At 38.1% G+C, this 72,089-nt stretch overlaps 1 protein-coding gene across 1 annotated transcript; it reads left to right on the top strand.

The window, feature by feature from the left end:
• Positions 1-16,609: 16,609 nt before the first annotated feature.
• LOC129402470 (hyaluronidase PH-20-like) lies at positions 16,610-45,682 on the top strand. The gene is made up of 4 exons (XM_055129172.1): positions 16,610-16,676; positions 34,307-35,163; positions 36,005-36,094; positions 45,155-45,682. Exons 1-4 carry the CDS (start codon positions 16,610-16,612, stop codon positions 45,680-45,682), a joined length of 1,542 nt encoding a protein of 513 aa, XP_054985147.1.
• The last annotated feature ends 26,407 nt before the right edge of the window (positions 45,683-72,089 follow it).

The following is a 72,089-nucleotide window of genomic DNA, read 5'->3' as shown; positions in this document are numbered from 1 at the left end:
ATTTTTGATAGGGTTAGAGATTTTTTCTTGAACAATTCTACTAATGATCTGTATATCTGGATATTAAGCCCTTATCTGATTTTAACCCCATCAGATAAGGGCTTAATATGCAGTTTTTGTTTGTTATATCCACAAAATAGTATACTATGCAGTTGTTAGGATAAATAAAGTCATGAAATTTTCTTATAAATTGATGGACATGGAAAATATAGTGAGAAGTAATTTTTTCTAATTCAGTGAACTCTCTCTGTATTTTGGTCACAGTTTCTTTTGAGGTATAGAAGCTTCTTAGTTTAATGTTGTCCCATTTTTTTTTGTTTGTTTCTACTTGCTTGGTCAGTGGTATTTCATCCTTAATGATGCTTACTTAGTTTTAATGTCATGGAGGGTTCTGCCTACATTTTCCTCCATGTACCTTGTGCATTCAGGTCTGATATTCAGGTGGTTAATTCGTTTGATCTAACTTTTGTGCGTTAGACTGAGGTTAAATTTAATTTTTTCGAGGTAGCTGTCCAGTTTTCCTAGCACCACTTGTTGAAGAGGCTTTCCTTGTTCCACTTCACATTTCTTGCTCCTTATCAAAGATTAAGTGATCATATATTTGAGAGTCTGTGACTGAATATTCAACTCTGTTCCATTGGTCTGTGAGTCTGTTTCTAATCCAATCCCATGCTGTTTCAATTACTACGGCTTGTTATACAGTTTGAGGTTGTGGAAGATGATGGTCCCATCTTTTATTTCCCCTGTAATCTAAGGATTGCTTTAGCTATTCATGGGGATTTATTGTTCCATATGCATTTCAGGAGTGTTTTGTCTATATCTTTGAAGAATGTCAAGGGTATCCTTATAGGGACCACATTAAATCTGTATAGTGCTTTGGGAAGTACTTTGATAATGTTAATCATCCCTATCCATGAGCAGGGTATGTTTATCTATTTTGTAGTGTTCTCTCTTATTTTTTGAAGTAGTGTTTTGTAATTTTTTTGTATAAGTCCTTCACCATTTTAGTAGTGCTGATTACAAGGCATTTTATTATTTGAGGCACTATTGTGAACCAGGTAGTTTTTTGAATGTATCTTTCTTCTCTTTCATTGTTTGTAATAGGAAAGCCATGGACTTCTGGGTGTTGATTTTGTGGCCTGCCAATTTAATATGCAGATCTATTGTTTCAAGGAGCTTTTTTGTAGTCTTTAGGATTTTCTCACTATAATATCACATTGTCTATAAATAGTGATAGCTTGACCTCTTCCTTTCCTATCTGTATGCACTTGATATATTTTTCTTACCTAATTGCTATGGCAGGAACTTCCAGTACTTTATTGAATAGGGGTGGTAAGACTGGGAAACCATGTCTTGTCGCTGATCTTAGAGGGAATGCTTTCAGTTTCTCCCCAATGAGAATGCCGTGGGTTTGTTGTAGATAGCTTTGACCATGTTGAGGAGAATTCATTCAATATGCATCCTTCTAAAGCTCTTCTGCAAAGCAAAGGAATTCTTGGAAGTTTCTATGAAACCCAGATCATCTTATACCAACATCCAATAGAGACATTCCTAGCAAAGAAAACATCAGAGCAGCACGCCCTCGAACCCGGAGCCATCCCCACCTCTGCTTCCCAGGCCCTCATGCTGCACGCCCGTGTGTGCTGTTCTCCAGAGCCACAACTTTGCTTCCACTTCCAAGTGTGTGACCCCCAGCTGGCACCCCTCCCACTTCACGGCATGGGCATGGCCTCCGCATAAGTTGCTATGGCCTATTTTCAGCTGCAGTTACTTTCCCCTATCCTGGCACTCTGGACTCACATCTTCATCTCCATCACCTAATTTTCGGGACAATATCCTGGCCATCACAGACACATTATGTCAATAGTCCATAGCCTATTTCAATTAATATTGCCATCACAACAACCTCTACAAGTTCTAATATTACAGAACAAATCTTCCTGATATCTTCATTAGAGACCTCAAATTAACTGCTGAGGAGCACCTCAGAGGCAGTTAAACTCGAGAAGGGGGAAAAGGTGACCACCATAGACTAGGATCATCCAGAACCCTTTCTTCAAATAGAGGAGATTCCTGAGAGAGAACTGGAAGGGCCCACCTCCAAACTACCTGAAAAAACCTGAAGAAACAACGGAAATCCCCACCAAGAAGAGAAGATGATGAGAAAGGTACAGAAGCCCCCAGAAGCATTTCCCAAAAATACGATCTCTCTGATAAATAATTCAGAGATGAAATATTGAAGATATTCAATGAACTCAAAGAAACGTATCAACAGACATCCAGCAAATTAAAGGAGGACGTGGACGAAAGAGTAGAACGGACAACCGAGAAAATATGTGAAGAAATAAGAGCAGAAATAAAAAAGCTACAAAAAGAAGTGTCACAAATAAAGGATTCTGTAGACTAAGTTAAAAATGCAGTGGGTGCCCTCAATAGTAGAATTGATAAGCCAAAGACCGAATCAGTGAGTTGGAAAATGAGCTACAGAAAGCTTACATGCAAAAACAGGCAATGGATAAAGACCTCAATATACTTTTTAGGTGAATCAGAGACCTAGGAGATGATTACAAGAGGAACAACATTAGAATTATCAAAGTACCAGAAGGACAGGGAGACAAACCCAATAAAAAGACACAGTTAAAAGTATCATTGCTAAGTGGATCAACATGGAAAGTATCATGCTGAGTGAAATGAGTCAGAAAGAAAGAGACAGACATAGAAAGATCGCACTCATATGTGGAATATAAAGTAGCTGAAAGGTACAAGCTTACAATGTTGTGATTCCTGGCAGACATTTCACTAGACTTAGTTACTTAAATACAGAAATCCAAAACTATGCTGCTGCTAGTGCGGACTCCTGACCTCATATCTCTTCATTCTTAGCAATGGAAAGCAAATTAACAAATGCTTTCTTTTCAGCAGATCGACTCTAGGGGGGAGAAACTCCAAATCAATAATAGTGAATTTTTTAATTGAAATATTGAATGTAATCAAAGTAAAGTGAAAGTAAAGTGAAATTTACCAGTTACACATGCCGGGTGGGGGGCTGGGGAGGTGGGGGGAAGGGGGGAGGTATATTATGATTCTTGGTGGTGGAATATGTGCACTGGTGAAGGGACGGGTGCTTGAGCATTGTATAACTGAGACTTAAACCTGAAAGCTTTGTAACTTTCCACATGGTGAACTAATAAAAGAAAAAATAAATAAATAATAAATAAATAAATAAATAAAAGTATCATTGCTAAGAAATTCCCAGACCTATAGAATGCAAGCATCCAGTTCGATGTAGCCCAAAGAGTGCCAGCTAAAAGATACCCTAGTAAAAAAAGTCCAAGACATATCATAGACAGAATGATGGATTTATAGCTCTGAAAGGATTCCTCAAGAAGGAATTTTGGGCATTCATAGACAAATTTACTTCACAGCTCAATATCTTAGAAATTGACCAACAAAAAGATCACAAACAAGGCAGAAGGAAAGAAATAATAAAAAACTTAGAGCAGATATTAATGACATGGAAACCTAAAAAACAATCTGAAAGATCAATGAAACCATGAAGTGGCTCTTTGATAAAATAAACAAAATTGATCAACCACTAGTAAGGCTCACCAGGAGAGAGAACTCTAATAAACCGAATCAGAAATAAAAAGGGGAACATCAGAACAGAAACCAAAGATATTCAAAAGATCAACAGAGACTACTTCGAAAGTCTGTATGCCAGGAAACAAGAGAACCTAGAAAAAAATGGATAAATTGGGGCTGGAGAGATAGCACAGCGGGTAGGGCATTTGCCTTGCACGCGGCCGACCCGGGTTCAAATCCCAGCATCCCATATGGTCCCCTGAACATGGCCAGGGGTAATTCCTGAGTGCAAAGCCAGGAGTAACCCCTGTGCATCCAGGTGTGACCCAAAAAGCCACAAAAATGGATAAATTCCTGGATTCCTATCATCTTCTAAAGTTGAAATAAGAAGGTCTGCAATACCTGCATAGAACTATTAATATCAAATAAATTGAAATTGTAATCAAAAATCTTCCAAAAAACAAAAGTCCATGTCCAGATGGATAACCTAGCGAAGACTTCCAAACATTTAAAGAGGAACTATTGCCAGTTCTTCTTAAGCTTTTCCAGGAAATTGAAGAAACAGGCTCTCCCAAACATATCTCCCTAATACCAAGAGTAAACAAAGACACCACAAAAAAAGAAAACTATAGGCCGATATCCCTGATGAACATAGATGCAAAAATCCTCAACAAAAGATTAGCAAATAGAATCCAACAACTGATCAAAAAGTTCATACACCACGACCAAGTGGAATACATTCTAGGGATGCAAGGATGGTTTAACATTCAGAAATCAATCAACATAGTCCATCATATCAATAAAAGAAAAGACAAAAACCATATAATCATATAATAAGATATAAAGAAAGCATTTGAGAAGATTCAGCACCCGCTTATGATGAAAACTCTCGCCAATATGGGTATAAAAAGGACTTTCCTCAATCTAGTTAAAGCCGTCTACAACAAGCCTATGACAACTATCATTCTTAATGGGGAAAAACTAAGAGCCTTACCTCTCAAATCAGGGATGAGACAAGGATGCACACTCTGACCACTTCTGTTCAATATAGTTCAATTGGAAGTACTGCAATAGCAAGTATGCAAGAAAAGATAGTTAAAGGCATTCTGGTAGCAAAGGAAGAAATAAAGTTCTCACTATTCACAGATGATACGATACTATACATAGAGAATCCTAAAACCTCTACCAAGAAACTCCTAGAAACAATAGACTTGTATAGCAAAATTGCAAGCTATAGTACCCCAAAGTCCACAGTCTTATTATATGCAAATAATCAGAGGGAAAAAGCGATATAAAAAAAGCAACCCTCTTAAGAATCATGCATCAGAAAATCAAGTACCTCAGAATTGGCTTAACTAAGAAGTTAAAGGACCCTCTATAAATAAAACTACAAAACCCTATTTCAAGAAATAAAAGAGGACACGAGGAAATGGAAATATATCCCCTGCTCACGGATTTGAAAACCTAACATGATCAAAATGGCAATGCTCCCCAAAGAATTATACAAATGAAATTCAATTTCTATAAGGATACCCATGACATTCTTCAGAGAAATGGAGCAAACACTCCTGATATTCGTTTGGTACAATAAACCCCCATGACTAGCCAAAGCAATTCTGGGGATAAAGAAGATGAAAGGTATCACCTTCCCCAACCTCAAACTCTACTACAAAGCAGCAATAATAAAAACAGCATGGTACTGGAATGAACGAAAGCAGAGATGCAGAACAATGGAATAGAATTGAATATCCTGACACACACCCTCACATATATGATGACCTAATCTTTGGTAAGGGACCAAGAAATGTGAAGTGGAGCAAGGAAAGTCTCTTTAACAAATGGTTCTGGCAAATTGGACAGCTACATGCAAGAAAAAATAGCGCAGACCTCTACTTAACCTCTTCACTTAATTTTCTCACTCCAGATATGAGTGTGGTATGGCAAGAGAAATTTAAGTCTACATGTCTAGTTATTTCTATCTAGAAACATAAGAAGATTGCATAGACTCAAATTTTAAAGGTTGGAAGAAGATTTCTTATTTGTTCACTGAAGAGAATTAATAGGTCAGTTTCCTAGAATCTGAGTGGAGGATATGATAGTGAAACTGAAGATAAACCTCAGACACTGTCTTTTGAAGAAAATAAATAAGTGGGAGGTGTTGCAAGCAAAACAGAGTATGTGAATTCACATCCTAAGTATTTGGGATATTATTGTTATGTGTAAGAATTATATGTAATAATTATATTAATTAAATAATTATAATTAGCATGTAGGGAATTTACCTTGCACACGGCCGACCCAGGTTCAATTACTTTGCCACTATCTGACAGTACAACAAGCTGCGGAGAGTATCTCGCTTGCATGGCAGAGCTTGGCTGCTACCCATTGCGTATTCCATATGGCAGAAACAGTAGGAATTCTCACAATGGAGACTTTACTGGTGCCCTCCGAGCAAAACGATGAGCAATGGGATGACAGTGACAGTAGTACAGTGATTTTAAATCACAAAATACCAGTGGAAACTATCTGAATTCTAATTTATTATTACTACCTGATAATTTTATTGTATACCTTATCATCGAAGGCCTTCTTTAAGTCGATGAACGTTAGACAGAGCAGCATCTTGAACTCTCGCTAAACTTCAATGTTTTTGGTCACTGTGTGGATATGGTTTATCGTGCTGAAAACCCTTTGGAACCCGGCTTGCTCGCATGGTTGTACTTAGTTTAGTGTTCTGCCTATTCTATTCAGGATGACATGAGTGAATAACTTTTAGACGACAGACAACAGGCAGATTGGGCGATGATTCCCAATGCTGTGGAAGTCTCCCTTCTTGTACAACAGAATGGTACTACTGGTTTCCCACGAAGACTGAACCTTGCATTCAGATAGGTAGCATGTGAAGAGTCAAGGCAGTGTATTGATGAGTACTGGTGGCAGATTCTTCAGGTGTTCGGGTCTAACCTTGTCCAGACTAGGTGCTGTACACGTCTTTACCAACGAAATGGCATGTCAGATTTCAGAATGGAGAACATTGGGAATGACATATCCATTCTGCAGAATTTGGTATACGGGCAGGTGGACATGGCTGTCAGAGAGATCCAGGACATGTTGTGAATTATCCTCTCCGTTGCCTTTCTGGAAGTTGTGACGTCGGAGGGCAGTCATCTTGGTCTTGTAGTTGTCGAAGGACAGGCAGGTGTTGTGAATACATTTCCTGGCTTCTGCTGCACTGGCCAACACTGCTGCTCTTCTCTCTTTGAGGTCTTCCTTTATCGCTTCTCTGCACAGCTTTGTGAGCTCGGATGTTAGCTTATGGTTGCCTGAGGCTCGCGCCAAACCACGTTGACAAATGAGCTCAAGAATTTCCAAAGACAGGCATCTGTTTGTGACTTTTTCAATCTTGGCATTCTTCCCAGAGTCATGGAGGTGCTGAACTAGTCAATCGTATTCCTTGTAGATGTTTTCAAGGATGGCATCTTCCCTCATTGTTGCAATAGTGCGTAAGATCTCCCAGTTCTTGGTCATTCTGGGAGTTATCTTCTTAGAATTAAAAATTTTGCAGACCTTTCTCCCCACTCTGAAAAGAAGAATTTTGCATGAAGCAGATGGTGGTTCGATCCCGTTTGAAATTTTGGGACAACAGCGACATCAGTCAATTGAGTATGATGTGGTCAATTGCATTGTAGAACTATCCACCGGGAGACTCCCATGTCCAGCGTTTAGATTCGGCCTTCTGGAACTTCGATTCTGTTGAAACTGAGGTGGTCATCGAAGCCCTGGCCAAACAGGGTATTCAAACTCAGTATATCCAAATTTTTCGAAACCTGTTTTGTGGATTCACCACCAGGATCTCACCATTCTACAAGGAAGTGATCATTGATGTAAAGAGAGGGATACGGCAGGGTGATACCATTTCACTGAAACTCTTTAGGGCCCCCCTCAAGAACATCATTCAATGACTGGAATGGGAAGGAGTGGGAGTGAAGATAGATGGTTGTCAATTACACCACCTCTGCTTTGTTGATGATTTCATACTCATAACACAAAACATTAGGCAAGCGGAACAAATTTGGTTGACTTCGACCACGCGTGTGGAAATGTCGGATTGCAGCTGAATCTCAACAAGATGATATTCATGAAAAACGAACTGGTCCCCGAAGCTCCATTTGCTCTCAACGGAACAAACATCTCTGAACGCAGCAGCTATGTGTACCAGTTCTAGAAAACAACATGAAGAATGACTTGGTGCCAGAACTGCGCAGGAGGAAGAGAGTAGTGTGGAATGCATTCAAGAGCATCGAAGAAGTGGTTAAGAGAATGAAGAACCTCTGACTCTGGGTACATCTTTTCAATTCCACCATTCTTCCTTCACTAACGTATGCCTCAGAAACCAGGGCCCTATGCAAACAGGATGAGAATGCTCTTAGGGTATCCCAAAGAGGAATCAAAAGAGCTATGCTGGGAATATCATGTCTCACTCAAGTGAGAGAAGGAACCCGGAGTTCTGACCTCCGTCGAAGGTCAAAAATCAGGTATGCTGTCTCGTTTGCCAAGGCTTCAAAAATCAGATGGGCCGGTCATATAATGCGATTCAGAGATGACCACTGGACTAGAGCTGTTACCTACTGGATTCCACGGAAGTCAGAAGAACTTATGGTTGCCCACAAACTAGATGGTAAAATTTCTTTGTCAAATCCCTGAATGAACAGTTTGAGGCTCTTCCTGTTCCTGGAGCAAGCAGATATCTTTGGGCTACACTAGTATGCGACAGGGAGAAATGGAAACATTACTGGTGCCCACTCAAGCAAATCGAAGATAAATGGGACTACAAGTGATACCTTATCATCAGTTGTTAACAAAGAGAACAAATTTGTTGGATATCTTTAAAGTGATGAGCACACAAAGTAATTTATACTTACTGGGGTATTAAAGGTGGCACCCTTGAGTTACTTTGAGGAATAATTTGTTCTGAGTTTCTCAAGGCTGAAATGTGAGACAAGTTCTCTGTGTAGCTCTGGTATCACGGTTCTGTTATGAGTGCACCAGAAGCTTTGTGATCCACAAATTATACTTCACCAGCACAGAGCAGATATTCAGTTACATACCTTACATTGCAGAAATAAATTTCCAATGAATGTACAATCTGTGTTCAGTCAGTCACAAACTAGTTAAGTGAATAAAAATATACTAAGATGGGGTGAAGAGATAGTATATTGGGTAAGGTACTTTTGTGTATGGGGGTGACCCATCTATCATCCCCTGCACTCCACGTGGTTACCAGAGACTGCCAGGAGTGAAGCATGAACACAAATCTGAGTAGAAGCCTTGAACATTGCTGTGTGTGGTTCCATACGTCTCCTAAATTATCTGAATTCAAATGTCTAGTTATTTCTAAGGATATAAAAGGTTAAAGGCTCAAAATTTAAGACTTGGAAGATGATTTCTGGTTTATTCACTTAGGGAGAGATGAGAAGGCCAGAAGCCTAGAAACAGAGCAGAAGATAGGGGAACACAGGAACTGAAGACACTGTCTTTCAGACACAGAATATGAATGGAAGATGTTGCCAAAAAATTAAGAATTTTTTATTTATCCAGAGTACATGAACTCTTAAGCTTCGATATTTTGTATACTATTATGAACGTTAAAGAGCTTGATAAATGGAGCTTGACTCTTCATTTAAGCTTCAAAGTTAATTTTACGGAAAATCCTCAAATCCTTGTGGCCACTTGTATAATTGCCAAAACAATAAAGGTCGCGCCAAAAGTCAAAATTGGAATATTTGATTCATAAATACCTCTCATCACCCATACCATAAAACCTCATCATATTAAGTGGAACTGCATATTGAAGTAATCATACGCTTCCAAGTAGTTATGCTGAAAAGGAACATTTACTACAAGAGTTGTTGAAAGGCTTATACACCAGCAAGATTTACTGAAAAATTTCCAGTGTCCTACCTGATTTTTTTTGTGTTCTCATCAAAGATTGATAACATATAAGGGACTCTCTTATCCTCACAGTGAGGTTGCTGACTCATTTTAAATTCCTGAGTCACAAAAGAAATTTGACTTGGTATTCCTTAAAGATTCTATGTGTAGAACGAATGTTTCTACAATAGTGGTTACTCCCTGCTGGAAAAATAGTGGTTGTGGATTTTTTTCAAGTGGTTGGACAGAGAAGTCTGAAAATAATAAGTCGTTCTCTGAGTGCAAAATTTGAATTTGTATAAAAATTAGATGTCTGGATTTGTTTTATGGCACATTAAGGAAGATGTTCGTGAAACACCCGGGTGCAAAGAGGAACATTGTCATTCGTATGCCAACTCTAATGCATGACATAAAAGCAACACACAAACATTATTAAGCATTTCTGGTTGGGCTACCATCCATGTCAGTGTCTTTGAACATTCAGTGACACAATGGAGTGTAGCTAAATGGAACAAGGAACTAAGTGATCTACCCTTCTGACTGAGAAATAGGCCCTCCAACCTCAAGGTATGCGGGGGTGGAACCGGCCCCTCTCCCAACCCCAACCAGGTCCCGAGTTGCCGCCCACGAACAGCTCCTGGCTCTTGAAGAGCCATGATCCCAGAGGCATACAAAAGCAATCTTTGAACCTAGCAGCATTTGGCAGAAATCCCGCCAGACTTATGACTAAAATATCAGAAATCCAAAATGGTCTTCATATCAGCAATAGAAAACAAATGATCTAAAGATGCCTTTTCAGCAGGTTTGAATCTTGGGGAAAATTCCAAATAATAATGGTGGATATTCTGTCAAAATATTGAATGTGATCAAAGCGGAGAGTGACCAAGGTTGAAATCATCTGCCACATAGGTGGGGAAGGAGTGAGATAAGGGTATACTAGGGTTTGTGGTGGTGGAGTCTGTGCTCTAGTGAGGAGATGGGTGTTTGATTTTTATATGACCGAGACTGAAACTAGAAAACTTTGTAACTGTTCTCACAGAGATTCAATTAAAAAATATATAGGCCCTCCACAATTTTCTTAGAAACATTTAAGACCAGGATATTTCATAAGTTCCAATGAAAAAAGTTCATACTAGAATTGTACCTATGTTGACCTTGTTAATGTTTGTCTTAGAGAAGTCTCTACTTTAAAAGTAGAGAATCAAGACACTCTTTGGGCACACACTTTCTATTCACATAACATAAATGCTGCTTTCATTATCCTCATATATGAATACAGACATTTGGCCACAGAAGAGGTGAATTACTTTGTCATGGTCCCATAACAAATTAACCATTCTATTTTTTGGCAGATATGGGACCCTAAGCAGTGTCCAAGGGAAAAAGTGGTCTGGAAGATCATTGCAAAGGCCAGAGATGTGCCTGTTTTAGTGATGTGGGTTAACAGGGCTTCAGACCCTTATGTACAGGAGGCCATTTGGTGCCAGGACAGAAAGAATGATATCCTATACAATGTTCCTAGTGCTGTCATGAAATTACATAGAAATTAATAGATATTATTCAGGAGTTTCCAATTTAACAATCTTAAAAAAATCACCCCAATACAATCTCATCAACTATCTTGAAAATGAATTCAAGTATTGCAAACATAATATTGCACATAATAATTTAGAGCAGATGAAAGATTTTTCTCTTTACTATAGACACATATAATATAATATATTATATCACAACAGTAGAGAGAACATCAATCAAGAAATATGCATTTAATTTAGTTCAAAATGTTTGAGATAAAAGTGCCTCAAGGGAGCAAGAGAGCTAGAATGGTGAGAAGGCCTTTGTCTTGCATGCAGTATACCTGGGCTCAATAGTGTACATTCCTGATGATCTCCTGCATTCAAGGAATGATTCCAGATCCAGAAATAACCCCTGAACACCTTCAGTGTGGCCCAAAGCAACCTCCATAAGGTCCTATAGGGATTTAGATTGGAATACTAGTAGATACCTAGATCATTAGAAAAACAGACAGTCTTAAATAGTGCTGTATTGACCATATATGCCATTTTAAGTACTTAAAATTGCAAGACACTGCATTTCTTTTCTATGCTATCTCACATTATCTCCTCAGATATAATAATTGAAACTTTGGCATTTATCTTTTTTCCTCAGGGGGGCTTTGAACATTATACGTGCAGAAATGTTTGCAAAACAGCATTTGTATCACTTGTACCACTTGTCATCCCGTTGATTTCTTATTTGAATTCCTCTTGGGATACTCTAATAGTGTTTTCATAGGACTCAGGTCCCTGAGGCATATGTTAGTGCAGGAAGAAATGTGGAATTGAAAAGATGTGCCTGGAGCTGGAGGTTTTTTATTCTCTTAACCACTTCTACGATGCTCTTGAAGGCGTTCCACGCTGCTCTCTTCCTCCTGCGCAGCTGTGGTGCCAAGTCATTTCTCATGTTGATTTCTTGAACTGGTACACACAGCTACTGCATTCGGAGACATTCCTTCCATTGAGAGCAAATGGAACGTCAGGGACTAGTTTGTTTTTCATGAAAACTGTTTTGTGAGATTCAGCGGCAGTCCATCCTTTCCACTCATGCATTCCAAGTCGCACAGCGTTTGTGCCACTTGGCTAATGTTTGTTGTTATGAGAACAATGGCATAAATGAGGTAGAGGTGGTAAAGATTCCCACCATCTGACTTCACACCCATTCCTTACCATTCCAGTTGTCCCATGACGTTCTTGAGGGTGGCACTGAAGAGTTTTGTTGAAATGATATCTTTCTGCCGAACCCCTCTTTATGACAATTATGACTTTCTTGTAGAAAGGTGAGATCCTGGTGTTGAATCTGTAATACAGTAATAAAAAAAATAAAGTATTCGCAACACTCACCTGTCCTTCGCCAAATACAAGACCAAGATATTGCCCTCCCAGGTCCTGATGTATCTATCACATCTACTAGAAAGGCAATGGAGAGGATAGTTTACAACTTCTACTCTGATTTCTTTGATAGCCAAGTCCTCCTGCCCACATACCAAATTCTCCAGGATGGATATGTCATTCCTAGAATCCTCCCTTCCAAATCTGACACACCATTTTGTCAGTAAAATATGTACAGCACCTGGTCCAGACAAGGTCAGACCCGAACACCTGAAGAATCTGTTGCCAGTACTAGACAATACACTGGGTCAGCACTTCACAGGCTACCTGTCTGAATGCAAGGTTCTCTCCCATTGGAAAACCAGCAGGACTGTTCTGTTGTACAAGAAGGGAGACATCCTTGACATAGGCTACTATCGCCCAATCTGCCTGTTGTCCATTGTCTAAAAGTTTATTACTCAAGTTATTCTGTATAGAATAGGCAGAACACCAGACAAAGGTCAACCATGCGAGCAAGCTGGGTTCTGAAGAGGATTCAGCACAATCGACCATATCCACACAGTGACCAAACTCATTGAAGTTTTACAGGAGCTCAAGATGCTGCAGAGTCTAACATTTATCGATTTAAAGAAGGCCTTTGATTCTGTTGAGACTGAACAGTCCTCGGAGCCCTAGCCAAACAGGGCATTGAAACACAGTACATCAAGATCCTCTTTGAGCTGCATTGCAAAACAGAAGTCAAAACTATAAATGAATGGTAAGATCTTGTTGTCCCTCTAATCATTAGTGCTTTGTTTCCAAGGTAGATGATGAGTTTGGTTTTGTCAACTTCTATATAAACTGCTGTGTGTTTTTGAGCACCCAGGGTATATACCCACATGAAGTATTCCTGGATGAAATTGAATCTCAATATCTAGTTTTATAAGGAACATCCATATTGTTTAACAAAATGGTTCAACGAGTTTGTATTCCCACCAAAAATAAAGGAGAGTTGCTTTCATGATGAAAGTGCTTTATCATGTATTTCAGTGTGCTTATTAGAAAAATCAAATATAGATTATGCAACAGAGAATTTCTCTTAATTTTCTCTTCTGATCCAACTTGCCCATGACATGAGTGTGTTGTGGAAAGAGAAATATAAGGCAAAGTGTCTAGTTATTTCTGTCTTTGACGTAACTGTGAAAAGATGTAAATTTTAAGACCTGGAGATATTTTTTTAATTTTTCCACTAGGAATAAAATGAATAGCTCTCTAGAAATTCTGAAAGAATAAAATAGTGGAAAGGGTTGCTAGCTAAAGATAGAATTTTTTTTTCTTCTAGAAAAGTCATTCTATGGACTTATCACTGTATCACTGTCACCACATTGCTCATAAATTTTCTCAAGTGGGCACCGGTAACATCTCCGACGTCATTACTGTTATTATTGTTGTTACTGTTTTTGGCATATCAAATATGCCATGGGTAGCTTGCCAGTCTCTGCCATGGGGGTGAGATACTCTCGGAGTTAGCCAGGCTGTCTGACAGGAGGAATTAAAACTGGGTCAGCCGTGTGTAAGGCAAACACCCTACCAGTTGTGCTATCACTCCAGCCCAAGTGCATTTAAAATCCAGGTATCTGGGACATTATATTTATGTGCTATAATTGTATGCCCTGAAAATAAGACTCTAGTCTTATTTAAGCTTACAAGTTTTATTGAAGAAACCTTGAATCTGAATGGCAATTTGCCTGATTGTATAATGATAAAAGTTAAAGCCGAATGTGCCAATCAGAATATTTGATAGAAAAAAAAAAGACTTGCATTTCCCATAGCATAAAGCTTCAGTATATAAAAGACTAAGTGAAACATTCATTAAAAAATAATTATATGGTTCCAAATACTAAAGACAAATAACATAGATAAATTAAGATGTTGTCCAGGACTGTGATTTATTGGCATATATTACCTCCCATCAACACTGTAATTATGTATGGGGCATTGGGGTCTCAGCAGCAGCTAGCCTGAGAATTTGACCAAGTCCTCTGGCCCTGAAACAAGAGCCAACCGTATGTACAAAGACCCAGGGGCTTTCTCCAGCACTCTCCATGCATGGGCACTCTGGGTGAGGGTGCGGGGCATAACTGTGACCACCTACCATATGATAAAGCAGCATAATGATGTGCAAATCATTAGCTGATATCTGTACAAGCCCAAACGGATGTGCCCTATGTGCCTTGCATGAGAATCCCACTGCGAAAAGCTGTATAAATACCTCTGTCTAAGGGCCAATAAATGGAGACTATTTGACCACCAGATCCCCGCCTAGGTGGTGCTCTGCAGCTTCAGGAATCCCAGGGTGAGCAGAAGGCCAGGGCAGAGGCTTCTGCCGTTCCCTCTCCCTCTCACAGAAGGGAGTAAATCCAGCAACTTTGGGGGATCATACTCGTTTGCCAGGGTCGACTGACCAGGACCCTGACATGGGGAAACACCAAGAGTTAGAGAGGAATCTTGCCCACCATTGCCTAGCAAACTTTTCTGTACACAGGCTTTATCCACTATGACAAATTAATTGCTTGAGACCATGTGTACCTTTAGTGTTTGATTTTCTAAGGTTGGACAATTTACAGAGATTGACATTTAATTTGGCATTCCCAGACAACCACCTCACATGCTGAATTCACTTAATAAACTTCTGTTTATATCTTTAAATGTAATTAATTTAAATGGGGACATTATTATGTTTCCCAGAAAGTTCTAGGGCAGAAATAATTTTAAAAATACCACAAGAGCTAGAGGTGACATATGCCCTCTGAAAACAGGTAAGTTAACTTAGTCTTTTCTCCGTCCTTATGTGCAAGAAGTGCCTAACAGACTTTTGCAGCTAGCTGGAACCTTGAGAAACATTTTCTGTAGAATAAATATTGTAGACAGAAACTTCTAATTCTTTAACCACATGGTTAGCAATTTGGGTAACATTGAGTGTGAGCCAAAAGTTGCCGCCTAGACAAAGAAAAAAAAGCATTCAGATAACGCTTATCACAGTAAATGATGTAATTTTAAGTAATTAGAAGTCATTTTAAGTAACACTAGATTACAGAGAAAGGCTAAAGAAAGACTAAAATGACTGTCTGTACTTTCAACACATGTACATTGGCATGGAAGCATCCATCGAGGACCTGATGGTGCAAGCGTGGAAGATCAAGTATGACATCATTGGTCTGACCAAAATAAGAAGGTATTGATCACATCACGCCATTTTCGATACTGGAGAAGAATTGTTCCTCAGAGCATTCTACAACAGACGTGCTGTCAGCGTTGGTGTCCTTGTCAACGTGAACTTTGCCATGAGCATTGATTCATTTGAATGCTTAACAACCTGAATCGGACGATTAAGCTTGAATAGATGTGGCTCACTGCTGGCAGTTTCTATCTTCGTCGTCTACACACCAACATCCAACTCGATGAAGAACAAATTGAGAACTTCCATATGGAACTAGAAGGTTCTAAAAAGAAGACCACACCTTCTACAAGATCATAGTTGGTGATTTAAGGCTAATATAGCACCAAGAAGGTCGCCCAAAGAACTCCATGTTGGGACCCATTGCCTAGAATGGAACAGTCAGGATGAGTGACTGTCTGAGTTCATAATGTTGACCAAGACCATGTATAGTAACTCACAGCTCCAGAAGACTGATTCTAAAGGCTGGACATGGGAGTCTCCCGGTGGACAGTTCCACAATGAAATTGACTGCATCATATTCAATAGAAGGTTTTGTCTGACCGATGCCGCTGTTGTCCCCAAATTCCAAACAGGATGAGACAGCCGTCACCTTTGTGCACAATTCTCCTTCAATAGAGGGGAGAAAGGTCTGCAAAGTTTAAGTTTAAGAAAAGAACTCCCAGAATGACCACCAACTGGGAGCTCTTTGGCACTTTTGGCGGCAATGTGGGAAGATGCCGCCCTTGACAACATTGATAAGGAATACGATCGGCTGGTTCAACTCCTTCATGACTGCACGAAGAATGACGAGAGTGAGAAAGCCAAAAACAGATGCCTCTCTTTGGAAACTCTCAAGCTCATTCATCAACGTGGTTTGGTGCGAGCCTCATGCAACCACAAGCTAACATCTGAGCATGCAAGGCTGTGCAGAGAAGCATTAAGGAAGACCTCAAAGAGAGAAGAGCATCAGTGTTGGCCAATGCGGCAGAAGCCAGGAAAAGTATTCGCAATGCCGCCTGTTCTTAGCCAACTACACGACCAAGATGACTGCCCTCCGACTGCCCTCAGAGAAGACAGTTGGACTAGAGCTGTTACCGACTGGAGTCCACGGGACGTCAAAAGACCGTGTGGCCGCCCACCAACTAGATGGTCAGACTTCTTCATTAAAACCCAGAATGAATGGTTTGAGGCTCTTCCTGTTTCTGGAGTGAACAGATATTGGGCTACACTAGCTCACGACAGGGACAAATGTAGACGCTACTGGAGCTCAAAATTTGAGGATAAATGTGAAGACAAGTGATAAGTGAAGTGATATTTCAGAGGGGTGAAACCTAATAAATATTTGATATCTTAAATCACAATAATACTATTTGGGACAACATGAATTGTTATTCCTTCTGGGTCACCAATACTGATATTTTATACCTTATTGGCAGCTATTAACAAAAATATTAAATTTCTTTTGATATCTTTAATATGATGAACATGGAAAATAATTATGCTGACTGAAGAATTACAGGTGGCACACATGAGTTGTTTCGTGGAATAATTTGTCCAAAGTTGCTCAAAGTTAAAATGTGAGACCATTTCTCTGTATTCCTTTGATATCACCTTCCTATCACTGAGTGTTCCATAAGTTGTGTAACCATAAAATTACGCTTCACCAACACAGAACAGTCGTTTGCATAAACATCTTTTGATCTGGAAAAAAACTCAAAGGGATGTAGTCTTCTGATCAGTCACTCAAAAATTATTCAAGGAAATGAAATTCCACTTAAATGAGACAAAGTATAGCAGGTTAGGTACTTTTCTGATTGTGACTGTCTGAGGTCTGATCACCTGCACTCCATAGGGTCAGAGGAGATTGCCTGAAGTAATTGCTGATCACAGAGAGGAGAAGCCCAGAGTATTGCTGTGTGGCCAAAATTGAACAAAAACACCCCTAAATTATCTGAGTCTAAGTGACTTGTTATTTCTTTCTGTGATATCACAGTCCAAAGGCTCAAATTTTAATGGAAGATGATTTCTTAAACTGACTGGATAGAGACAGAAAAGATCAGCAGCCTAGAATTAGGCCAGAATATAGGAGAAACAAAGAAACTGAAGACACTGTCTTTTAGATATGATAAATTAATAAAAGGAATTGACAGAAAAGAAGAATTTTCTATTTTTCCTGCAATATACATATATATGTGTATAAGATTTGTAGTGTAGCACTAAAGAACAACTATAAATATATACATTTAACTTAGTTTAAAAATATTACAGTTAAAAGTTGTTATGGAGGAGCAAGAGTGATTGAACTAAAAGTAGGCACTTGTCTTGCAAACAGTGAACCTAGGCTCCACAAACCCTAGGATTCCAAGGTTAGGAATAAGCCTTTAGCATTTTCACGTGTGGGACAATCATGTTTTAAGATTATTTGTCATTCGGGGCCGGAGCGATAGAACAGTGGGTAGGGCGTTTGCCTTAAACGCGGGCGACCCGGGTCTGATCCCCGGCATCCCATATGGTTCCCCAAGCACCGCCAGGAGTAATTCCTGAGTGCAAAGTCAGGAGTAACCCCTGAGCATCGCTGGGTGTGACCCAAAAAGCAAAAAAAAAAAAAAAAAATCTAAAAAAAAAGATTATTTGCCATTCATTATATCGGGAATAATTCATCAAGTTGAAATAGTTAACAAACATAGTTTTGTGCTAGAAATTGAAAAGTATACTGATGCTAATGCCTTTAAAACTGAGGGTTTTCAAATTTTAAATTAAAAAGCCATTTATTGAGAGTAAATTGCAATGATTAAGTTATTTTTCTCACAAGTAGAACTTCACAAACTAAAAGACCGAAACCAGACTTTGAAAATGGAAGAGGTCTCTTTTTTTTATATACATACATATATGTATATATATCCTCTAAACATACATGCAGTATACAGGTATATAGTAATCACTCAATCAGGAATAATTTTGAAAAAAAAATTCTATGGTAATAATGAAATTCAATAAAGTGTACAATTTATATAAATGTATTGTTGCATTTACATACTGACACTATCCTAAGTTAACTTTTGAAATACAAGTTCATCGGCCCTTATCAATTATTAACAATTAAAATTCTAATGTTATAATGAAAAACAATCTGTTCTTGTATTTTTTATTTATTCACCGTGTGTTACAAACTGATACATGATTGGGTTTCAGATGTGAATGTTTTGACGCCAGTCATTTGACATTGTCCCCTCCATTCCATCAATGTAACAAAGAACAATTTTTAAAAGAAAAACAAAACAATCCAAAACTTTAGTGTTGGAAGTGTATGGCTTGATTCACATTAAAATGTAAAGTTCAAATATAAATTTGACCATAAGGTACATGAAGGATAATGTAGCAAGAACCCTCCATGACAGAAAAACTAAAGGCATCTATAGGGATGGAACACCAATGACAAAGCAGGTGGAAACAAACATAAACAACTGAGTCTACAATAAATTAAGAAGCTTCTGTACTTCAAAAGAAACAGTGATGAAAATGCAGAGAGCTCCCACGGAATGGACAAAGTTGTTCACCCAAAGCCCATCAGATAACAGGTTAATATACAGGATATACAAAACATTAGAAGAATTGTACAGAAAACAAAAAAAACATTCACATCAAAAAGTGGGAGGAGAAATGAAGAAAAACTTTCTCAAAACAGAAATAAAAATGGCCAAAAGGCACATGAAAAAATAATCGACATCACTAACTGTCATGGAGTTACAAATCAAAACAAAAATGAGATATCATCTCACACCACAGAGACTAGCATACATCAAAAAGGAACAAGAACAAACAGTGTTGGAATAGATGTGGGGAGAAAGGGACTCTCTTTCATTGTTGATGGGAATGCTGACTGACCCAGCCTTTTTGGTAAGCAATATGTGGATTCCTTCAAAAACTAGAGATTGAGCTTTCATATAACCCTGCAATAACACTTCTGGAAATATATCCCAAGGGTGCAAAAAAGAACAGTAGAAATGACATCTGTCCCTGTATGTTTATTGCAGCACTGTTTACAATAGCCAGAATGTGGAAACAACCCAAGTGGCCGAGACACTGATTAAAGGAACTTAATCAGTTAACAGACACTGATTAAAGGAACTTTGGTACATCTACACAGTGGAATGCTATGCAGTTGTTAGGAAAGATGAAGTCATGAAATTTGCTTATAAATGGATGGTCATGGAAAGTACCATGCTAAGTGAAATGAGTCAGAGAGAGAGACAGACATAGAAGACTGACACTGAAGGACATGGGCCAGGAAGATTGCTTCACTGTTGAAGCCTATCTCCTGAGCCTGGAGATGGCAGCTGGAATATAGAAGGGATCACTAAGTCATTGATGGAAGGATCATTTGAGATGGGAGAGGTGTGCTGAAAGTAGATACAGGATCTACTCAGTATCTGTATGGCAAAGCATAATGCCCAAAAGTAGAGAGAGAGTATGGGGGAAATTGTTTGCTATAGATGCAGGGGGAGTGGTACGATGGGTGGGCATACTGGGGACATTGGTGGTGAAAAATGTGCATTGATGGAGGGATGCATGTTCAATAATTGCATAACTGAAACTTAAACATGAAAGCTTTGTAACTGTATTGCACAGTGAATCAATAAAGACAGAAATATGTATTTCAGAGTTATAATTTATCCCTTTCACTTACAAACTTTTCTTCCATCTTCAGTCTTCCTTCACTTCTTCATCTTTTCCCTGAAATATCTAATGCATCCTTTTATGTTCTACTAATGGTCTACATGATGGATATATATCATTAAATATTCAAGATTGGTGTCTTTACAAAGTTACAGTAACAAGAAGAACACTGACTAATAAAAGCAAACAGAATTATTTTTAGTAATAGCACATCAGGTAGGCTGTTTACCTTCCACGTGTCTGACCGGGTTTTAGTACTCTGTCTCTCTAGGTGAAACCAACAAGCTGCCAAGAGTATCCCAACCACATAGCAGAGCCTGGCATGCTACCCATGGTGTATTCGGTATGCCAAAACCAGTAACAACAATCTCACAATGAAGACGTTTCCGGTGCCTGCTCGAGCAAATCAGTGAACAGCAGGACAACAGTGCTACAGCAGTGCAGTGCAGTGCTATTTTATGCTATTTTTCTTTTTTAATTTGCTAATGAAACACCATGAAATAGAATTACAGGCTTACAAACTTTCATGATTGATTACATTTCAGTCATACAATGGTCGAATTCCTATCCCTCCACCAGTGCCCATTCTCCACCACCAATGATCCCAGTATCCCTCCCACCACCCTCACCCTATCCCCCACCTGCCTCTGTGGTAGGCATATTCCCTTTTCCTCTCGCTATCTCTCTCTCTCTCTTGGTGTTATGGCAGTATATGGCCCTCATGTTCAGTCTATAGTCTACTTTTGGCACACATTTCCCATCCCGAGTGAGGTCTCCAAGCATACATTACTTGGTCGTCATTAGATAGAGACTATCTCAGCTGCTCTTTCCTCCAGTATGTGAAGTCGGCTTCTAAGCCCAAGAAAAGGTGACTAGTTAAAGGAACTTTGGTACATCTACGCAATATTATTCAGCTGTTAGAAAAGATAAACTTATGAAATTTTCATATAAGTGGATGGACATGGAGAGTATCATGTTAAGGGAAATGAGTCAGAAAGAGAGAGGGAAACATCGAATGACTGCACTCATTTGTGGAATATAAAGTAACAGGGAAACTGACACCAAAGATGGTAAGAATAAGGATCAGGAGGATTCCTCCACAAACATAATTTTAAGATCACAACTGTGTCAGACGTAACACGTGTAGTACTCTGCTAATGGAGATAAGCATTAGATAAAGAAAACTGTGACAGGAATGTCTTTCAAAAGTGATGTGTAGGATGGGATCTATAAACTATGAAGAAATTGGTCTTTCATGCATTGAGAATAAAAGAATTCCATACACATAAATTGTGTAACGGTCCTATCATGGTTGAGAAATTCCATGAGTTCTGTATAGCTTAAGCTGGAGAAGGAATTAATCATTTGGGAAGAGAAGTAGGTTAGCAAGGAAACCAGAAATCAAATCTTGGGATTCTTATTGGCAGTTTTTAGGGGGTAGATATTATTCCAAGAGTAACAAAAAGACACCATTTCATCTCTTACATGTGTTTGCAGTTTCTATGTACATACTGTTACTCCCATAGTCATGCTGAAGTTACCACCAGATTGTACTCTCTAATTCTAAACAGAAGTTAATTCATGTGTAATATCAGGGAAGAGAGGGATACTTGAAAAAAAAACTTGCATGAGTTTTGATCCCTCAGCCTGAACATTAGATACATTTCACTGATCAGAGCTAGTTCTTTTGGTCCATGAAATTATAAATGTTCCCAGAAAGCAAACCTAATCTTTGATGTGTTTCAGTGAATACAATTTACACAATCAAAACAGGACATGCTGATTTTAGCTCTTTCATTTTAGCAAGTATTTTTTGTTCCTAGATGAATATTGTTTCTTTTTTAGAGATTAATTTTCATCAGAATATTAAAAAGTTCTCAAATCAATTAAAAATTAGGCTGCACTACTGAGATTGTTAAAGTTTTTCTCTTTCTCATTATCATCATCATCATCATCATCATAATCCCGTTTATCACTGATTTTCACAAGCAGTCTCAGAAACGTCTCCATTTGTCCTTGCCCTGAGATTTTAGAAGGCTATCTTTACTTGTCCTTCCAAATTGTGCCACACTGGAGGCTATTTCAGGGTCAGGGGAATGAGACCCATCATTATTACTGGTTTTGGCATAGGAATACGCCACTGGGAGCTTGTCAGGCTCTCCCACTAGGTTTCTCTCTATCTCACTTTGTTTTACTCTCTAATTTTTGTCAAGCAATGGTTATAACTTCTTTTTTGCTTTTGGGGTCACACCCAGCGATGCTCAGGGGTTACTCCTAGCTTTGCACTCAGGAATTACTCCTGGCAGTGCTTGGGGGAATATATGGGATGCCGGGGATTGAACCCGGGTCAGCCGCATGCAAGACAAACGCTCTACCTGCTGTGCTATCGCTCCAGCACCCAGCAATGGTTATATCTTAACCCACCAAATTTTATACTTTTCCGGAATAACGCATCAAACAAACAAAACAATAACAAAATGTTATTGGAGCATGCATGAGTTATTATTGTGTTCATCCATGATATAACAATTTTCTATTGCAGAATATTCTTTGAGCTTTGTGAAAATCACAGAATTCTACAAAAAAACTAGAAAGTTGATATAATTCTTTGCATGGACTCAGGACATATGTAGAGGGAAACTCCAGTGAGGTCTTAATATTGTGTTTATTCAACAATGGAGCTGTTTGGTGGAGAAATAACCTATGAAGTAGAACTTTTGGAAAGAGGAAACTCTGAGATTATATCAATGTGCATATATGAGTAGACAGTTTGCATGAAGAAATGAAGGAATAGTAGATGTGGTAGTAGGAAACAGAACTTGAGCTTATTTGAATTTCTGTGTTTGACTGAATTATCAGTTTGCTATGGAAGGAGAAGGGTGGAATGCTAGTGGCAAATTTGTTTTACAGGCATCTAACTCTTAGATGACTCAATTTATGATATTTCAAAAAAAGATTCTCTTTCTCTAAAGAGGGAGTGGAGCATGAAGACGAGCCTAGGGATAAGAATGAAGTAAATGAAATCAAATAGATCATAAATCAATCTCACATGTTGTCCACTATACATAGTAAATCACTGGGAGAGTTTTGGTATGTCGAAAAGGAGACAATGCTCTACTCATGAAAAAGTTGTGTGTCCATATTATTAAGATGTACTATTATATCATATATCACATACTCTCACATCATATCATATCCAGTCTCATTATAGGGTAATGAAAACACACAGGATATATCATAAACTATACATAATCCTTAAATTGATCCCCAATAGTATTATAAATGAGAGATAATATATGTCCCATTGGTTAAATCATGAATCCGTAGAAGTGTATCCACTTAACCTTCAAAATTAACTTTTGCACACTTAAAATCAGAGATAAAAGTCAGAGACAAGAAACAAAAATTAAAAATGTTAAAAGGAAAGAATTTATGTGCAGTCTTTACATCTTCCATATCTATAGAAAATTCAGTAGGGTACAGTATGTGTTATAATATTGTGATAATTAAAAAAGCAAGATATTTTTAGAAATGATAGACATGAAATAATGATACTCAATAGTGTGACTTATTAAGAAATTGATTAGTTTTAAAATTTTTACTGTGCTTTACAGTAGTTGAAGTATTATACCAATAATCTATTTTTATAGTCTAGATTTTCCTTATCTTCAAAGTGAGAGTTAATAGGAGTCATGTCAAAGCCCTGAGCAAATCAGCTTAACTCATCTAAATAACCTGAGGTTTTGGGACAATGACCATGCTCTGGAATTTGTTATATCAGTGAATATCTAATACTGACATCAGGTGTATGGACTCAGCACTTGGGAGCTGTCTTCATATGAGAACAGATTTTAAATATATGTGACACTGAAATTTAATACTCTTTGAGTATCTTTAGTTACCGTTTGCCTTTTAGAAGAGAGAAGTTGTCTTATACAATTCTACAAGTGGCTTGTATATCCTGGATATTTATCCCTTACGAGATGGGTATTGGGTTAATATTCTTTCCCATTCTTTGGGCTCTATCGGTATTTTGGTCACTGTTTCTTTTAAAGTGCAGAAGCTTCTTAGTTTGATGTAGTCCCATGTGTTTACGTTTGCTTCTGCTTGCATGGTCAGTGCTGTTTCGTCTTTTAAAGGTGCTTTTAGCTTCAATGTCATGGAGACTTCTGCCTACATTTTCTTCTATGAACCTTATAGAATCATGTCTGATATTGAGGTCTATAATCCACTTTGATCTGACTTTGTGCCTGGCAGTAAACAGAGGTCAGAGTTCTTTTTTTTGCAGGTAGCTATCCAGTTTAGCCAGCACCACTTGTTGAAGAGGCTTTCCTTGTTTTCCTTTGCATTTCTTGCTCCTTTGTCAAAGATTAAGTGGCTATACATTTGGGGGTCTGTGACAGGATATTCAACTCTGTTCCATTGGACTGCCAGTCTATTTTTATCCCAATACCATGCTGTTTTAATTACTACTGCTTTGTAGTAACCCCATCAAATAATGGGGAGAAGAAATAAACAGAAGTTTCCTTAAAAAAGAAATACAAATGGCCCAAAGGCACATGAAAAAATGCTCCACATTGCTAGCCATCAGGGAGATGCAAATCAAAACAACAATGAGATATCATCTCACAGCACAGAGACTGGCACACTTCAAAAGAACAGAAGCAACTAGTGCTGGCGTGTACGTGGGGAAAATGGGACGCTCCTTCAGTGTTGGTGGGAATGCCGACAGGTCCAGCCTTTCTGGAAAACAATATGGACAGTCCTTCAAAATCTAGAAATTGAGCTTCAATATGAACCCGCAATATCACTTCTGGGAATATATCCCAAGGATGTAAAAGAGCACAGTAGAAATGACATCTGTACCTATATATACATTGTAGCACTGTTCCCAATAGCCAAAATCTGGAAACAGCCCCTATGCGCTAAGACAGATGACTGATTAAAGAAACTTGGGTACATCTACACAATGAAATACTATGCAACTGTTAGGAGAGATGAAGTCATGAAATTTGCATATAAATGGATAAACATGGAGATTATCATGCTAAGTGAAATGAGTCAGAAAAGGAGTGACAGACATAGAGGAACTGCATTCATTTTCTGAGTAGAAAATAACAGCATATGAGGCTGACACGCAAGGACAGTGGATACAAGGGCTTGGGGGATTACCCCATAGCTGGAACCCTTCTTCAAGAGCAGAGGGGAAAAGGAGATGGAATAGAGAAGGGGTCATTAAGAAAATGATGGGTGGGGGAACCAGTTGGGACGTGAGATGCATGCCGATGGTAGATTATGGACCAAACATGATGACCTCATAATGTCTATGTTGCAAGTTTTAATGCCTAAAAATAGAGATTATGGGGAATATTGTCTACAAATGCGGCAGGAGGAGGGTGGGAAAGGGGGTTTATGCCTGGGATATTGGTGGTGGTAATGTGCACTGGTGGAGGAATGGGTGTTTGATCATTGTGAGATTGTAACCCTAACATGAAAGCTTGTAAGTATCTCACGGTGTGTCTTGGCCAGTCACCTAAGGACTCCAAATTCAATGTAATGCTAGAAGGCAGTGCTCAACCTTTGTTGAACATATGGAAAACTTGATTTCAATATCAGTAATGCCTTGTCATTGGTGTCCCTATATATGACACCTTAGTAGACGTAAGTGAAAAAGACACCAATCTTGTGGGAAAATGTGGTTTCACAATTCAATAACTTTAGAAACACCAAGTTAAACTAAGTGAGGCTGTTTGTTATGAGTTCTCAAATGCTAGCATGTTTGATTATATTTATTTTATATGAAGTATACTTATTTCTGATACCTTTTAACCATGAATTTTCTTATTAAAGATGACCAGGTGATCATTACTTAAATGGTGATACTCTTGAAAACAAAAGAAAGAGATGTTAATACTAGTGCCTGAGAAGCACGTGGCAACAGAATTATGACATGAAAATCTGGCTTTATGGTGGTCTGTATTTCTTAGGATTAATTTGATAGTTGGAATGTTAGTTAGGAATGTACCTGAACTTATATGTAAACTGATTAGAGTTTTATAATATTGTATATATGTATTCAAAAGTAATATTTGTGTCGAGCTAATAGCTGCAAGAAGCTCCTGAGAATATTAAACATAATACTATATTTTAGTTTCTCTAACACAGATATTTGCTATCTTTTGCATCTTTTCCTAAAACTATAAAGATTAATTGACATAATTAGAGATAGTTTTCAAATTCTGGGGGAAAAGAGCAAATGGAATTCCTCACTTATCAGTTGGGTGATGATTGAAATACTACTTTCTGACAACAAGACCATAACATAACAAATATTAGTATAGTAAAATGTATCAAACTCCCCTTTCCTTCCCTCTCTGATTATTTACCCAATTACAACTGTGGAATGGTATAAGTATCTCAGACTTAGTTGAAAGGAAGTAGAGGATCAAAAGGGATCACACGGTTTGTGAAGTTATCCTATTGTAGACTACTTCCATGTTTCATTAGTATAATTGTATACACTACGCAGTAACACCCTTCCCTATTTAATTTAATAACTAATTGAAAGTGAACATTTCCTTTCCAAATTTATTCATAGAAATACAGTGAGAGTCATTATGTTTTTTGACATACTCCAATATGTACTATACAAAGTTATCTTAAATAATATGTAAAATTAAACTTTATATTTTTTGAATTTAGGACTGGTGAGATACTACCACGTGTAGAGCACTTGCCTTGCATATTTAGAATCTGGGTTCTTTACTCAGTATCCCATATGGTCCTCCAACATCATTAAGACTATTCCTCAGAGCACAGCACGTTTCTGATTGTGGCACGAAAACCAAATATAAAGTCTCTCTCTTTCAGGTTAGTGGAATGAAGCAAGCACCATCTACTCTGCTTCTCCACCACGCCTCCCCCAACCTGCCATCTCTTCTCAAACCTTGACTCCCACCCTGCCTCCAATAATTCTTATAGTATTCCTCTTGGCTTCATCCTGATCTTCTCTTGACATCTGTTCCTGGGTTGTTATTCTCTTTTCCATTTTCTGTTCTTTTCTAGAAAGTCTCTGGACTTCATCTTTGAGCTCTCTAATTCTGTCCTCAGCAGCTGTTACTCTGCTGCTGAGGCCGTGCAGAGAGTTTTTTAATTCGCCTACCAGGTTTTTCAGGTCTGATATTGCCGTTTGTAATTTTGTTTGCATTTTCCACATTTCTACCTTCAAATCCTCTTGCATTTTATTGGCATTGCTTTCCATTGTTTCTTTTAGCTTTCTAAGCATCCTCAGTAGCTCCCTTCTAAATTCCTTGCCAGAGAGGTTTTATAGCACTTCATTGCTTTTGGGGTCTTCTGGGCTAGCCTCTTCAACAAGTAAGCTTGGTGGGGATCTGCATTGCTTTACCATGGTGACCTATGTGGCTCAACTCTTCACCCTCACTGTTACTATTCTGTTAATGATGCAATATGAATTGAGGTGGGCTTAATGGAATATTGGCTAATGTGTTTCTGGTGGTCAAACTAACCTGGTAAAACTTCCAGCGAAGAGGGTAACTTATGGTCCTTTTGGTATATGTATGGGAGAGAATAAATCGTGGCCGTGTTAGCGGCTGTGATTCCAGGAAGAGCTCTGACCCGGGCTGGTACCTGGATGGGGTGGCAGAGGATGCTCGGAACGTTTCAGTTTGGGATGTGCTCAGGGTGAGCCTTAATTCCGGTCCCCTGCAGACCAAGGGGTAAATTCGGGTCCCCTGCAGACCTGGAAATTGGCTTAAAAATGCAGCCTTCATTGAACAGTTGAGTAGTGCATGGATCATTGTATACACATTGCACAATTATGATGACAACTAGGCATGTGAACTTGAAATAATTTTACTAAACCTTATAATTTGATTTTAATAACAAAAGTAATTGTATCAAGATAATCATCCCATTACCCAATCCAATATTTTCTCACTCCAAACTTCATGTTTTTGTGGCCTGAATTCTTGAACATATAAGTGAGTTGAAACAAAACTTCCATCTTAACATCTAAACATATTCCTAAATGTTTTCACAGTTGATTTTCCAGTCCTGCAAGATCTCCTTGATTTGCTCTGTGTTTTCTCAGTTGTGAGTCTTGGGGACACTCCCATTTTGTCATCACCTGACAAAGTTCTTAGCTGGCTATCACCCAAACACTGACTTGCTTCCGGTTGTTCTTCTCTCAGGCATTTATTGGAGGGCACTCTTGATTTGTTCTGTTCTTGGTGAATGAACAAAAAAACTGCCTGCTCTTCTCATCTACAAGGGTAAATGGGATCCAGTTCTTATTTATTGTATAGCAGTTAAGAATATTATAGTTACTAAGGATTCTTTCTAGTGATCTTAGAAGTTCATGTTATGAATTAATGTACTTTTATGGTTAACATCAATATTATACTTAATCATATGTGGCATACTTACTGCACAGCTTATTTTTATAACAAACCTATAATAACTGCTAGTGATTACTCCTATTTTGTGGGTGTAAAGAACATGCAAGTAGTCAAAGTCAGTTTCCTTGAATTTGATACTGAGTAATCCCTTTTTTTTTTAACAAATGATTCTTGAGTTTTAGAAAACATTCTTCTGTGAAATAAAATTAAAAGCAGACTGCTTGGCCAAAATTTTCACAATGTAAAAACTATCAGACTTATATATTAATAATCCATTTGCCATTTTTTATTTTGAAAGCTATATGTTTGCATCCCATGTATTTATCACAATTATCTGAATTAAATTAAATTAAGTACTCCAAGAAAGAATATTTACGGAGCATTAAATTTCGATTAGGCTAGGCAAAAAGAAGATAACTTGAAACTTGGGTTTGAATGGATTTTTCTCTTAGTGGAACACTTCACAAAGATAAGTGGGCAACTCAGTGAATGAAATGCCCACTGAGACCTCAATCTCTCTGCTCTGATAATAACAGTCATCATTTATGAAAACTTTCTGAGGTAGATTTATCTCAGGTCTCCCATGTGGAGATAAATGCATTACTACAGAAGAGTTTCAGCTTCATATCTGACTCATAAATTTTGAATTTGCTAGCATTGAATTTCCTCCACCAAAGTGACTCCTTCAGGATTCATATAGATTAAATACATTTTTCCGAGAATAGTTAATGTTAGCAGTTCTGTGAATCATTACATGAGTTTGATTTCAAATTAGTTACATCATGAGGCCCTTCTTTTATTAACCTTCATATTTACTTTAAAGAAATAAGAAGAATTTTGCCTCGCTCTTAGATACTTGAGTACCATGAATTCACAGAACAGATTAACAGGACAAAAGCATATATATGTATATACATATTATATATATATACATTATATATATATGTCAAGTCATAAAAAAGACTCTCAAAGTATCAGTTTCAAGTATAAATTTATGTATGTGTATTAAAGAAACACATAGCAGAGCCTGGCAAGCTACCTGTGGCCTATTTGATATGCTAAAACAGCAACAACAAGACTCACAATGGAGATGTTACTGTTGCCCCCTTAGGAGGACAGCGCTACAGTATTTAAGAAACAACACTAATTTGTGGTATTGCAAAGCAAAGACAATGATTTTAAGGATAATAATACACTTAGAAAAACAGACAAGAAACTTCATTAAGAAAATGAATAGAAAGCCTATGGTAAAGTACAGCAAGTAGAGTGTTTGCCTTGCACAGGGTACTGCTTGTTTCAACCCCCTTCACCCAACACTGACACCTGAACCTACAGAGTTATCACTGAGCAGAGAGCCAGAAGTAAGCCCTCATATGGGATATATGGCAGTGGGATAGCCCACAAAGAAAACAAACAAACAAAAATGAATGAAAAGAGGAAGGTTATCTGAGTAGGTGAATTTATTCTGGCCCACATTTGTCCCTGCCTTGTTCAAAATCCCTCCACAGACTTTGTCCAAAGGGGTTTGTAGATAACATCTTACTTAACATAATATCATAACATGGTAATTGTTGCTCTATTATTTACGTTTGTTGTTTACGTTTGTTGTCCATTTTGTTTGTTTGTTTTTGGTCATGCCCAGCAGTACTTCTGTCTCTGGGCTCAGGGATGAGCTTTGGTGAGATCGAATAGCTTCACTGCTACAAATATTTATTACAAAGCTTTAGGACTGTACCACACTCCTCAAGACACAGGCCCAAGAAATATTAGAAAGGTATCTGAGTTCTCAGTTAAACACAAAATTTATACAAAGTGAAATGAAACAGCTGTCCCCAATGAAGTCTACTTGATGCAGATGAGATTTTTCAGTCAGTTTAGTTCAGAATATTTAGAACAGCGTAAAGTTGAGGAGTCAAAAAGGTTTCAGTCCTGGGTAGACTTGGGTTTTCTGGTATCTATTTTTGGTGTTGGATTGGTTTTGGTGTCCCAGTACTCAAAAATATACTTGAAATCTTACCTTCAACACTCAATGGGTTCTCTTTTTTTTTTTTGAACCAAGATTTAGTATGATTCAATACTTATCCTTTTTTATATTATTTTAAAGATCCTTAAAAACTAATTTGGGCCTGATTATGAAACTAGTTTGAAAAAATTTAAAATAAAACTTGAAAGAAAGGGCAAATGCCCTACCTGCTGTGCTATTGCTCCAGTCCATTATATCCATAAGTTAATAATAATTAAAATGGTTAAAGTTTATAGTACTATCAAGAAGTCATTGAGATTACCAAATGTGAGTGAGGAAAAATCGGGTGCTATCAACTTTGAGGTCGAAAGCAACATTCTAGCCATGAAGAGGTCCTGGAACTGTGGCCTTCTCACAGGAGTGCACACCTATCTGTGGATGGGGAGCTCCTCTGAACAAAGTCTATATTTTAGCAGTGTCCCAGTCCCATATGTTCTAGTAACTCATGTTTTCATTCTCATTTGTGTTCAGGAATCTAATGGTTTTCATCCTAAATTTATTCTTTGAACACTCATTGACCAATTGTAAGTTGTTTGGTTTCTAAGTGTCTGAGTTTTCACCAGCTCATGCTGCATTTAATTTTCACTTTCAAAACAACATGGACCTGCAATATATTTAATATGGTTTCTGTAATTTTGGACCGTATGGAAGCTTATTTTGTGCACACAAGAATGGTTTATCCTGTAGGATGTTTCACTTTATTTTAAAAAAGAATATACACTTAAAGTTTTTGAGGAATCTATCATACTTCTTCTGATATCCACATCTTCCATATCCATCTAGTAAGGTCATTGTTTCACTTTTGTTTTTTTTCTCTCGAAGTTGATCTATGCAGTGGTGATAGGGTAGGTGTCAAAGTCACCCTAATGCAATTGGTAACCAATCATTGTCTATTTTATCCTGTTCCCATCTATCACTCATTTAATATCCAAGTTATTGACACTACTTGTTTCTTGATCTTGATGAAATATTCAGATTTCATACTTAAATCTTCCACAGTGTGATAGTAATGATCATTGTGGAAAGTATCTGAAGTTGTCATTACGCTAACCAAAGGCTTCTTGAGATCAGTGATCCCTGACTGGCAATCCCAACTTTTCATGACAAATATTTCTTATATTTTTCCCCTTCCCACAATGATTATTTATCGCCAATATTTAAATGTAAAGAAATAATTCCATATTTGTATTTTGAAATTTCTTTATTGGCATGTGTGAGGTCTGGTATTTGAAGCTTGGCACTACAAACCCAAAGGAATGGTAAGAGAGGATGCAGATTTGAGTGCTCTTTATTTGCAAGCTCATTTGGTGCAGAGTGCACAGTAAACTTAGATTATGACTGAAACCAGCAAGTGTTAGAAACGAGCAACAAATGCTCTGAAATTTTCAAAAAGTCCTTGTTTCATGAAATGAATCCGGAAGGCGAAGATTCTAAACTTTATTTTAAAGATAAATTTTTTGTGATCAAGAAATTCTGAAATGTCTTTTTCAATTTTATTAAATTCTAATCAAAATTAATTAAATTTTATTTTGTTTTGATGCAAACAGACTAAATTCAGGGCTTACTCTGGGCCTCTGACTCACGGGGATATGTAGTGCTGAATATCAAAGTGGTTACCCATCTGCCTTTTCCCCTGCAGTATCTCTGTAATTGCTCATGGTCTTATGATTTAAAGGAGAAGTTCAAAAGGGGTGCTCATGCTCCCATAATTCTGGGATCCCCTTTTAGTGAACCAAGGCTGGGCCTTGAGGATTCAAGGCTCTTCTGGACCTGAAGTGTCAGGAATTACCTGGGCTGCCCCTGTGGTGCTTGGGGTCCTACATGGCCTAGTCTCACAGTGCTCCAGATTCTCTTGGGTCCCACCCAACAATGATCAGGAATCCATACAGTGTCTGAAATTGAACCAGGTTCTCTCAGTCATGTGAAAGATATATTTTAATACCTTTACTGTCTCGCCTCATCCTCTATTTTTTGTTCTAACACTAATTTTATGTTTTCAGGTCATTTAGTGACATTATGATACAGATAATGTGCCAATGCTTCTTTTGAAATTAAAACTAACTCAGGGGAAAGAAAAATACTTTCTTAGAATAGAATAGATTAGTGGATTATTAACTGTAGGCAGGTATACATTGTCTTGAGGGCAAATTCCTATATCCATAGGCACTGAGAGTATACCATGCAATTCTGCTTTTGAATATGGAAACTGTGTCCATATCACAAACAATTTTTATAAAACATTTTCACAAGATTTAAGTATTGAAGAAAAATTAGTTTATAATCTAAAGTGAGAGTCTATAATATAACTGAAAATCTCATTCTATTCTCTCAATGGTTCTCATATTAAATGGTATCTTCTATTACTGGGAATGAATAGATGTTACTATGGTAATTACCAATGATATTCCTGAAAACTAAAATTGTCATACTTTCAAATTGCTATATGCTACTAGCTTAGTAAGAGAGATTTTGATTTTCTCACAGAGACATGGAACATTTAAATATATTTTATTACAGGTAGTTTATGAAAATACTAAATATTATATGTAGTATTTGTTTAATTTTTTATCTTTATTTAGACCAATTTATATCTCGTATATTTACTTTATGTGTTGATAATCAGATTGACAGTAAATCTTGCTTATCAAAGAATATGAGACCAAAATCATACATTAAGTAATGAAACAAGGACAGAACCCTTCCTTTCAGTGAAAGATAGATCCATAAAATGTTTTGTTAACTTTAAACCTGAGAGTAAATTTTTTAAAGATATAACAGACCAGTATTTTCAAGAACACTTGTTCTTCATAAAAAAGGAAGAACTTTTAGTTGATTTAAAAATAGAACAAACTTTTGACTTTTTATGTGTGTAAGGCTTTGAATCCTCATTTTTTGACTTTGCTTCATCAAAAATAATACTTTCTCACAATTCTGAGAAGTCATATCAAGGATGTGTTAGAAAATTGCAAAGTGGTCTTTCATAAATAACAATCAGAGTAAGTGTTCCGATAATTAATTTTAAATCAAAGGATATTTCCCTGATATGGCTTGTGAAATAATTTTTCAGTGTCTGGGAGATTAAAATGTAAATACCTATATTAATTTTTCTAAAAACTCAGTAATGGTTTGAGATAAAAAAAAATACAAAGTACTATAGAATTTAAATTTGGAAAGAATTGTTTTGATTCAAACACATATATGTTTGAACACAGCATAGGTATTCTATATTCAAAAATTATATATAAATTAAACTTTAGGCATCCAAGGTTTGAGAAGATGGACATTTTTTTCACCCCTGTTACAGAAATGCAGTCAATCTACACATTTCCTTTTATTTTCTCTTACAGAGGAACAACTTCAAGACATATCTGAAACATGATGTGTGAAGAATAATTTTTAAATGGAACATGCTCATCATCTCTTTCTATGCTTATTGCTTACATTAATTTTTGATTAAAACAAACAGTGTAGGAAGAAGTGATTTTAATAGTCATTATTTTGATCATGGAAGTGCTGTTGGCCAGGAGGTTTGTTGAGTTCAGTGGAGTATCCAAGGCAATGTTCATTTTCTTTTTTCTTCCAATTTTAGTGACTGAGGATTACAGAGCCCCTCCGATTGTCTCTAAGACAACTTATGTCTTAGCCTGGAATGGCCCAGATGATGTATGTTTCGAAGATTATAATGTTTCTGTGGATGTGAGATTATTTTCATTAATAGGAAACCCCAGATTCGGTGTCACAGGTCAAAATGTTACCTTACTTTACGTTGATAACATTGGTGAGTTTCCCTACCTAGACTTAGTAACAAAAGAGGAAAAATACGGAGTAATTCCTCAGTCGGGAGATCTAAATGCACACCTGCAGAAGGCCAAGAGTGATATTATCCGTCACTTCCCAGAAGATAGATTGGGCTTGGCTGTGATAGACTTAGAAGAGTGGAAACCTATCTGGATAAGGAACAGGGGTAATAGAATGGTTTACCGGAATAAATCAATTGAGTTGGTCAAGAAGGTTCACCCAACCTTTGCTGAGGCGGATGCCGAGATTTTAGCCAAAAAAAAATTTGAATACGCAGCAAAGAATTATATGCTGAAGACTTTGCAGTTGGCTCAGACCATTAGACCAAAATATTATTGGGGTTTTCACAATTATCCTGATTGCTTCAACAATAATTATCGTAACGACCCCTACAATGGAAGTTGCCCTGAAATTGAGAAGAAAAGAAATAATGAGCTGGACTGGTTATGGAATGGAACCACTGCCCTTTACCCATCCATTTATTTGAATACAGCTTTAAGGGATACTCAAAAGGCTGCACTCTATTCCCGAAATCGTGTTAACGAAGCCCTTCGGGTTTCTAAAGTACGCAACAGAGATAATCCACTTCCGGTTTTTGTATACATGCGTTCAGTTTATACGGATGATAGGACACAATTTCTTTCTGAGGTAAGTAAATCACGGTAAGGTAACTACAAGAAATTTTTCACAATGCTATTTAGTGTAATTGAATTGCATTTTTGAAGGGAATAAAATATATCTTTATTATTTATTTAGTTAGTTATTTACTTATTATTTATTTATTTATTTATTTATTTGAGCGTCATCCTACTGTACCGAGTACTTGCTCTTCTCTCTGTACTCGGGATCACTCCGGAGACGATTGAGGAACTAGATGGGGTGCCAGGGATCAAATCCAGTTCTGCCATTTGCAAGGCAGGAGCTCTGTGCTTTTTAGTGTCTGTCCGGCCTTAGAATTTATCTGCTTTTGTTTCTATTTTTAAGACAATGTTCAGGGAACATTTCTGGCTCTGCAGTCAGGGATCACTTCTGATAGGTCTTGGGGATGGCATGAGATGGAGTGCAGTAAACCTGGGTAGCCTGGCAGCAAGGTTAGTGCCCTACCCAACCTATGATCCCTCGGCTCCTAAAATTCATTTCAATAGCCTTTAAGAACAAGCCTACACAGTTATTAATCAGCATAAGTATAAAATAAGGCTCTGACTAGTTTATAATTTAATCATGTCTGCTATCCACGGAAACACATAGTTTAGAGAATGTAGTAATTCGGTTTATTTAACTTTGAAGTGCTTACTTTCTTGACAATAGAAGATATTAACATAATGACATGTATTTTGGATATAGGAGGACCTTGAATGTGTCAAATAGTAATAAGTGATGGGAAGAAAGTTAAATTATATTTGACTCGGCATACTTAGTTATGGGTTTCCTTTTCTATGAATGAGAATTTCATATGACGTCTGTTAACTCTTTCTATCTCATTTGCCAGACTGACCTTGTGCATACAATTGGTGAAACTCTGGCTCTTGGGGCCTCAGGAATTGTCATCTGGGGAAGCTACACGATAGCCCAAAGTGAGGTAAGTTGAATTCATCGTAAATAGAGGGAATGTTTTTGTTTTTTAAGGTACAGACCCAATGTTGAATAATGAAGTAGTGATATATGTTCAGTGAAAATAATTGAATCAATCATCCTAGCTTTTGTACACTTATTTAATAAGTGTAAAAGGGAGAAATCTATTACTTGTTTAGTCAGCAAAAAGATCAGTCATAAATTACTTAATAAGATTAAACAAAAATAAAACAAAAAGTGAAATTGGTTGAAATTTTCTAGATTGCTTTGAAGAATCAAACGTGAAATTATAATCTTAATTTTCTGACATAGTACAGAATTATTTTCCAGCTGCCTTGCATAGTAATAGGCATACTCTTATAAAATTTTACTATTTACTATGTTTTGGCAAAACTTACTACTGAATAGCAATAGTGTACTGTAGAGATAAGCAAACAATGACCATGGGTCAAATCTATCTGACTTTATTTGTTGTTCTACTACTAGACTAATAATGACTTAGATTTTTAAAAACATATTAAAAGATCAAAATACTAGTATCTTATAAAATGTTTTATAATGTAAATTAAAATTTAATATCTGCTATTGCACTGTAGTACTCTCATCCATTGATTTGCTAGAGTGGGCACCATTAATGTCTCCATTGTGAGACTTGTTGTTACTGGTTTTGGCATTTTCAAATGTCACAGGTAGCTTGCCAGACTCTATTGTAAGGGTGGGATACTCTCGGTAGATTGCTAGGCTTTCCGAGAGGAATCTAGGAATCAAACCCAGGTCAGTTGCATGCAAGTCAAATGCCCTTCCCGCTGTGCCATTGCTGTACCCCATAACCTGTTATTAGTTTTTAAAAATACATTTTGGGGACAACATAAACATGCTCATTGGTTTTGATATCTAGGACTGTCTATGTTAATAATTCGTGCCTAAGTAGTATAAGTCAGAATCTATATAATTATACAACCTGAAATATTTAACCTCCAGTCCTTAATAGGGAAATAACATGAGCATTTGTCGTGTTAAAGAATGAATATGATTAAATGACAGACAAATTAATTAGGGGCCAGAAATGTAACCTGAGCAGAGCAAAATCCCTTCACAGGTAAACTCATTTTCATGTGGTACACATATACTCGGTTTAGTGGTGATATATGCCACTAAGAGTAATGAAATAGTATAGGTAAGAAAGAGAGGTGTGAGTTGGATATTTCTATGTGAGGTAGTCAGCGTGGATCTATCTATTGAGGTGAAATTGGAACTTAAAATTAATGCAAGTTAGGGACCATGTTTCTGGACATGAGTAATGGCCTTGAAATTAAAATGTTCTTTTCAAGAAAGAGGGAAAAGTGTGAATGTGATTGAAGCACAGAGTGGAAGGAATAGGGTGGTAAAAAATGTGGTCAGTTCCATATGCCATGGAGAATGCCTAATGATGTCATTGCAAAGGTTCGTTTTCTAGTAACTGCAGAGAAAGGGCTACTCTGTAAGATCTGAAGATACACTGTCTTCTATTGTCCATCAGAAAGGTCATGATTTTACCTTATTACCTTATATATAAAAAATACTTAAATAACAGTAGTCTCTGAAATTCTTTCAATATGATCTCTGTCATTCTTTCTAATCGAAATACTATTATTTTCTCTGCTATAATCACCAAATAATAGAGAGAATAGAAAAAAGTTACTAAGAGAGAGAGCTATTTAGATACTTACAACAATGTCCGCGGCCCTGAACACCCCGGGCTTCCCTCCCCTCTGGACTGCCAGCCAAGTGGCCGGCAGGCCACCCCCAGCACGTTGACGGCTGTCGGTTTGTGGGAAAGGGGCGTGACCTAATCACCAGGGGCGTGGCCTAAGAAAAGTGGGCGTGGCCTCATTGCCGGCGGCAAGTAGGTTCCTCAACATCCTATCCAAGACTAACACCCTAGCTATTCGCAAGCAGTAGGACAATAAAACACAAGACTTCACATAAGAACTGAAGGAAACATCTCAGTAGGAGACCAGGCTCTACAACCAGCAAGTAACAAGCCAACCACTATTAACTGAGCCTATCCACAATCCTTCTTCACAACAAAAGGAAACAGGGACACTCATCATCAAGGGCCCTCTTTCATATCACCACAAACAACATGAAGAAACAGCGAAAATCCCCATTGCAACCAGAGGACGATCAAAGGAGTCCAGAAACCTCAATGGGCGCTTCCTACAAACTTGACCTCTCTGAGAAAGAATTCAGACTTGAAATCCTCAACATGTTCAATGAACTCAATGCAAAGATGGACAACTTCAAGGAAGACCTGGCGGAAACAATACAACAGACAGCCGACAAAATACGGGAAGAAATGAGAGCCGAAATAAAAAACCTTCAAAAAGAAATGAAGGATTCCGAACATGAAATCAAAAACTCTCTAACTGCCCTCAACAATAGGATGACTGCAGCCGAAGACAGAATCAGTATGCTTGAAGATGAGCTGCAAGAGGCCTACAGGCAACATCAAACCATGGCAAGAGACCTCAAAATAGCTCTAGCCAGAATCAGAGTCCTAGGGGATGAATTCAAGAGGAACAACATTAGAATCATTGGACTACCAGAACCACAGGGAACCAACCCCAACGAAAAAGACACAGTCAAACAAATCATTGCGGAAAACTTCCCACAGCTGGACAATGCGGGCATCCAGATTCAAGGCGCCTGAAGAGTGCCAGCTAAAAGAGATCCTAACAGAAAAACCCCAAGACATATCATAGTTACAATGATGGACATCTTCCAGAGAGACACAATACTGCAAGCAGCAAGGTCCAAGAAGGAAATTGCATACAAAGGAGCACCCCTTAGGCTCACAGCAGATCTATCAGAGGAAACCCTCCAAGCTCGAAGGCAATGGCGGGATATAGTGAAAAAACTCAATGAAATCAACGCTTCACCAAGAATACTTTATCCGGCTATACTCTCATTCAAACTAGAAGGAATCATACACTACTTTGGGGATAAACAACAGCTCCAGAACTTCATAGACTCAAAACCAAACCTAAAAGAAGCACTAAAGGGGCTATTGTAAGACAAGAACAACCTCTACAAGCACAACAAACCCTTGCACAAAGATGGCACAAAATCCCATAACAATAATCTCCCTTAATGTCAATGGTCTGATTTCACCAATTAAGAGACACAGACTGGCAAAATGGATTCAGAGACTCAACCCAACCTTCTGTTGCCTGCAAGAAACACATCTGAATAGCCAGAACAGACACAGACTCAAAGTCAAAGGATGGAAAACAATCCTGCAAGCAAACAACTCCCTCAAAGAAAGCTGGGTGGCATGACTAGTATCGGACAACATAGACTTCAGGTTGAAAAAGATTAGAAGGGATAGTGAAGGCCAGTTTTTATTAATCAAGGGATGTGTACATCAGGAAGAAATCATACTCCTAAATGTCTACGCACCCAATGAGGGACCAGCTAAATACCTACAACAGCTGCTAAGAGACCTCGAGAAGGACATCTCGAGCAACACAATAGTAGTTGGAGACTTCAACACCGCACTGTCTCCTCTGGACAGGTCTAGAAGATTAAAACTCACCAATGAAATACTGGCTTTGAAGGAAGAAATAGAAGACAGAGGGCTAATAGATCTATACAGGGCTTTATATCCCCCAAAAAAGGAATACACATTCTTTTCCAGTGCATATGGAACATTTTCCAGAATAGACCATGCGCTGGGCCACACAACATACCTCAACAGAATCAACAAGATAGACATTGTACCAGCTATCTTTTCAGACCATGATGCACTGAAGATAAAACTTAACTATGGACAGATGCAGAAAACCAAATCAAACACCTGGAAATTAAATAGCTCGATATTGAACAATGAGTGGGTCAGGAAGGAAATCAAGGAAGAAATCAAAAGATAACTAGAAACAAATGAGAATGAAGACACGAGCTACCAGAACCTGTGTGACGCAGCTAAAGCCGTTTTAAGGGGAAAATTTATAGCTCTGCAAGCATATCTCAGGAAGGAAGAAAGGGCCCACATAAATAACTTGACTTCACAGCTCAAGACCTTAGAAAAGGACCAACAAAAGGAGCCAAAACCAGGCAGAAGGAAAGAGATAATAAAACTTAGAGCAGAAATTAATGACATGGAAACCCAAAAGACAATCCGGGAGAACAATGAAACCAAGAGCTGGTTCTTCGAGAAAATAAACAAGATTGATAAACCACTAGCAAGACTCACAAAGAAAGAGAGAGAGAGAACCCTTATAAGCCGAATCAGAAATGAAAAGGGGGACATCACAACAGAAATCAATGAAATTCAAAAGATCATCAGAGACTACTTTGAAAATCTCTATGCCACGAAACAAGAGAATCTAGAAGAAATGGATAAATTCCTCGACTCCTATAATCTCCCAAGGCTGAACCAAGAAGACCTGGAGTACCTGAATAGTCCAATTAACATCAAGGAAATTGAAATGGTAATCAAAAGTCTCCCCAAAAACAAAAGCCCAGGTCCAGACGGATTCACTAGTGAGTTCTTCCAAACATTTAAAGAGGACCTTTTGCCAGTCCTTCTCAAGCTCTTCCAGGAAATTGAAGAAACAGAAACCCTCCCTAACAGTTTCTATGAGGCTCATATCTCCCTAATACCAAAAGCAAACAAAGACACCACAAAAAAAGAAAACTACAGGCCAATATCCCTGATGAACACAGATGCAAAAATTCTCAACAAAATATTAGCAAATAGAATTCAACAACTCATCAAAAAGATCATACACCACGACCAAGTGGGATTCATCCCGGGGATGCAAGGATGGTTTAACATCCGGAAATCAATCAACATAATCCACCATATCAACAAAAGAAAAGATAAAAATCATATAATCATATCAATAGATGCAGAGAAAGCATTTGACAAGATCCAGCATCCGTTTATGATGAAAACACTAGCCAAAATAGGTATAGAAGGGACCTTCCTCAATTTAGTCAAAGCCATTTATCACAAGCCTATGGCAAGCATTGTCCTCAATGGGGAAAAACTAAGAGCCTTCCCTCTGAGAACAGGGACGAGACAAGGATGCCCACTCTCTCCACTTCTGTTCAATATAGTACTGGAAGTACTTGCAATAGCGATTAGGCAAGAAAAAGACATTAAGGGCATTCAGGTAGGAAAGGAAGAAATCAAGCTCTCACTATTCCCAGATGATATGATACTATACTTAGAGAACCCTAAAACCTCTACCAAGAAATTCCTAGAAACAATAGACTTGTACAGTAAAGTTGCAGGCTATAGAATCAATACCCAAAAGTCCATGGCTTTCCTATATGCAAATAATGAGAGAGAAGAAAGTGACCTGAGAAAAGCAATCCCATTCACAATTGCGCCTCAAAAAATCAAATACCTCGGAATCAGCTTAACAAAGGAGGTAAAGGACTTGTATAATGAAAACTATAAAACACTACTTCAGGAAATAAAAGAGGACACGAGGAAATGGAAAGACATCCCCTGCTCATGGATTGGAAGAATTAATATTGTCAAAATGGCCATTCTCCCCAAAGCATTGTACAAATTCAATGCGATCCCTATAGGGATACCCTTGACATTCTTCAAAGAAATGGAGCAAGCGCCCCTGAAATTCATATGGAACAATAAGCCCCCACGAATAGCTAAAGCAATCCTTGGGAAAAAGAAAATGGGAGGAATCAACCTCCCCAATTTCCAACTCTACTACAAAGCGGTAGTCATTAAAACAGCATGGTACTGGAACAAAGGCAGAGCGGCAGACCAATGGAACAGGGTTGAATACTCTGATATACACCCCCAAATATATGATCATCTAATCTTTGATAAGGGAGCAAGAAATGTGAAGTTGGGCAAGGAAAGCATGTTTAACAAATTGTGCTGGCAAAACTGGACGGCTACATGCAAAAAAATGGGCTTAGACCTCCACCTATCACCATGTACAAAAATCAGATCAAACTGGATTAAAGACCTCAACATCAGACCAGAATCCCTAAGGTACATTGAAGATAAGGTCGGCAAAACCCTCCACGACATTGAAGCCAAAGGTATCTTCAAAGCTGACACGCCACTGGCTAAGCTAGTGAAAACAAAGATAAATAAATGGGACTATCTCAAACTAAGAAGCTTCTGCAACTCAAAAGAAACAGTGACCAAAATACAAAGACAGTCTACAGAATGGGAAAGGATATTTATGCAGTACCCATCCGATAAAGGGTTGATAACAAGGATATACAATGCACTGGTTGAACTCCACAAGAAGAAAACTGCCAACTCGATCAAAAAATGGGCTGATGAAATGAACAGAAACTTTTCCAAAGAAGAAATCCGAATGGCTAAGAGGCACATGAGAAAATGTTCAACATCACTAGTCATCAGGGAGATGCAGATCAAAACAACAATGAGTTATCATCTCACACCACAGAGACTGGCCCACATCCCAAAAAACAAAAGCAACCGGTGTTGGCGTGGATGTGGGGAGAAAGGGACTCTCCTTCACTGCTGGTGGGAATGCCGACTGGTTCAGCCCTTTTGGAAAACAATATGGATGATTCTCAAAAAGTTAGAAATTGAGCTCCCACTTGACCCAGCAATACCACTCCTGGGAATATATCCCGGAGAGGCTAAAAGGTATAGTAGAGATGACATCTGCATTTCCATGTTCATTGCCGCTCTGTTCACAATAGCCACAATATGGAAAAAACCAGAGTGCCCGAAAACAGATGATTGGCTAAAGAAACTCTGGTATATTTACACAATGGAATACTATGTAGCTGTCAGGAAACATGAAGTCATGAAATTTGCATATATGTGGATCAACATGGAAAGTATCATGTTGAGTGAAATGAGTCAGAAAGAAAGAGACAGACATAGAAAGATTGCACTCATATGTGGAATATAATGTAACTGAGAAGTACAAGTTGGCAACGATGCAACTTCTGGCAGATATCTCTCTGGACTTAGTTACTAAAATACTAAATTACAGAAACCCAAAACTGAGAGGCCGCTAAGTTTGGACACTCGACCTCATACTTCTTCATCCTCAGCAATGGAAAACAAATTATCTAATGCTTCCTTTTCAGCAGGTCTGACTTTAGGGGAGAGACTCTCCAAACAATAATAGTGAGTTTTGTTGAAATATTGTATGCAAAGTGAAAGTAAAGTGAAATTTATTAGTTACACAGGCGGGGGGGGCTTAGGGTGGGGGGGCTAGGGACGTGGGGGGGCTTGGGGTGTGAGGGGGCGGGGTGGAGCTATACTGGGATTCTTGGTGGTGGAATATGAGAACTGGTGAAGGGATGGGTATTCGAGCATTGTATAACTGAGATTTAAACCTGAAAACTTTGTAACTTTGTAACTTTCCACAATAAAAAATTAAAAAAAAATAAATAAATAGATACTTACAACAATAGATATTTTCAAAAGTCTGGAAACAAAAAAAAATTGTTGTTTTCACCACACCTGATATTGCAGATCTTACTGCTACTCAGCACTCAGATATTACTCCTGGTGGGTCTCAGGGTATAATATAGGGTTTGCTGATTTGAACCCAGTTTGGCCACGTGCAGAGCAATCATCCAGCCCTCTGTACTACTATTTTGGTGAAAATTAAAAATTTTAATTTCTGTAATATTCTAATTTTCCCCAGTGTCTCCCCAAATTTATATTCTCTACTTGCTATGCTCTAATATTCTATGTAAAAAGAGTTTAAATTCTCAATGCTGCTTCCTTTATTTAAACAGTACTATGAACTTTATCCTTAGTGAAGAATAAAGAACATATTTCACAATTAATATGACATGATAAAAACTTTAATTTTCCACCCTCTATTTTTTAATTTTAATCTTAACTTTTTTTTCTATCATGATTCTCAGAACATCTTCAGTCTTATTTATGGAGAAATAGTCCTTTACTTGTTTTTTTTTGTTTGGGCCACACCCATTTTTACCCAGGGATCGCTCCTAGTGGAATTTTAAAGACTATATGTGGTGCCAAGGGCAGAATGTGAGTTGACCACATACAAGGCAAGTGCCTTAATCATGTACTCTCTCTTTGCCCCAGTCCTTCAATTTTAACCTGATTATTTTCTACCACTGATACTGCCTCACTATAGTCACCCTGGAATTCATTACATATATATCTCCTAGATTTCCCGTTTTATTGTTATTTGAATGCTACTTCATTTATTAGTAATTTACGTTTTACTTTCCATGTCCTTTATCATCAATATAATATGGTAATCTTCAAGCTGATTCATTGGCAATTTGAGAATGCCAGTAAGAGTAATAGTTGTGCGTTAATGAATTAATGGTTAGAGAATGTAAGAAAATAATATAATTCCATGTTTTTATTTTGTTTTCTTTTGTTTGGCATGAGAAGGGTTCCTGAGTGGTGTTCATGAGGGTTCCAAGTGTTCCTCAGAAGGTTTAGGGGCCTCTCCCTATGAGTTTGGTCAACCAGAACAGCAGTTCAGTGCTAGTCCTGAGGAGGCAGTGTTGCCAGTGTGTTGTGTGTGTGTGTGTATTTGTGTGTGACAGAGATTTCAGAGGTGTCCTAGAGCCCTAGGTCACTACAAGAGGGTTCACGAGCATTCACAACCACACAGAGTGGTATTGGTGGCACATGGAAGACCTCATATATATCACTCAGGAACCCTATCCATCAAAAAAAATGAAAGATTCCTAAATTGATTTACATTCTAGTCAGTTGAATAAGGGCTATGTCTTCAACAGATAGGCCCAGAACTCTTGCTACTGGCACAATAACCTTTCCCAGGGCCATAAATTCATCAAATATTAAGAAAGGCTCAAGTTAAGATAGGGCATGTTCATCAATTTTTACCTGGCTTGAAATAGCATGTGAAATTCACTTAGAGATGTTTATCAAATATATTTGAAATGCTATATCTTATAACCATAAAGAAGATTAGTTTTCTATATTTTTGATGTACTTTTTGTTTTTCTTGCTTTAATACACTGTTTCTAATGATAAATGAATTCACATGTAAACTAACTTGTTCCTCAATATTCTGAATTTCCTAAAAATTTGCAGGTTGCTTGCAGAAATCTAAAAACTTTTGAGAGAGAAACACTGAGTCCATACTTAATCAACGTCACTCTAGCAGCTAAAATATGTCACCAAGCTCTCTGCCAAGATCGAGGATTCTGTACGAGGAAAGACTGGAATTCAAATGACTATCTTCACCTGAACCCGAAGAATTTTGTTATTAAGTTTGCGTATTGTGACAAGTTCATAGTATATGGGGAGCCCTCAATTGAAGACCTACAGCAGTTTTCTGACAAATTTGATTGCACCTGTTTTGCCAATGTCACTTGTAAGAAGAATGATGAAGTAGAAAATGTTAAAAACATAAGGGTCTGCATTAATGAGGAAACTTGCATATCAGCCTTTGTAAACCCAGGAGAAATACACGAAAGTACCACAGAACCCAAAACAACCTCCACAGAAATTGCCGCCACACCCATCTACATAACAGCCCCCACAACCACCAACACAACCAAGACCACAGCCCTTAACACACCTGCCGCCACAATCGCCACCACCACAACCACCACTTAGAGAAGGATTTTCGAGTCAATTAAACGACGTCACAGCTTCCTCTCTATCACATAGAATCTAGTTTTTCTTAAAATCTTATCAAACATACCCATTGATGTCAGAAGAGCCATCCTCAATAACAACCAAGGAAAAGCTGTCAAAGTATATGCCCATTGTCTCATGGATATCCTTTACATTGAAATATTTAGCTTATTCGGATTACATTTTAGTAGTCCCATTAACTTTATATCCCTTTGATATTTGAAAATTGAATAAAGAATGCCCCTAAAACAGTTTACTTTTTTTTGAGGGTCGGATTGGGTCATACCTTGCGATGCTCAGAGATCAATCCTGTATCTGGGCTCAGGAATTAATTAGACTGATTATTGTTCGGTGAAAACTAGACAATGCCAGAGATAGGACCACAGTTCACCAGATCCAAGCCCTATCCACTTTGCTATCATTCTGGCCATTATTTTTTATCAAGATATTTTTCATAAGTAAATTATCCTTGAATTATTTTTGAAAAATACATTAAAACTGGAGTAGGATATTATTCAAAATAAGGGCCTGGGGCACTTACTTTGCATGTGGCTGACCCCACTCAGAGCCCTAGCAGAGCAAATTGCTCCCACAGCTCTGTCAGGAGATTTACATGAAGAGCCAAGAATAAGTTTTGAGTATTGCAATTGTGATCCTAAAACAGAACAAGACAAATAATATTTGTTGGACAATCTGACTTAAAATGAAAATTGATAATGAATTTTGGTTTAATGCACCTTCGAATTTTAATCTGCTTATTAACTTGCCCTATAAATTCAGTAAGAGGATTTCCTGTCTTATGTTTTCTATTTGTTATGCAAAGATTGGGAATATTTTCCATATCATGCATAGCATATCTAGTTAGAGTAGTCTGTTTTATTATTCATTCTATCAAAAACTAATCAAAAGTTCTGTAAAACTCTGAAGTCAAGATTACTTCTTAGAAAACTAAAGATTTTGATGATAGAAATTTACTGCAAATAAGTGTACAAGCACTTTGCAATCATAGTAAAATCTGTCAAATTGTTGAGATAAAAATGATTTGTAAAATGTTTTCTTCTAATAATACCAACTATTTCTCTGTATCATAGTGCTTTTATTAGTTATGTAATCTTTATGATTTCACTTCTATTGAATAAAATTTCTATTCACTAAATTATTCTTTATTGTACTATTGACTTTTACTCAGTGTAGTTTATATTCAAAATTCATATATATGTATATGTAATTATTTTTAAAATCCTATGTACTTAATTTCCTTATTTTTCCTCAAGTCTCTAAGAATAGTTTACTCTTGGTGTGGGGTTTGGGCCACACTGGGCAATGCTCAAGTTTTCCTTTGTTTCTGCTCTCATGAATTACTCCTGGCAGTGCTCAGAGGACACTAAGGAAGTCAGGAATGGAGCACAGGTTGGCCACATATAAACCCAACCCAAATTCTTACCATTTTTGCGGTTATTTTTGTTAGCAAAACATTTTTCATAAATAAGTTATCTTTGAATTATTATTGCTCCATAAATTAAAAATTGAATAAGACCTTTATTTCAAAAGATGGGGGTAGAGAGATAATGCAATGTTTTAACCATTTATTTTCTTGTGTCAACACCTGTTAGAGCCCAGGCATAACAAATAATCCCTCAAGAACTCACAGGTAATCTCCCTGAGCAGACAGCCAAACATAAGCCTTGAGCACATGGGTACAAACCGAAAACAGACAAACAACAACAACAACTAATCATGGTACAGTTTGAATCTAAGTAAATGGAAACTGATACTGGATTTTGATTGAATCTACATTTGGTCTTAATCTGATTATTAACTGTGGCTGTCCTAATCAAAGTCATCCCGTTGCTCATTGATCTGCTCAAGGGGGCACTGGAACATCTCTATTGTGAGACTTATTGTTACTGTTTTTGGCCTATCCAATACGTCACTGGTAGGTTGCCAGGCTCCAACATGCAGGCGAGATTATCTCAGTAGTTTGCCAGGCTCTCTGAGAGGGGCGGAGGAATTGAACCCAGGTTGGCCACATGCAAGGCAAATGCCCTATGTGCTAGGCTATCGCTCCAGCCCTGGTTATTGACATACCATAAAAATTGAGCTTTTAAGAGGAAGTCCCATCATAGCCCTGTAGCACTGTCATCCCGTTGTTTGTTGATTTGCTGTAGTGGGCACCAGAAATGTCTCCATTGTGAGAGTTGTTACTGTTTTTGGCATATTGTATTATGCCACAGGCAGCTTACCAGCCTCTGCCGTGTAGACAGGATACTCTCGGTAGCTTGCTGGGCTCTCGAGAGGGAAAGAGGAATCAAACTTGGGTCAGCCGTATGCAAGGCAAATGCCCTACCCACTGTGCTATTGTTCCAATCCTTGATTGTAATCATCATTATTATATGTCCTATCATATTTTCCAATTATTATGTACAGATTAAGAATATTTTCTTTTTTCTTCGTAGCATCTCTTAGAGTTGCCTATTACATTCATCATTCTATGAAATACTAATGAAAAGACCTGCAACATTTACTTCTTAGAAACTGAAAATTCCAATCATGCAAATTTGCCACAAATAAATGTACAAGAACTTTGCAATCATAACAAAATTTTGCAAAATATTCAGGTGAAATACTGTCTTTTAAAACCTTTGTTCTAATAATCAAAACTTTCTATGCATAATATTCAGTGTATCACTGTCATTCCTTGCTCATCAATTTGCTCGATTGGGCGCCAGTAATGTCTCCGTTATGCGACTTGTTATTGCTGTTTTTGACATATCGAATACACCATGGGTGGCTTGCCAGGCTCTGCTGTGCTGACGACTTACTCTCTATACCTTGCCATGCACTCTGAGAGGGGCTGAGGAATCTAACCTGGATAGGCCGCATGCAAAGCGAACACCCTATCTGCTGCGTTATTGCTCTAGCCCATGCATAATATTAACAAAATGTAATAGCTATTTAATATTTTAGGTGTTTAGTTGTAGTGAACAAAAAATAATTTTCTATGGACTAAATTATTGATTATACTACAAACTTTTAATCTTGGTGTAGTATTTAAAATTCATGTATCTCTAAAATATTCATTTATTTGCTCGTGTCAAATTTGAGAAACCCATATACCTAAATTTCTTATTTGCTCTAATCATCAATTCACATCCTTCTAAAAACATTTGAGGATTTCTTCTCTGCTAGACTTAGGTGAGTCACAGATAAATCAAGATGAAGTAGCATATGTTTGTATGTATTTTGTATGCTGCATTTTATCAAGAAGATTTGTAAAGTGGAAAATAACAAAAGTGTGTGAAAAATATCATGCTAGATGCTCAGCATGTTCTAGCATGCAATTAAGAATTTGTGGATGTCAGAGAATAATTTCAGGGGAGTCATCAAAAAAAGTGTCTGATTGAATATAATTTATGTGGTTTTATAAGATAAGTTTTAGAATAAATAATAGATAAGGATAAATTTTAGAATGAATAATAGATACTAACCAGATAATGAAATTCTTTATGAATCTTTACAACAGAGTATAGAAACTTCCCATCCTCATAAGATCAGAAACTTTATTAATGCTTTCATGAAAAACAACCATTTGCTTTGCCACAATGGCATCTCCAAACTCAATCAGAAGGATCTGAATATGGCCAAGCAGCAAAAAAAGCTAGTAAACACTATATGATTGACACAAGGCTGGTGAAGCATTATGTTAAAATGTTTGTTCAAAATTTGCATCTATAGCTAAACTTTATGCATATGAACTCAATAAAATGGATTAATTACCTTGACTTTCATAAGAATTTCATGTGCAGTGATTATAGCTTTTAGTTTAAGTAATACCTTTCTTCTTAGAAGTTAATACTGCTTTACCTTGGCTAGGTTTTCTGATAACTAAGCCAATAATGATTTATTGTTTGAGCCTATGGTAACAGCTTTAATGTTTTCAAGACAAAGAAAAGCAGAACAGTGGCTGTAGTGATTGCACAGCATAAGGTATTGCCTTGCATATTGCAAACCTGGTTTGATTCTCAGCATCTTCTATGTCCTCGAGCACCGCCAAGACTGTCACTTCAGTGTAGAGCCTGGAGTAAGCCCTGGACTTCTCTGGTTGGTCTCAAAGCACCTTAGAATGGGAAAACAAAGAAAAGTATCAATCCAAGGAGAGTGATTCATCAGAGGTTCTAAATAAATCATGATGTCTTGAACTCACTTTGAAATATTTTAAGTATTAATTAAAATTAATTCAACCAAATAAGTATATTTCAAAGTGAAGCACAAACTCTACTAATAGCTTAAAATATGTATCATATTATCTATGGAGAATCATGCATTTATATCCATTTAATTGTTTGAAAGTATAATTTTAGAAGTCATATATTTCATTCTGAGAAAAGCAGAAGGGTTCCATAGAGAAGCAGAGGGGCTCCAGAGAGAGAAGCAGAAGAGATAAGAGAGAAAGATCAGAAGACACCAGAGGAGAGACTACAGAGACAGAGTCAGAAATAGAGAGAAAGACAGAAGAGAGCATAGTGGTACACACAAGGGCAGAGCACAAAAAAAGACGCAGGGAGAGGAGAGCAAGCCAGAGGAGGCAGAAAAAGAGAGTCAGGGAGTCATCAGAGCAAGAAGCAGTTAGAGTCAGAATCCAGGAGCTCAGAGTCAACATCCAGGGAAAAGAAGCAGAGAACAGGAAGAAGAGTGAGAATCTAGAATCAGAATCCAGGAAGTCAGAGAGTCAGAGTTGGAATCTGAGGAACTGGGATCTAGGAATGAGGGATAGTAAGGAAGAGTGTGTGAGATGGGAAAGATGAGAGACTGAATAAATGACAAATAACCAGCAACCGAGCAGAGCTTCAAAATCTGAGGTCTTTGGGAACCCAGCCACAGCCATGCTCAACGCCACTCTCCACACACTCAGATAAGCCTCACCATGAAGGAACCAGCAAAGGCACCAGGGGCTGAGATCTCCCTCCAAGATTGCTCAGATCAGGACTGGGACTCCTCCACCGAGATGCCTCAGTTTTCCAGTAGCTAGGCAGTCACACCCACAAACTGCCCCCAGTGCCATGTAATCCTCCAATGACCAAGATCCAGAGAATATAAAACAAATCTCTCGAAATGTGGCTGCACAACCTTTTATAGTCTAGTTCTCCCTCTGGAAGAACATGGCAAGCCACACAGAGTATCCTACCTGCATGGCAGAGCCTGGCAAGCTCCCCATGGCATATTTGATATGCCAAAAACAGTACTATTAATGGGTCTCATTCCCCTGACGCTGAAAGAGTCTCCAATGTGGCAATTTTTTGGAAGGACGAGTAAAGAGAGGCTGCAAAATCTCAGGGCTAGGACAAAAGGAGTTGTTACTGGTGTCTGCTCGAGCAAATCGATGAATAACATGATGACAGTGACAGAGATAGTGACTTTATTCTACTTAGACTTGTGAAAAGTGATATTTTGAGGTGCAGATGCTTCATAGTTTAAGATAGTCCCATTTATTCACCTCTGTTTTCACCTGCTTGGCCAGTGGAGTGTCATCTTTGAAGATACCGTTGAATTCAGTGTCGTGGAGGGATTTGCCGACCTTGTCTTCAATGGACCTTATGGATTGTGGTCTGATGTTGAGGTCTTTAATCCATTTCGATCTGACTTTTGTACATGGTGACAGGTGGACATCTGAGCCCATGTTTTTGCAAGTAGCTGTCCAGTTTTGCCAGCACCGTTTGTTAAAGAGCATCTCTTGCCCCACTTCACATTTGTTGCTCCCTTATCAAAGCTTAGATATTCAAACAATTGCAGTGGTGTGTAGGGATATTCCACTCTGTTCCATTGGTCAGCGGCTCTGCCTTTGTTCCAATACCATGCTGTTTTAATTGTTACCGCTTTGTAGTAGAGTTTGAGGTTGGGGAGGGTGATGCCTCCCATCATCTTTATCCCTAGATTTTCTTTAGCTATTCGTGGGTGTTCGTTGTTCTGTATGAATTTCAGGATTCCTTGATTAATTTCTTTGAAGAATTTAATGGGGATAATTATGGGAATCCATTGAATCTGTATACTGCTTTAGGGAGTATTCCCATTTTGATCATTTTAAGTCTTCCTATTCATGCGCAGAGTATACACTTCCATTTCCTTGTGTCTTCTTTATTTCATGGAGTAGGCTTCTGTAGTTTTCTTTGTAGAGATCCTTAACCTCTTTAGTTAGGCTGATTCCGAGGTACTCGATTTTCTGGGGCACAATCATGAATGGCATTGTTTTTTTATGTCTCTTTTCTCTGTCTCACTATTTGTCTCACTACTTGTGTATAGGAAGGCCATAGATTTTGGGGTGTTATTTTGATAGCCTGCAACTTTACTTTAGACATCTATTGTTTCTAGGAGTTTGCTAGTAGAGGTTTTAAGATTATCCAGGTGTAGAATCATGCCATCTGCGAAGAGACAGAGCTTGATTTCTTCCTTTCCTATCTGGATGCCCTGAATGTCTTTTTCTTGTCTAATTGCTATTGCAAGTACTTCTATTACTATGTTGAACAGAAGTGGTTAGAGTGGGCATCCTTGTCTTGTCCCTGATCTTAGAGGAAAGGCCCTTAGATTTTCTCCATTGAAAATAATGCGTGCCTCAGATTTGTGGTAGATGGCTTTGACTATCTGAAGGAAAGTTCCTTCTAGACCCATTTTGGTGAGAGTTTACATCATAAATGGATGTTAGATCTTGTCAAATGCTTTCTCTGCATCTATTGAACTCAACACGTGGTTTCTATATTTACTTTTGTTGATGTGATGGATTATGTTAATTGATTTCCGAATGTTAAACCAGCCTTGCTTTCCAGGGATGAATTTGACTTGGTCTTGATGTATGATCTTTTTGATGAGTTGTGTGATTCTATTCACTAGTATTTTGTTGAGGATTTTCGCATCCGTTTTCATCAGGGATATTGGGCTGTAGTTTTCCTTGTTTGCAGTGTCTTTAATTGCTTTTGGTATGAGGCAGATATGTGCCTCATAGAAACTGTTTGGGAGGGTCTTGTCTTTTAGATTTCCTGGAAAACCTTGAGGAAAATTGGCAACAGGTCCTCTTTAAATGTTTGGAAGAATTTGCTGGTACAACCATCTTGGCCTGGGCTTTAGTTTTTGGGAAGAGTTATGATTATAATTTCATTTACCTTTATATTAATGGGTCTGTTCAGTTATTCCAGGTCTTTTGGTTAAGTTTTGGGAGATTGTCGGAATTCAGGAATTTATCCATTTCTTTTACATTCTCTTGTTTTGTGCCATACAGACTTTCAAAGTAGTCTCTGATGTTTTGGATTTCATTGGTTTCTGTTATGATGTCCCCCTTTTCATTTCTGATTCTGTTTATCAGGGTTCTCTCTCTCTGTCTCTCTCTTACTTTGTGAGTCTTGCTGGTGGTTTATTAATCTTATTTATCTTTCGAAGAACTAGCTCTTTGTTTCATTCATTATTTGGATTGTTTTTTTTGGTTTCCCTGTCGTTAATTTCTGCTCTCTGTTTTATTATTTCTTTCCTTCGATCTGATGTGGGTTCCTTTTCCTGGTCCTTTTCTAAGATCTTGAGCTGTGAAGTCAAGCTAACTTATTTAGGTCCTTTCTTCCTTCATTAGGAATGCTTGCAGAGCTGTATATTTTCCCCTTAACACAGCTTTAGCTGCGTCCCATAGATTCCGGGAGCTTGTGTCTTCATTATCATTTGTTTCAGATATTTTTTATTTCTTCCTTGATTTCCTTCGTAACCCACTCATTGTTCAACAGTGGCTTGTTTAATTTCCGGGTTTTGATTTGGTTCTCCGTGTCTGTGTGTGATTAACATCTATCTTCAGTGCATCATGGTCTAAAAAGATAGTTGATACAATTTCTATCTTCCCGATTTTATCCAGGTATGATTTATAACGCAGAACGTTTTCTACTTTGGAAAATGTTTCGTTTCCACTGGAAAAGAATGTGTATTCTTTCTTTTTGGGGTTTATAGCCCCTATATAGGTCTATTAGCCCAGTCTTCTCCATTTCTTCCTTCAGAGACATTATTTCCTTGCTGACTGTTGTTCTAGTTGTTCTATCAAGAGGTGATAAGGCAGTGTTTAAAAGAAACAGTGACCAAAGTAAAAGACAGCCTACAGAATGGGAAAGGATATTTACCCAATACCCATCGATAATGAGTTGATAACAAGGATATACAAGACACTGGTTGAACTCCAGAAGAAGAAACCTGCAAACCCGATCGAAAAATGGGGTGATGAAATGAACAGAATCTTTCCCAAAGAAGAAATCCAAATGGCTGAGAGGCACATGAGAAAATGCTCTACATCAATAATCATTGGGGAGATGCATATCAAAACAACAATGAGATGTCATCTCACACCACAGAGACAGGCCCACATGCAAAATAGCCAAACCAGCCAGTGTTGGCATGGATGTGGGGAGAAAGGGACACTCCACACTGCTGGTGGGAATGCCGACTATTCAGCCCTTTTGGAAAACAATATGGACGATTCTCACAAAACTAAAAATTGAGCTCCCATTTGACCCAGCAATACCACTCCTGGGAATATACCCCGCAGAGGCAAATAACTATAGTAGAAATGACATCTGCATTTCTATGTTCATTGCACCACTATTTATAATAGCCAAAATATGGAAAAAATTGGAGTACCCATAAACAGATGACTGGTTAAAGAAACTTGGTACAATACACAATGGAATACTATGCAGCTGTTAGAAAAGATGAAGTCATGAAATTTGCCTACAAGTGGATCAACATGGAGAGTGTCATGTTGAGTCTAATGAGTCAGAAAGAATAAGACAGACATAGAAGGATCACACTCATCTGTAGAATATAAAGTAGCAGAATGAGACACTAACACCCAACAGTAGTAGAAATTATACCCAGGAGGTCTGCCCCACAGATTGGAAACTGGCCTCACATGCTGGAGGAAAAGGCAGGAGAGACAGAGAAGGGAACACCTAGTAGAGAATATTGGGAAGACCCACTCGGTTTGAAAGCCTCGTAACAAAATTGGGCCATATACCGAACATGATGGCCACTCAGTATGTCTATTGCAAACTACAACATCCAACAGGGTAGAGAACTAAAGGGAATGCCCTGCCACAGAGGCAGGGTGCGGTGGTGGGAGTTGAGGTGTGGGTGATGGAAGGGATACTGGAAAAATTGATTGGAGGAGAACGGGCACTGGTGGAGGGATGTAAACCATATACAAACATGAAAGTTCCTAAGTTTGTAACTGTACCCCACAGTGATCTACTAATAAAAAATTCTTAAAAAGTGATATTTATCATAGCTGCTTATTATTTCATAAGGGCTAAAAATAGCAGGCCCTACTATAGGTATTATTATGTATGAAGTATATTTTCATCTTATGAGCCAGATGCTAGATTTATCCTCATTTTATATATAACGGAGTGGAGGCATAATAAGGTTAATTAGTTTACCAAAAACGATCTGGTTAAAATATGGAAACTTGGAACATATGACTGGAAACAGAAAACAGTAGAAGGACTAATGTACTGCTCTACCACATGTTCAGGCTGGAGTGATAGCACAGCGGGTAGAGTCTTTGCCTTGCACACAGCTGACCCAGTTTTGATTCCCCTGACACTCTCGGAGAACCTGCCAAACTACCGAGAGTATCCCACCTGCACCACAGACACTGGCAAGCTACCCATAGAGTATTCAATATGCCAAAAGGAGTAACAACAAGTCTCACAAAGGAAAAGTTACAGGTGCCCACTTGTGCAAATAGATGCACAATGGGATGTCAGTGCTGCTGACAGTTCTACCATCAAGGTCTGATCTCAGTGATTAGGTTATGCATGATTTACATGCATTCAACCCAGGTCAGACATGATTTCCCACTGCACTGTCAGTCGTTCACTCATAGTGTCTGAACATTGCGGGACCTGATCAGCACCATATCCCCAGGGTCTTTCACTGAACTAATAGCCTGAGAAACAGGAGTGACCCATGGAAGCTTCCTGAGCACCTTTTGGTGACCCTTCCCTTCTAAAAAGATTTAAATTTTAGGGAGCCATTTTACCTTACTGATCTTATCACCATTTGTTTATCACTAGCTAATGCCCATGCCACACCTAGCAAAGATTGCCACTCCTGATCTTACTGATCTTATCCTATGACCATTTGTTTATCACTTACTAACTGCCTATGCCACACCCTGCATTTCTATTGGGGATCCCCGCATGCATACTATACCAGCTCCTCCCAGCAGGGAGGTATAAATCAGTAACTGCCATAGAATAAACACCTTTTTTTCCCTCCTCTGAGCTCTGCATCTGTTCATTCCGCTGCGTCCCATTCTCAGCCCCAGGAAGGGTTCTCCCTGCTGAACAGAACGAGACCTCCATATCAACCTCCACATTAAATATTCCTAAAACGATTTACATAATGTTGGAACTGGGGCTGCTACCTAATCAGATGGCTCTGAACCCATGGTCAAAGTGGAATTTTTTGCCTCCCAAAATTTTGAATAAAATGTACTTGTAAATTTGTGCAGAAGGAGTGCCAATGGAAAAGAAATACACAGAAAATAATATGAAGAAAATGGCATGCACATATTAATTTTATTTATTAGTCAATAGCCACAATAGGAGAGTAAATTAAATGCCCACAGGATATGAATACCTAAAGAAATATATATATGCATATACATATACATATATATTTAGATAGAGAGAGATAGTAGTACTATGCACTCACAAAAATGAAGTTATCCAGTTCCCAGCTATTTGAATGGAATTGGAAGGAGTTGTGCAGAGTGAATAGGCAAGAGGCAGAAGGTCAAATGCAGAATAATCTCACTTATCCTTGATATCTCAACAAACAAACCAATGGTGTGCACGATATCAACCAATAATAAAACTTAGATAATAAACCACAGACCAGAATTTAGGTTGTGAAGAAAGAGTGGGAGGATTTACAATGATCAATCAACACATAATGGTTATATAGGTGAGGAAGGTGGGGGAAGGACCAGATTAACATAGTGATGGGGTAAAAAGTTACATGTACATTGGTTGAGGTAGTGTGAGATATCTTTGTACACAGGTATTGTAAGTTTAAACACTATTATAATTCTATGTCCAAAATCATAATATTTTTAATATAAATTTGAAATGAAAGAGAAAAAATTACACCAGAAACAAAGTATCATATGAGAATATTCCACTAAAAGTGGAAAATCTGGAATAAAAGGAAAATTCACTAGAGAATTAAAACCTCCCAAGAGAGATCAATGAGAAGTGAAAAACTTGAATAAATCAATTACTATTAATGAAATCTAGACAATATTAGAGTTCTCCACAAGAACAAAATCACAGGATCAGATGGATTTCCTACTGATTTCTTCCAAATCTTCAAAAGGAATACATTATGAATCCTTCATTTAAATATATTTTTTATGAATCACCATGAGATGATGTTTTGATTTACATCACCCTGATGATTAATGAATTAGATCATTCTTTCATTTACCTTTGGGCCATTTATATTTCTTTTTTGAGAAAGTTTCTGTTCATTTTTTTTCCCCAATTTTTGATAGGGTTAGAGATTTTTTCTTGAACAATTCTACTAATGATCTGTATATCTGGATATTAAGCCCTTATATGATTTCAACCCCATCAGATAAGGGCTTAATATGCAGTTTATGCTTGGTATATCCACACAATAGTATACTATGCAGTTGTTAGGATAAATAAAGTCATGAAATTTTCTTATAAGTTGATGGACATGGAAAATATTGTGAGAAGTAATTTTTTCTAATTCAGTGAACTCTCTCTGTATTTTGGTCAGTGTTTCTTTTGAGGTATAGAAGCTACTTAGTTTAATGTTGTCCCATTTTTTTTGTTTCTTTCTACTTGCTTGGTCAGTGGTATTTCATCCTTAAAGACGCTTACTTAGCTTTAATGTCATGGAGGGTTCTGCCTACATTTTCCTCCATGTACCTTGTGCATTCAGGTCTGATATTCAGGTGGTTAATTCAGTTTGATCTAACTTTTGTGCGTTAGACTGAGGTTAAATTTAATTTTTTCGAGGTAGCTGTCCAGTTTTCCTCTTCAACCACTTGTTGAAGAGGCTTTCCTTGTTCCACTTCACATTTCTTGCTCCTTATCAAAGATTAAGTGATCATATATTTGAGAGTCTGTGACTGAATATTGAACTCTGTTCCATTGGTCTGTGAGTCTGTTTCTAATCCAATCCCATGCTGTTTCAATTACTACGGCTTGTTATACAGTTTGAGGTTGTGGAAGATGATGGTCCCATCTTTTATTTCCCCTGCAATCTAAGGATTGCTTTAGATATTCATGGGGATTTATTGTTCCATATGCATTTCAGGAGTGTTTTGTCTATATCTTTGAAGAATGTCAAGGGTATCTTTATAGGGACCACATTAAATCTGTATAGTGCTTTGGGAAGTACTTTGATAATGTTAATCATCCCTATCCATGAGCAGGGTATGTTTATCTATTTTGTAGTGTTCTCTCTTATTTTTTGAAGTAGTGTTTTGTAATTTTTTTGTATAAGTCCTTCACCATTTTAGTAGTGCTGATTACAAGGCATTTTATTATTTGAGGCACTATTGTGAACAAGGTAGTTTTTTGAATGTATCTTTCTTCTCTTTCATTGTTTGTAATAGGAAAGCCATGGACTTCTGGGTGTTGATTTTGTGGCCTGCCAATTTAATATGCAGATCTATTGTTTCAAGGAGCTTTTTTGTAGTCTTTAGGATTTTCTCACTATAATATCACATTGTCTATAAATAGTGATAGCTTGACCTCTTCCTTTCCTATCTGTATGCACTTGATATATTTTTCTTACCTAATTGCTATGGCAGGAACTTCCAGTACTTTATTGAATAGGGGTGATAAGACTGGGAAACCATGTCTTGTCGCTGATCTTAGAGGGAATGCTTTCAGTTTCTACCCAATGAGAATGCCGTGGGTTTGTTGTAGATAGCTTTGACCATGTTGAGGAGAATTCATTCAATATGCATCCTTCTAAAGCTCTTCTGCAAAGCAAAGGAATTCTTGGAAGTTTCTATGAAACCCAGATCATCTTATACCAACAGCCAATAGAGACATTCCTAGCAAAGAAAACATCAGAGTAGCACGCCCTCGAACCCGGAGCCATCCCCACCTCTGCTTCCCAGGCCCTCATGCTGCACGCCCGTGTGTGCTGTTCTCCAGAGCCACAGCTTTGCTTCCACTTCCAAGTGTGTGACCCCCAGCTGGCACCCCTCCCACTTCACGGCAGTGGGCATGGCCTCCGCATAAGTTGCTATGGACTATTTTCAGCTGCAGTTATTTTCACCTCTCCTGGCACTCTGGACTCACATCTTCATCTCCATCACCTAATTTTCGGGACAATATCCTGGCCATCACAGACACATTATGTCAATAGTCCATAGTCTATTCCAATCAATATTGCCATCACAATAACCTCTACAAGTTCTAATATTACAGAACAAATCTCCCTGATATCTTCATTAGAGACCTCAAATTAACTGCTGAGGAGCACCTCAGAGGCAGTTAAACTCGAGAAGGGGGAAAAGGTGACCACCATAGACTAGGCTCATCCAGAACCCTTTCTTCAAATAGAGGAGATTCCTGAGAGAGAACTGGAAGGGCCCACCTCCAAACTACCTGAAAAAACCTGAAGAAACAACGGAAATCCCCACCAAGAAGAGAAGATGATGAGAAAGTTACAGAAGCCCCCAGAAGCATTTCCCAAAAATACGATCTCTCTGATAAATAATTCAGAGATGAAATATTGAAGATATTCAATGAACTCAAAGAAACGTATCAACAGACATCCAGCAAATTAAAGGAGGACATGGAAGAAAGAGTAGAACGGACAACCGAGAAAATATGTGAACAAATAAGAGCAGAAATAAAAAAGCTACAAAAAGAAGTGTCACAAATAAAGGATTCTGTAGACTAAGTTAAAAATGCAGTGGGTGCCCTCAATAGTAGAATTGATAAGCCAAAGACCGAATCAGTGAGTTGGAAAATGAGCTACAGAAAGCTTACATGCAAAAACAGGCAATGGATAAAGACCTCAATATAGTTTTTAGGTGAATCAGAGACCTACGAGATGATTACAAGAGGAACAACATTAGAATTATCAGAGTACCAGAAGGACAGGGAGACAAACCCAAAAAAAAGACACAGTTAAAAGTATCATTGCTAAGTAGATCAACATGGAAAGTATCATGCTGAGTGAAATGAGTCAGAAAGAAAGAGACAGACATAGAAAGATCGCACTCATATGTGGAATATAAAGTAGCTGATAGGTACAAGCTTACAATGTTGTGATTCCTGGCACATTTCACTAGACTTAGTTACTAAAATACAGAAATCCAAAACTATGCTGCTGCTAGTGCGGACTCCGACCTCATATCTCTTCATTCTTAGCAATGGAAAGCAAATTACCAAATGCTTTCTTTTCAGTAGATCGACTTTAGCGGGGAGAAACTCCAAATCAATAATAGTGAATTTTTTAATTGAAATATTGAAAGTAATCAAAGTAAAGTGAAAGTAAAGTGAAATTTACCAGTTACACATGCGGGGTGGGGGGCTGGGGAGGTGGGGGGAAGGGGGGAGGTATATTATGATTCTTGGTGGTGGAATATGTGCACTGGTGAAGGGACGGGTGCTTGACCATTGTATAACTGAGACTTAAACCTGAAAGCTTTGTAACTTTCCACATGGTGAACTAATAAAAGAAAAAATAAATAAATAAATAAATAAAAGTATCATTGCTAAGAAATTCCCAGACCTATAGAATGCAAGCATCCAGTTCGATGTAGCCCAAAGAGTGCCAGCTAAAAGATACCCTAGTAAAAAAAGTCCAAGACATATCATAAACAGAATGATGGATTCCACAGATAGACACAATACTTCAAGCAGCAAGGTCAAAGAAGGAAGTCACATAGAAAGGAGCACCCCTTAGATTTACAGCAGACCTATCAGAGGAATCCCTTCAAGCCCAAAGACAATGGGGAGCATATAGTGAAAAAACTCAATGAAATTAATGCCTCAACAAGAATACGTTATCGGGCTAAACTCTCACTCAAACTTGAAGGAATGATACACTATTTCATGGATAAACATCAGCTCAGGAACTTCACAGACTCAAAACCAAACTTAAAGGAAGGACAAAGGGGGCTACTGTAAGACAAAAAAAATCCCCTACAAGCACAACATACCTTTTCAGGAAGATGGCACAAAAGCCCATGATAATGATCTCCGTCAATGTCCATGGTATAAATGCACCAATTAGGAAACACAGAGATGGAAAATGGATGGGGAAACTAAAGCAAACATTCTGCTGCCTATAAGAAACACATCTGAAGAGTCAGATTAAACACAGACTCAGAGTCAAAGGGTGGGAAAAATCCTAGGAGCAAACAATTCCCAGCAAAAGCTGGGGTGGCCATAGTAGTATCAGGGAACATAGATTTTAGGTTCAAAAATGATAGGAAGGGACAGCGAAGGCCATTTTTTACTAGTCAAGGTATATATTCAGCAGGAAGTAGTCACACTCCTAAACATGTAGGCACCTAATGAGGGACCAGCTAAATACGTAAAACAACTGCTAACAGATTTTAAGGACAACATTGCTAGCTACACAATAGAACTCAGAGACTTCAACCCTGCCCTATCACCTCTTAATAGATAAACAAGATTAAAACTCATCAAGGAAACACTGGCTTTGAATGAAGAGATAGAAAATGGAGGGCTAATACATCTATACAGGACTTTGCATCCCCCCAAAAAGAATACACATTTTTTCCAGTGCACATGGAACATACTCCAAAGTAGACCACGTGCTGGGTCACAAAACATACCTCAATAGAATCAGCAAGATAGAAATTGTATCAACTATCTTTTCAGACCATGATGCACTGAAAATAGAAGTTAATCATGTACAGACATGGAGAACCAAATCAAACATCTGGAAATTAAACAACTCAATGATGAACAACGAGTGGGTTTGGACGGAAATCAAGAAATAAAGCAAAAGATACTTGGAAACAAATGACAATGAAGATATGAGTTACCAGAACCCATGGGACACAGCTAAAGTCCTGTTAAGGGGAAAATTTATAGCTCTGAAAGGATTCCTCAAGAAGGAATATTGGGCATTCATAGACAAATTTACTTCACAGCTCAATATCTTAGAAATTGACCAACAAAAAGATCACAAACAAGGCAGAAGGAAAGAAATAATAAAAAACTTAGAGCAGATATTAATGACAGGGAAACCTAAAAAACAATCTGAAAGATCAATGAAACCAAGAGCTGGTTCTTTGATAAAATAAACAAAATTGATCAACCACTAGTAAGGCTCACCAGGAGAGAGAACTCTAATAAACCGAATCAGAAATAAAAAGGGGAACATCAGAACAGAAACCAAAGATATTCAAAAGATCAACAGAGACTACTTCGAAAGTCTGTATGCCAGGAAACAAGAGAATCTAGAAAAAAATGGATAAATTCCTGGATTCCTTTCATCTCCCAAAGTTGAAATAAGAAGATCTGCAATACCTGCATAGAACTATTAATATCAAATAAATTGAAATTGTAATCAAAAATCTTCCAAAAAACAAAAGCCCATGTCCAGATGGATAACTGAGCGAAGACTTCCAAACATTTAAAGAGGAACTATTGCCAGTTCTTCTTAAGCTTTTCCAGGAAATTGAAGAAACAGGCTCTCCCAAACATATCTCCCTAATACCAAGAGTAAACAAAGACACCACAAAAAAAGAAAACTATAGGCCGATATCCCTGATGAACATAGATGCAAAAATCCTCAACAAAAGATTAGCAAATAGAATCCAACAACTGATCAAAAAGTTCATACACCACGACCAAGTGGAATACATTCTAGGGATGCAAGAATGGTTTAACATTCAGAAATCAATCAACATAGTCCATCATATCAATAAAAGAAAAGACAAAAACCATATAATCAAATAAAAAGATGCAAAGAAAGCATTTGAGAAGATTCAGCACCCGCTTATGATGAAAACTCTCGCCAATATGGGTATAAAAAGGACTTTCCTCAATCTAGTTAAAGCCGTCTACAACAAGCCTATGACAACTATCATTCTTAATGGGGAAAAACTAAGAGCCTTACCTCTCAAATCAGGGATGAGACAAGGATGCACACTCTGACCACTTCTGTTCAATATAGTATTGGAAGTACTGCAATAGCAAGTATGCAAGAAAAGATAGTTAAAGGCATTCTGGTAGCAAAGGAAGAAATAAAGTTCTCACTATTCACAGATGATACGATACTATACATAGAGAATCCTAAAACCTCTACCAAGAAACTCCTAGAAACAATAGACTTGTATAGCAAAATTGCAAGCTATAGTACCCAAAAGTCCACAGTCTTATTATATGCAAATAATCAGAGGGAAAAAGCGATATAAAAAAGCAATCCTCTTAAGTATCATGCATCAGAAAATCAAGTACCTCGGAATTCGCTTAACTCCGAAGTTAAAGGACCCTCTATAAATAAAACTACAAAACCCTATTTCAAGAAATAAAAGAGGACACGAGGAAATGGAAATATATCCCCTGCTCACGGATTTGTAAAACTAACATGATCAAAATGGCAATGCTCCCCAAAGATTTATACAAATGAATTGCAATTTCTATAAGGATACCCATGACATTCTTCAGAGAAATGGAGCAAACACTCCTGAAATTCGTTTGGTACAATAAACCCCCCATGACTAGCCAAAGCAATTCTGGGGATAAAGAAGATGAAAGGTATCACCTTCCCCAACCTCAAACTCTACTACAAAGCAGCAATAATAAAAACAGCATGGTACTGGAACGAACGAAAGCAGAGATGCAGAACAATGGAATAGAATTGAATACCCTGACACACACCCTCACATATATGATGACCTAATCTTTGGTAAGGGACCAAGAAATGTGAAGTGGAGCAACGAAAGTCTCTTTAACAAATGGTTCTGGCAAATTGGACAGCTACATGCAAGAAAAAATAGCGCAGACCTCTACTTAACCTCTTCACTTAATTTTCTCACTCCAGATATGAGTGTGGTATGGCAAGAGAAATTTAAGTCTACATGTCTAGTTATTTCTATCTAGAAACATAAGAAGATTGCATAGACTCAAATTTTAAAGGTTGGAAGAAGATTTCTTATTTGTTCACTGAAGAGAATTAATAGGTCAGTTTCCTAGAATCTGAGTGGAGGATATGATAGTGAAACTGAAGATAAACCTCAGACACTGTCTTTTGAAGAAAATAAATAAGTGGGAGGTGTTGCAAGCAAAACAGAGTATGTGAATTCACATCCTAAGTATTTGGGATATTATTGTTATGTGTAAGAATTATATGTAATAATTATATTAATTAAATAATTATAATTAGCATGTAGGGAATTTACCTTGCACACGGCCGACCCAGGTTCAATTACTTTGCCACTATCTGACAGTACAACAAGCTGCGGAGAGTATCTCGCTTGCATGGCAGAGCTTGGCTGCTACCCATTGCGTATTCCATATGGCAGAAACAGTAGGAATTCTCACAATGGAGACTTTACTGGTGCCCTCCGAGCAAAACGATGAGCAATGGGATGACAGTGACAGTAGTACAGTGATTTTAAATCACAAAATACCAGTGGAAACTATCTGAATTCTAATTTATTATTACTACCTGATAATTTTATTGTATACCTTATCATCGAAGGCCTTCTTTAAGTCGATGAACGTTAGACAGAGCAGCATCTTGAACTCTCGCTAAACTTCAATGTTTTTGGTCACTGTGTGGATTTGGTTTATCGTGCTGAAAACCCTTTGGAACCCGGCTTGCTTACATGGTTGTACTTAGTTTAGTGTTCTGCCTATTCTATTCAGGATGACATGAGTGAATAACTTTTAGACGACAAACAACAGGTAGATTGGGCGATGATTCCCAATATCGTGGGTCTCCTTTCTTGTACAACAGAATGGTCCTACTGGTTTCCCACGAAGACTGAACCTTGCATTCAGACAGGTAGCATGTGAAGAGTCAAGGCAGTGTATTGATGAGTACTGGTGGCAGATTCTTCAGGTGTTCGGGTCTAACTTTGTCCAGACCAGGTGCTGTACACGTCTTTACCAACGAAATGGCATGTCAGATTTCAGAAGGAAGAACATTGGGAATGACATATTCATCCTGCAGAATTTGGTATATGGGCAGGTGGACATGGCTGTCAGAGAGATCCAAGGACAAGTCATGAATTATCCTCTCTGTTGCCTTTCTGGAAGTTGTGACGTCGGAGGGCAGTCATCTTGGTCTTGTAGTTGTCGAAGGACAGGCAGGTGTTGCGAATTCATTTCCTGGCTTCTGCTGCACTGGCCAACACTGTTGCTCTTCTCTCTTTGAGGTCTTCCTTTATCTCTTCTCTGCACAGCTTTGTGAGCTCGGACATTAGCTTACGGTTGGCTGAGGCTCACGCCAAACCACGTTGACAAATGAGCTCAAGAATTTCCAAAGACAGGGATGTGTTAGTGACTTTTTCAATCTTGGCATTCTTCCCAGAGTCATGGAGGTGCTGAACTAGTCAATCGTATTCCTTGTAGATGTTTTCAAGGATGGCATCTTCCCTCATTGTTGCAATAGTGCGTAAGATCTCCCAGTTCTTGGTCATTCTGGAAGTTATCTTCCTAGACTTAAAAATTTTGCAGACCTTTCTCACCACTCTGAAAAGTAGAATTTTGCATGAAACATATGGTGGTTCGATCCCATTTGAAATTTTGGGACAACAGCGACATCGGTCAAGCAACACCTTCAATTGAGTATCATGTGGTCCATTGCATTGTAAAACTATCCACCGGGAGACTCCCATGTCCAGCGTTTAGATTCAGCCTTCTGGAACTTCGATTCTGTTGATACTGAGGTGGTCATCGAAGCCCTGGCCAAACAGGGTGTTCAAACTCAGTATATCAAAATTTTCTGAGACCTGTTTTTTGGATTCACCACCAGGATCTCACCATTCTACAAGGAAGTGAACATTGATGTAAAGAGAGGGATACGGCAGGGTGATACCATTTCACCTAAACTCTTTAGTGCCACCCTCAAGAACATCATTCAATGACTGGAATGGGAAGGAGTGGGAGTGAAGATAGATGGTTGGCAATTACACCACCTCCGCTTTGCTGATGACATCGTACTCATAACACCAAATATTAGGCAAGCGGAACAAATTTGGTTGACTTCGACCACGCGTGTGGAAATGTCGGATTTCAGCTGAATCTCAACAAGACGATGTTCATGAAAAACGAACTGGTCCCCAAAGCTCCATTTGCTCTCAACGGAACAAACATCTCTGAACGCAGCAGCTATGTGTACCAGTTCTAGAAAACAACATGAGGAATGACTTGGTGCCAGAACTGCGCAGGAGGAAGAGAGTAGTGTGGAATGCATTCAAGAGCATCGAAGAAGTGGTTAAGAGAATGAAGAACCTCTGACTCTGGGTACATCTTTTTGATTCCACCATTCTTCCTTCACTAACGTATGCGTCAGAGACCAGGGCCCTATGCAAACAGGATGAGAATGCTTCTAGGGTATCCCAAACAGGAATCGAAAGAGCTATGCTGGGAATATCATGTCTCACTCAAGTGAGAGAAGGAACCCGGAGTTCTGACCTCCGTCGAAGGTCAAAAATCAGGTATGCTGTCTCGTTTGCCAAGGCTTCAAAAATCAGATGGGCCGGTCATATAATGCGATTCAGAGACAACCACTGGACTAGAGCTGTTACCTACTGGATTCCACGGATGTCAGAAGAACTTATGGTTGCCCACAAACTAGATGGTAAAATTTCTTTGTCAAATCCCTGAATGAACAGTTTGAGGCTCTTCCTGTTCCTGGAGCAAGCAGATATCTTTGGGCTACACTAGTACGCGACAGGGAGAAATGGAAACATTACTGGTGCCCACTCAAGCAAATCGAAGATAAATGGGACTACAAGTGATACCTTATCATCAGTTGTTAACAAAGAGAGCAAATTTGTTGGATATCTTTAAAGTGATGAGCACACAAAGTAATTATACTGACTGGAGCATTACAGGTGGCACCCTTGAGTTACTTTGAGGAATAATTTGTTCCGAGTTTCTCAAGGCTGAAATGTGAGACAAGTTCTCTGTGTAGCTCTGATATCACGTTTCTGTTATGAGTGTACCAGAAGCTTTGTGATCCACAAAATATACTTCACCAGCATAGAGCAGATATTCAGTTACATACCTTACATTGCAGAAATAGATTTCCAATGAATGTACATTCTGTGTTCAGTCAGTCTCAAACTAGTTAAGTGAATAAAAATATACTGAGATGGGGTGAAGAGATAGTATATCGGGTAAGGTACTTTTGTGTGTGTGGGTGACCCATCTATCATCCCCTGCACTCCACTTGGTTACCGGAGACTGCCAGGAGTGAAGCATGAACACAAATCTGAGTAGAAGCCTTGAGCATTGCTGTGTGTGGCTCCACATGTCTCCTAAATTATCTGAATTCAAATGTCTAGTTTTTTCTAAGGATATAAAAGGTTAAAGGCTCAAAATTTAAGACTTGGAAGATGATTTCTGGTTTATTCACTTAGGGAGAGATGAGAAGGCCAGAAGCCTAGAAACAGAGCAGAAGATAGGGGAACACAGGAACTGAAGACACTGTCTTTCAGACACAGAATATGAATGGAAGATGTTGCCAAAAAATTAAGAATTTTCTATTTATCCAGAGTACATGAACTCTTAAGCTTCGATATTTTGTATACTAATATGAACCTTAAAGAGCTTGATAAATGGAGCTCGACTCTTCATTTAAGCTTCAAAGTTAATTTTACAGAAAAACCTCAAATCCTTGTGGCCACTTGTATAATTGCCAAAACATTAAAGGTCGAGCCAAAAGTCAAAATTGGAATATTTGATTGATAAATACCTCTCATCACCCATACCATAAAACCTCATCATATTAAGTGGAACTGCATATTGAAGTAATCATATGCTTCCAAGTAGTTATGCTGAAAAGGAACATTTACTACAAGAGTTGTTGAAAGGCTTATACACCAGCATGATTTACTGAAAAATTTCCAGTGTCCTTCCTGGTTTTTATTGTGTTCTCATCAAAGATTGATGACATATCAGGGACTCTCTTATCCTCACAGTGAGTTTACTGACTCATTTTAAATTCCTGAGTCACAAAAGAAATTTGACTTGGTATTCCTTAAAGATTCTATGTGTAGAATGAATGTTTCTACAATAGTGGCTACTCCCTGCTGGAAAAATAGTGGTTGTGGATTTTTTTCAAGTGGTTGGACAGAGAAGTCTGAAAATAATAAGTCGTTCTCTGAGTGCAAAATTTGAAATTGTATAAAAATTAGATGTCTGGATTTGTTTTATGGCACGTTAAGGAAGATGATCGTGGAACACCCAGGTGCAAAGAGGAACATTGTCATTCATATGCCAACTCTAATGCATGACATAAAAGCAACACACAAACATTATTAAGCATTTCTGGTTGGGCTACCATCCATGTCAGTGTCTTTGAACATTCAGTGACACTATGGAGTGTAGCTAAATGGAACAAGGAACTAAGTGATCTGCCCTTCTGACTGAGAAATAGGCCCTCCAACCTCAAGGCATGCGGGGGTGGAACCGGCCCCTCTCCCAACCCCAACCAGGTCCCGAGTTGCCGCCCACGAACAGCTCCTGGCTCTTGAAGAGCCATGATCCCAGAGGCATACAAAAGCAATCTTTGAACCTAGCAGCTTTTGGCAGAAATCCCGCCAGACTTATGACTAAAATATCAGAAATCCAAAATCGTCTTCATATCAGCAATAGAAAACAAATGATCTAAAGATGCGTTTTCAGCAGGTTTGAATCTTGGGGAAAATTCCAAATAATAATGGTGGATATTTTGTCAAAATATTGAATGTGATCAAAGCGGAGAGTGACCAAGGTTGAAATCATCTGCCACATAGGTGGGGAAGGAGTGAGATAGGGGTATACTAGGGTTGGTGGTGGTGGAGTCTGTCCTCTAGTGAGGAGATGGGTGTTTGATTTTTATATGACCGAGACTTAAACTAGAAATCTTTGTAACTGTTCTCATGGAGATTCAATTAAAAAAATAAATAGGCCCTCCACCATTTTGTTAGAAACATTTAAGGCCAGGATATTTCATAATTTCCAATGAAAAAAATTCATACTAGAATTGTACCTACGTTGACCTTGTTAATGTTTGCTTGGAGAAGACTTTACTTTAAAAGTAGAGAATCAAGACACTCTTTGTGCACACACTTTCTATGCACATAACCTAAATGCTGCTTTCATTATCCTCCTATATGAATACAGACATTTGGCCACAGAAGAGGTGAGTTACTTTGTCATGGCCCCATAACAAATTAACCGTTCTATGTTTTGGCAGATATGGGACCCTAAGCAGTGTCCAAGGGAACAAGTGGTCTGGAAGATCATTGCAAAGGCCAGAGATGTGCCTGCTTTAGTGATGTGGGTTAACCAGGCTTCAGACCCTGATGTACAGGAGGCCATTTGGTGCCAGGACAGAAATAATGATATCCTATACAATGGTCCTAGTGCTGTCATGAAATTACATAGAAATTAATTAGAAATTATTCAGGAGTTTCCAATTTGACAATCTTAAAAAAATCACCCCAATACAATCTCATCAACTATCTTGAAAATGAATTCAAGTATTGCAAACATAATATTGCACAGTATAATTTAGAGCGGATGAAAGATTTCCCTCTTTACTATAGACACATATAATATAATATATTATATCACAACAGTAGAGAGAACATCAATCAAGAAATATGCATTTAATTTAGTTTCAAAATGTTTGAGATTTTGAGATAAAAGTGCCTCAAGGGAGCAAGAGAGCTAGAATGGTGAGAAGGCCCTTGTCTTGCATGCAGTATAACTGGGCTCAATAGTGTACAATCCTTATGATCTCCTGCATTCAAGGAGTGATTCCAGAGCCAGAAATAAGCCCTGAACACCTTCAGTGTGGCCCAAAGCAACCTCCATAAGGTTCTATAGGGATTTAGATTGGAATACTAGTAGATACCTAGATCATTAGAAAAACAGACAGTCATAAATAGTGCTGTATTGACCATATATGCCATTTTAAGTACTTAAAATTGCAAGACACTGCATTTCTTTTCTATGCTATCTCACATTATCTCCTCATATATAATTATTGAAACTATTGGTATTTATCTGTTTCCCTCATGGGGACTTTTAACATTATACGTGCAGAAATGTTTGCAAAACAGCATTTGTATCACTTGTACCACTTGTCATCCCATTGATTTCTTATTTGAATTCCTCTTTGGGATACTCTAATAATGTTTTCATCCTGTTTTCATAGGGCTCAGGTCTCTGAGGCATATGTTAGTGCAGGAAGAAATGTGGAATTGAAAAGATGTGCCCAGAGCTGGAGGTTCTTTATTCTCTTAACCACTTCTACGATGCTCTTGAAGGCGTTCCACGCTGCTCTCTTCCTCCTGCGCAGCTGTGGTGCCAAGTCATTCCTCATGTTGATTTCTTGAACTGGTACACATACCTGCTGCATTTGGAGACATTCCTTCCATTGAGAGCAAATGGAACATCAGGGACTAGTTCATTTTTCATGAAAACTGTTTTGTGAGATTCAGCGGCAGTCCATCCTTTCCACACATGCATTCCAAGTCGCACAGCCTTTGTGCCACTTGGCTAATGTTTGGTGTTATGAGAACAATGGCATCAATGAGGCAGACGTGGTATAGTTGCCCACCATCTGACTTCACACCCATTCCTTACCATTCCAGTTGTCCCATGACGTTCTTGAGGGTGGCACTGAAGAGTTTTGTTGAAATGGTATCCCTCTGCCGAACCCCTCTTTATGAAAATTATGACTTTCTTGTAGAAACGTGAGATCCTGGTGGTGAATCTGTACTACAGTAATAAAAAAATAAAGTATTCGCAACACTCACCTGTCCTTCGCCATATACAAGACCAAGATGATTGCCCTCCCAGGTCCTGATGTATCTATCACATCTACTAGAAAGGCAATGGAGAAGATAGTTTACAACTTCTACTCTGATTTCTTTGATAGCCAAGTCCTACTTCCCACATACCAAATTCCCCAGGATGGATATGTCATTCCTAGTATCCTCCCGTCCAAATCTGACACTCCATTTTGTCAGTAAAATATGTACAGCACCTGGTCCAGACAAGGTCAGACCCGAACACCTGAAGAATCTGTTGCCAGTACTAGACAATATATACTTCACAGGCTACTGTCTGAATGCAAGGTTCTGTCCCATTGGAATACCAGCAGGACTGTTTTGTTGTACAAGAAGGGAGACATTCTTGACATAGGCAACTATCACCCAATCTGCCTGTTGTCCTTCGTCTAAAAGTTTATTACTCAACTTATTCTGTATAGAATAGGCAGAACACCAGACAAAGGTCAACCATTGCGAGCAAGCTGGGTTCTGAAGAGGATTCAGCACAATCGACCATGTCCACACAGTGACCAAACTCATTGAAGTTTTACAGGAGCTCAAGATGCCGCAGAGTCTAACGTTTATCGATTTAAAGAAGGCCTTTGATTCTGTTGAGACTGAACAGTCATCGGAGCCCTAGCCAAACAGGGCATTGAAACTCAGTACATCAAGATCGTCTTTGAGCTGTATTGCAAAAGAGAAGTCAAAACTATAAATGAATGGTAAGATCTTGTTGTCCTCTTGTCATTTGTGCTTTGTTTCCAAGGTAGATGATGAGTTTGGTTTTGTCAACTTCTATATAAACTGCTGTGTGTTTTTGAGCACCCAGGGTATATTCCCACATGAAGTATTCCTGGATGAAATGGAATCTCAATATCTAGTTTTATAAGGAATATCCATATTGTTTAACAAAATGGTTGAACGAGTTTGTATTCCAACCAAAAATAAAGGAGAGTTGCTTTCATGATGAAAGTGCTTTATCATGCATTTCAGTGTGCCTATTAGAAAAAACAAATATAGATTATGCAACAGAGAATTTCTCTTAATTTTCTCTTCTCATCCAACTAGCCCATAGCATGAGTGTGTTGTATAAAGAGAAATCTAAGGCAAAGTGTCTAGTTATTTCTGTCTGTGACGTAACTGTGAAAAGATGTAAATTTTAAGACTCTGGAGATATTTTTTTAATTTTTCCACTAGGAATAAAATGAATAGCTCTCTAGAAATTCTGAAAGAACAAAATAGTGGAAAGGTTTGCTAGCTAAAGATAGAATTTTTTTTCTTCTAGAAAAGTCATTCTATGGACTTATCACTGTATCACTGTCACCACGT

Source organism: Sorex araneus, chromosome 1, assembly GCF_027595985.1.
Source record: "Sorex araneus isolate mSorAra2 chromosome 1, mSorAra2.pri, whole genome shotgun sequence".
In the NCBI taxonomy this organism is placed as follows: domain Eukaryota; kingdom Metazoa; phylum Chordata; class Mammalia; order Eulipotyphla; family Soricidae; genus Sorex; species Sorex araneus.
This window is presented reverse-complemented; position numbering and strand designations above follow the sequence as displayed.

Bases quoted from the DNA above. Each gene is read 5' to 3' on its own strand.
- LOC129402470 (XM_055129172.1), top strand. From the start codon at position 16,610: ATGCCGCCTGTTCTTAGCCAACTACACGACCAAGATGACTGCCCTCCG. The intron at 35,164-36,004 runs GTAAGTAAATCA...CTCATTTGCCAG, and splicing joins GGACACAATTTCTTTCTGAG to ACTGACCTTGTGCATACAAT. The intron at 36,095-45,154 runs GTAAGTTGAATT...AAAAATTTGCAG, and splicing joins ACACGATAGCCCAAAGTGAG to GTTGCTTGCAGAAATCTAAA.